Source organism: Trichomycterus rosablanca, chromosome 19 (genome assembly GCF_030014385.1).
Source record: "Trichomycterus rosablanca isolate fTriRos1 chromosome 19, fTriRos1.hap1, whole genome shotgun sequence".
Lineage (NCBI taxonomy): Eukaryota > Metazoa > Chordata > Actinopteri > Siluriformes > Trichomycteridae > Trichomycterus > Trichomycterus rosablanca.
The window spans coordinates 28,837,151-28,890,345 of NC_086006.1; the positions used below are offsets into that span (position 1 = coordinate 28,837,151).

General features: G+C 43.7%; 4 protein-coding genes across 4 annotated transcripts in view; 3 read left to right on the top strand and 1 right to left on the bottom strand.

The window, feature by feature from the left end:
• The window catches only part of LOC134333947 (leucine-rich repeat-containing G-protein coupled receptor 6), a 60,447-nt gene extending 52,483 nt beyond the window's left edge, over window positions 1-7,964 (top strand). The window contains exons 13-20 of the mRNA XM_063016113.1: window positions 45-116; window positions 920-991; window positions 1,735-1,860; window positions 3,899-4,047; window positions 4,574-4,654; window positions 5,844-6,863; window positions 7,051-7,115; window positions 7,932-7,964. Of these exons, the coding sequence (XP_062872183.1) occupies window positions 45-116; window positions 920-991; window positions 1,735-1,860; window positions 3,899-4,047; window positions 4,574-4,654; window positions 5,844-6,863; window positions 7,051-7,115; window positions 7,932-7,964 (1,618 nt within the window). The remainder of the gene's footprint in view (window positions 1-44; window positions 117-919; window positions 992-1,734; window positions 1,861-3,898; window positions 4,048-4,573; window positions 4,655-5,843; window positions 6,864-7,050; window positions 7,116-7,931) is intronic.
• A 6,670-nt stretch (window positions 7,965-14,634) lies between these two features.
• Window positions 14,635-21,649, top strand: etv7 (ETS variant transcription factor 7). Its single transcript, XM_063015101.1, has 9 exons — window positions 14,635-14,723; window positions 16,324-16,417; window positions 16,706-16,870; window positions 17,901-17,972; window positions 18,689-18,835; window positions 19,251-19,421; window positions 20,493-20,635; window positions 21,095-21,195; window positions 21,289-21,649. The coding sequence occupies exons 1-9, from the start codon at window positions 14,688-14,690 to the stop codon at window positions 21,464-21,466; spliced, it is 1,107 nt and encodes a 368-aa protein (XP_062871171.1). The 5' UTR covers window positions 14,635-14,687; the 3' UTR covers window positions 21,467-21,649.
• Window positions 21,650-22,275: 626 nt separating this feature from the next.
• kcna10a (potassium voltage-gated channel, shaker-related subfamily, member 10a) lies at window positions 22,276-28,900 on the bottom strand. Its single transcript, XM_063014968.1, has 4 exons — window positions 27,330-28,900; window positions 22,862-23,003; window positions 22,451-22,542; window positions 22,276-22,306 (listed from the first exon to the last, which is right to left on the bottom strand). Exons 1-4 carry the CDS (start codon window positions 28,898-28,900, stop codon window positions 22,276-22,278), a joined length of 1,836 nt encoding a protein of 611 aa, XP_062871038.1.
• A 13,599-nt stretch (window positions 28,901-42,499) lies between these two features.
• kcna2b (potassium voltage-gated channel, shaker-related subfamily, member 2b) lies at window positions 42,500-49,233 on the top strand. The gene is made up of 2 exons (XM_063015090.1): window positions 42,500-42,624; window positions 47,145-49,233. Exon 2 carries the CDS (start codon window positions 47,248-47,250, stop codon window positions 48,730-48,732), a length of 1,485 nt encoding a protein of 494 aa, XP_062871160.1. The 5' UTR covers window positions 42,500-42,624; window positions 47,145-47,247; the 3' UTR covers window positions 48,733-49,233.
• Window positions 49,234-53,195: the final 3,962 nt, after the last annotated feature.

Sequence of the window (53,195 nt, forward strand, 5' to 3'; positions counted from 1 at the left end):
GTGTGTGTGTGTGTGTGTGTGTGTGTGTGTGTGTGTGTGTGTAGAGGCCTGCAGCACAATCGAATCAGACGGATCGATCTGATCACCTTCCAGCGTCTCGCCTCCCTCCGATCACTGTAAGTCTGATCAGCGCCGCCATCTAGTTTCTGCTGCACGCATGACACCCTGATGCGAACAGCGATAGAAATTAATTTTATCAGCTCAAACATAAATTTACAGTCTTGACAACCATCCCACATTACCAGCATGCCATAAATAATTGGACGCGGTTATTTTACAGCGTTTTCTTATTCAACAAACCACATTTAATTCTGTCTAATTATTAATAATCAACAGAGAGTAAACTGACATTTAGAGAAATTTGAATGAAATGTAATGCTGGCTTCATATTTCTGGTTGGAGCGCTGTTCTCCTCCCAGCATTGACACTAATTTGTTGAAAAATCCCAACAACACTGCTGCACCTGCTACACTGTCAGTGTGACTGCAGTGCTGGTCCGAACACCCTTGAGCAAGGCCCTTAACCCTCAATTGCTTAGACAGTATACTGTCACAGAGCTGTAAGTCACTCTGAATAAAATATCTGCTAAATGCTGAAAATGTAAACGTAATAAAACCACTGTATAGACAGACAGACAGACGGACTCGGGATGAAGGTCTGGTGCACATCTCAGTCCTTTGTGCTCCACAGACAGGAACCTCCTGATGAGCTTCCACGCTTCACTGTGCTGGCCAGAGGTCTCGGTTTGGAGATCAGTTCAAGTTTTATATCGCTGAAGATCTCACGCTCTCGAACCAGGGGGCGAGTGATAGTCTCAGCTCTCCTTGGGGCGTGGCGGGCAGGACCCGGGGGTTTTAGATTTAGGCGAGAGGACGAGACGGGTTCTGATGATGATGATGATGATGATGTTTGATTACAGAGATCTGAGCTGGAATCTGATGGAGTTTATTCACCCCGACGCCTTCAGCTCCCTCCAGTCTCTCCTCAAACTGTGAGTTCTACTAAATATCATTTATTATTATTATTATTAATTAATCATATCGTTAATACAACTGCTGCCCCGCCCATATTAATATAACCACATTAAAAATGTAAAAGTATTGGGACACCCCTTCTGAGTATTTAAGCTCTGGAACATCAGACATCAACATCAGCGCCCAGCCGTACACATGCTGCCATCTATTGACTGAATGGGCACAAATCCCCACAGACGTACTTCAAAGTCTTGTGAGAAGCTTCTCAGAAAAGCGGCTGGTGTTCTAGCTGTTTGTTTTTGGATTGGCATGTCTGACACGCTCACGATCAGGCGTCCGAATACTTTTGGCCATATAGTGAATATTGGTCACATGTATTTCGATGGCATCATGATGTAATGTGCCAGCCCACTGGTGGTGCTATCGACCTGGCCCGGGTGTCCAACAGGCACATGTACCCGAGTAACGTACTGCTGGAGTCCACACAAATGCACTTTCGACTGAACGGGTACAAATTTCCATAGACACACTCCAAAATCTCAGAAGAATGGAGACTGTTATAGCCGCAAATGCTCATGCTCAGGTGTCCACATCTTATTGAGTGTTTAGGATTGTGTAGAAGCAAACATGGGCAAGTTCTGCTCAGGCTCTGTGACCACCCCCGCACCCCTCACACACACACACACACACACACACACACACACACACACACACACACACACACACACACACTTCATCTTGTGTCTTCTCCTGTGTGCAGGGATCTGAGTGAGAATCGGTTAGTGACTCTTCCACTGATCGGCCTGAGCAGCCTCACACACCTCAAACTGAGAGGGAACACACACCTGTCCCACCCCATCAGAGAGGAGAACCTACCAAACATCAGGTACATCATCATCATCTATACACACACACCTCACACACACACCTGTCCCACCCCATCAGAGAGGAGAACCTACCAAACATCAGGTACATCATCATCATCTATACACACACACCTCACACACACACCTGTCCCACCCCATCAGAGAGGAGAACCTACCAAACATCAGGTACATCATCATCATCATCTATACACACACACCTCACACACACACCTGTCCCACCCCATCAGAGAGGAGAACCTACCAAACATCAGGTACATCATCATCATCTATACACACACACCTCACACACACACCTGTCCCACCCCATCAGAGAGGAGAACCTACCAAACATCAGGTACATCATCATCATCTATACACACACACCTCACACACACACCTGTCCCACCCCATCAGAGAGGAGAACCTACCAAACATCAGGTACATCATCATCATCTATACACACACACCTCACACACACACCTGTCCCACCCCATCAGAGAGGAGAACCTACCAAACATCAGGTACATCATCATCATCTATACACACACACCTCACACACACCTGTCCCACCCCATCAGAGAGGAGAACCTACCAAACATCAGGTACATCATCATCATCATCATCTATACACACACACCTCATACACACACACCTGTCCCACCCCATCAGAGAGGAGAACCTACCAAACATCAGGTACATCATCATCTATACACACACACACCTCACACACACCTGTCCCACCCCATCAGAGAGGAGAACCTACCAAACATCAGGTACATCATCATCATCATCATCTATACACACACACCTCACACACACACCTGTCCCACCCCATCAGAGAGGAGAACCTACCAAACATCAGGTACATCATCATCATCATCTATACACACACACCTCACACACACACCTGTCCCACCCCATCAGAGAGGAGAACCTACCAAACATCAGGTACATCATCATCATCATCTATACACACACACCTCACACACACACCTGTCCCACCCCATCAGAGAGGAGAACCTACCAAACATCAGGTACATCATCATCATCTATACACACACACCTCACACACACACCTGTCCCACCCCATCAGAGAGGAGAACCTACCAAACATCAGGTACATCATCATCATCATCTATACACACACACCTCACACACACACCTGTCCCACCCCATCAGAGAGGAGAACCTACCAAACATCAGGTACATCATCATCATCTATACACACACACCTCACACACACCTGTCCCACCCCATCAGAGAGGAGAACCTACCAAACATCAGGTACATCATCATCATCATCATCTATACACACACACCTCATACACACACACCTGTCCCACCCCATCAGAGAGGAGAACCTACCAAACATCAGGTACATCATCATCTATACACACACACACCTCACACACACCTGTCCCACCCCATCAGAGAGGAGAACCTACCAAACATCAGGTACATCATCATCATCATCATCTATACACACACACCTCACACACACACCTGTCCCACCCCATCAGAGAGGAGAACCTACCAAACATCAGGTACATCATCATCATCATCTATACACACACACCTCACACACACACCTGTCCCACCCCATCAGAGAGGAGAACCTACCAAACATCAGGTACATCATCATCATCATCTATACACACACACCTCACACACACACCTGTCCCACCCCATCAGAGAGGAGAACCTACCAAACATCAGGTACATCATCATCATCATCTATACACACACACCTCACACACACACCTGTCCCACCCCATCAGAGAGGAGAACCTACCAAACATCAGGTACATCATCATCATCTATACACACACACCTCACACACACACCTGTCCCACCCCATCAGAGAGGAGAACCTACCAAACATCAGGTACATCATCATCATCTATACACACACACCTCATACACACACACCTGTCCCACCCCATCAGAGAGGAGAACCTACCAAACATCAGGTACATCATCATCATCATCCATACACACCTCAAACACACACACACACACCACACACACCCCACTGAGTCTCTCTCTCTGGTCCTGTAGGGTGCTGGAGATGCCCCATGCGTACCAGTGCTGTGTTTTCGGAGCGTGCGGTGGGTACAGAGTCGCCCCCCAGTGGGAGGAAACAGCAAACACAGAGGAAGAGGAGCTGCAGAAGAGAGCGCTCGGCCTCGTCCCAATCCACACCGACTGTAAGAGCAACCACCTTCAGTAGTGTGCACTCTCACAGCGCAGTTCCGATGCGTCTCTGTACATGGTTTATTAACGTCACATTGTTAGAGCGCTGAGCCGAGTCTGACTGATGTTTAATACAGAGCATTGGAGTGTAGTTCAGAGAGACCTGCCACCCCTCCACACCCCCCTCCCCTTCATACCCAACACACCTGCCGGCGAGTGTGGGCATGGCGGGTTGAGGAGAGTAATCCCGTCCTCAGCTCCTGTTTCCTCCTGTAACGATGTTAGAGATCAGTGCGAGCGTTTATCTCGTTGACGTCTTTAATCAGGGCGTGTCTGGACCCAGCGCTCACCGCGGCGCAGCCCTCGCCCCGCCCGTACCCCCCTCTGATCCGCCGGCCTTCCAGACATCAAAGCGGCGCAGTAATTAGGGTGAGATCTGAGTAACCCGGTCTGAGAGAGACGTGGGGACGATTCGGTGTAATGAAACCAGGTGATTCCGGGACTGTGATTAAATTCAGGGTGTTTTTATTTCTCCTGTAGATGATCCAGACCTGGAGGAGTTCCAGAGAGCCATCGAGGAGTCCAAACTCCAGAGCAGTGTGCAGTGCAGCCCCACCCCAGGTCATTCATCACACAACTCCTCACTCATGGTTTCAGCTGTTTAAACAGCCGTGCTGCACGTTTTCACCACCAGGTGGCGCTACTGCGTGTGTTTATCGTCTTTGTATTAATATAAATGTACAGGATCTATCACCCCTTTCACTCACAGCATTTGGCTTTGGGTCAGTATTAAGGAGGGGTGACCACATACTTTTGGCTGTGGGGTATATATACACACAAACAGTGGAGTCAGAAAGTATTCACACCCCGTCAAGAGTTCAGAAGAGGCTTTATAGTCACTTCAGCTCTATACAAGTACACACTGAAATGAAACCACGATCCTTCGGGATGTGAGAATGTGTGTGTGTGTGTGTGTGTAAGTTTGAGTGTCTGTATGTTTGTATAAGTGTGTGTATTTATGTAAGTAATTATGTGTCATGGTGTGTGTGTGTGAGTTTGAGTGTGTGTGTGTGTATATGAGTGTGAATATAAGGAAGCATAATTGTGTGTCAGAATCTAAGTGTGTGTGTGTGTGAGTATGTAAGTTTGAGTGGTAGTTTGTGTGTGCATACATGTCTGTGAGCATGTGTATATATATGTATGTGTTGGTGTGTGTGTGTGAGCATGTGTATATATGTATGTGTGTGTGTGTGAGCATGTGTATATATGTATGTGTGTGTATGAGTAAGAATAATTGTGTGTCCGAATCGAAGTGTGTGTTAGTGTAACGTGTGTATGTGTGTCTTTGTGAGTGTGTGTGTGTTAGTGTGTGTAAGCTTGTGTATGAGTGTGTGTGTGTATGCATGTAAGTGTGTATCTATGTGTGTGTGTGTGTGTGTGAGTTTGAGTGTTGGTTATTTCTCAGCAGCAGGGTCAGGAACTGGTAGGGACACGCTAAAGAAAATCGACACCCAAAACATCACTGCAGGGGCTTCAGGGCGTGTCTCCATGTCTTTAAGTGGCCCAATCAGAGCTCAGAACATTCAGGTGATCAGTGGAGAGATCTGAAGATGATGCTTCTGAGATCCTGGATCTGCCATGACAAATGAGATTAACTGCACAAATCCAGGAGTTTAAAGCTTGTAAAGCTGCACCTGCGTCTATAAACTATTGAATAAAGGGTGTGAATACTTTCTGTAGGTCCTGAATATCAGTCGGAGTCCTGATGCGTCTCTATAATCTGACCATTGGGGCGTGGTCTCTCCCGCAGGTCCCTTTAAACCATGTGACGCTCTGTTCGACGGCTGGTTGGTCCGTTTGGGGATGTGGATAATCTCGGTGGTGGCTCTGCTCGCCAACGTTGTCCTGGTCCTGTCCATCTTCATCTCGCCCAGCTACCTGTCGCCCATCAAGTTCATCATCGGCTCCATCGGCGCCGCCAACCTGCTGACCGGGCTGTGCTCCTGCGTCCTGGCGCTGATCGACGCCCTGACCTTCGGGGAGTTCGCCACGTACGGCGCACGGTGGGAAACAGGAGCCGGTTGCCGGGCGACAGGGTTCCTGTCTGTGGCGGCGTCGGAGGCGTCCATCCTGTTCCTGGCGCTGGCGGCGGTGCAGTGCAGCGTCTCGGTGTCGTTCGGGAAGTCTCCGTCTCACGGGAACGTCCGAGCCGCCGCCGCCGTCTGCGTCACGCTCTCGGTGGTGTCGGCCAGCCTGCCGCTCTTAGGTGTGGGGAAGTTCGGGACCACGCCCCTCTGCGCGCCCTCCCCGCTACCCGACGCCCCGCCCACCACGCTGGGGTTCATGGTGGCGCTGATCATGATGAACTCGCTGTGCTTCCTGCTCATCACCAGCACCTACATCAAGCTGTACTGGGATCTGATGAGGGGGCATTTCGACAGCGTGTGGGACTGTGCCATGATCAAACACGTGGCATGGCTCATCTTCACCAACTGCCTGCTCTACTGCCCCGTCGCCTTCCTCACCTTCTCCTCGCTGCTGGCGCTCGTGCCCGTCGGCCAGGACGTCATGAAGTCCGTCCTGCTGCTGCTCCTGCCGCTGCCCGCCTGCATCAACCCGCTGCTCTACGTCCTCTTCAACCCACACTTCCGCGAGGACGCCGGGCTGATCCTGACCCGGGTGCGGCCGGCGCGGGGACGAGCGCTCGACTCCTTCGTTTCGGTGGAGATCGAGAAGAGTTCCTGCGACTCCACCCAAGCGCTCGTGCCGTCCGCCTCGGGGTCGGACGCGCCGCTCGAGGGCTCGGTGCCGCTCGTCCCGTGCCGGCTGCGGACCGATCCCGCCGATAAAGGCGACGCCGGGATCAGATGGACGGACGCCTCGAGAGCGCCGTCACGGTCGTCGTGCCATTCATAAACCAAAACAGAGGACCGAACCAGCCGAGAGCGGGCACATCTGTAACTGTTCTAACTGGTACGCCCTCCCACCCGAGTGTGGGTGTAACGATCACCCGAAATCTGTACCCACCCGCCAGGATCGTAAACGAACCCGTCTCACATCACGCCGCAGATTCTGTACCAGCGTATTATTAATGTTCCTCTAGGTGGCGCTGTTGTTGGTTTTAAACTATAGCTCTACAGTTTGATGTATGTGTGTCCTAAACAGAGCTGCAGGTCCGTCCCAAAAAATATTGACACCCCCTCACTGCCCACTTTATCAGGAACACCACATTACCTGGGTAGAACCTTCCTTCCGCTTGGCACTGCAGATTTATCCCAAAGTTCTTTAGTTTTAACCCTTTAATGTCCTGCCATGACCATCCGGATTTACGACGCTAACTCTCGTGGTGAAGTATCGGAATTTGACCGCAATATAGACACAAAATATCCAAAAATATTGGGACACCTGAACCATGAGCTCGTGATCATCTCAGCTAGAACACCAGCTGCTCTTCTGAGAAGCTGTGTGTGGGAATGTGTGCCCATTCAGTTGTACGAAGGATGGCAGCATTTGTATGTCTGGTGCTGATCGATCAGTCGGTGTTCCGGTTCATCCCAGAGCTGTTGAGGGGGGCTGAGCTCAGGGCTCTGTGCAGGACAGGAAAGGACCTTCCCTAAACTGTTTGGGAACAGAAATCAATAATTAGAAGAGGTGTCCCGATACTTTTGCCCACATTGTGTACGGTTAAATGTAGGCTGAACTGTTGCTTTGATGGTTCAGTGAGTTTAAATGAAAGTGGCGTCTGTAGAAATAAAACACGTACAGTATAACAGTAAAGGTCACTGAAGGTCACTGAAGGTTATTAAAGGTTATTAAAGGTTACTAAAGGTTATTAAAGGTCATTAAAGACTGGACGCGTGTGTAAAGCTGCAGCTGAAGCGTTTTGCTCTTCTCTCAGATGGACGTTAGAAACTCCCCCGGCGCTTCGTGATGATTCTGGACTGAATAAATGAGATGTGCAGCTCGGCGGGTTTGATCAGATCTGTACAGTAGATGTTTATGTGTATAAAATATAAATATAACTACCTCTGAACTCGCATGCTCGTCTCTCTCTTCATCGTTCTTTTTTATATATAAAATGTTTATGAAATAAAAGAAAGAATTTTATAGCCTGTAGTTTGGGAAGCAGTCGTGCTGTTCTGGATGTAAATATTATTGTTCATGTTTCTGTAAAACACGTGATGAAAGATTCTGATTATTAAATAAAATGATTAGTTTCATATAAACGCTGATCTGTGTCCATTCTGAATTAAACCTGATTTGTTCAGGAGATCAAAAAAAATATTCATAAGCTCTGTCGTCATTGATTCCCAACCTGTACCTAACAGTTTAGTCATACCCAGTTCCATTTGCACAACCAAGGAGAGACGGATCACCACACGCACCGCTTCTTATCACCTGCCAGTGTCTGGTTCCCACACAGAGCCGTATCGTATAAGCTTTACGTGACTCGCACAGGCGCTCGGAGCAGTCCCGGAAATACAAATAACACAGCGGCAGCAGGAAGTGACCCTGTCTGACCTGCCCTCCATCGAACACGCCCGTCATTTATCATTGTTTATTTTCTGCATGTTCCAGCTCAGATGTGGCTTCAACAGGGAAATTCTGACGGACTTTGGACCACCAGGACAGGAAGTTTTACCTCCTGTTATAAATACTACTGGGAGAATACAGAATTTTCTTTACATGTTATGAGGTGGAGGGTTTCCTGGAGTTACAGTAGATTTTGATAAACAAAATGGTTTTATAAACTGATTTTATTTCTGAATTTCAATAGTAACATGAAGTCCCACAGGTCGAGGAATCGGCACGTTACTTTCATTTACGCTAATGTATAAATTATAATAAATATGTGTTTTTACACTTCTTACTAAATAATGACATTTTATCTTCTGCTCTCTATTTTGTTACAGTAAGCAAATTAAAAACAATAATCAACATTATGTTGTTTCTAAACCAAACCGGCTACCACACAAATTCTTTTAAACTCACAAGTTAGAGAATCTGAGGAGCTCTTGAAGGCGGCATCAGCACTCACAGTGATCACCTGTATCTTATGAACCTGATTTAATTCTGTTTGACCTGTTCTGCTTCTAAACACTGAAGTGAAGCTCAGAGACAGAAACTGAAGCTCCTTCCTGTTTTCATTTGGCTTTGAACAACAATAATTCTACGTTTATACCGAGTATTATTATTATTTTGAAAAATTATAATAGAATTAACAAGGACAAAAAGTCTCAGAGTTTGTAAATTATTTTGTTTAGTTTTGTTTTATTCCTAAATCTTGTAAAAAAAAATAAAAAAAAAAATTTTTTATTTTGGTGAGATTTTCTCCTCTCAGTCACTGAGAGAGAATCTAATTAATTGTATTTATTTATTCATTCATCTTTAGTAACTGATTCATCCTAATCAGGGGCGCTGTTTTGTAGCATCTTCAACAGTGTTATATAATTATTATATGATATCTTTCATAATTTTGTTCATTTTTAATAAGCACTTCATTCTCCTCACTCCTCACAGCTGGAAACTTTAGATTCGAACCGAGTTTTTCGGGACCGCTGCTTAGTTCCAGGGTCACTTATTAAATCATGAATGCTGCAGTTTCCCATTTTGATGAGTTACAGACAGCGCTGTTTTATTATCCAACCACCAGAGGGCAGAAGCGTTCGGTTTATTTATTTTAGTATCGCTTCATTCAGGTCAGGGTCGTTGAGGGTCCAAAACACTCTGGAAATAAGTTATCTTTAAACAATACAATTCCTCTTTCATAATTATTATTATTATTGTTGTTGTTGTTATTGAATTTATAAAATAATAATTTAAATATTATATTAAGTGAAACATCAGCAATCAACACTCACTCAATAAAGACTACACACACACACACACACACACACTGTTAAACACACACTGTTAAACACACACACACACACACACACTGTTAAACACACACACACACACACACACACTGTTAAACACACACACACACACACTGTTAAACACACACACACACACACACACTGTAAAACACACACACACACACACACACACTGTTAAACACACACACACACACACTGTTAAACACACACACACACACACTGTTAAACACACACACACTGTTAAACACACACACACACACACTGTTAAACACACACACACACACACACACACACACTGTAAAACACACACACACACACACACTGTTAAACACACACACACTGTTAAACACACACACACACACTGTTAAACACACACACACACACACTGTTAAACACACACACACACACACACACACACACTGTTAAACACACACACACACACACTGTTAAACACACACACACACTGTTAAACACACACACACACACACACACACTGTTAAACACACACACACACACTGTTAAACACACACACACACACACACACACTGTTAAACACACACACACACACACACACACACACACACTGTTAAACACACACACACACACACACTGTTAAACACACACACACACTGTTAAACACACACACACACACACACTGTTAAACACACACACACACACTGTTAAACACACACACAGACACACACACAGACACACACTGTTAAACACACACACACTGTTAAACACACACACACACACACACTGTTAAACACACACACACACACACTGTTAAACACACACAAACACACACTGTTAAACACACACACACAGACACACACTGTTAAACACACACACACTGTTAAACACACACACACACACACACACACACACTGTTAAACACACACACACACACTGTTAAACACACACAAACACACACTGTTAAACACACACACAGACACACACACAGACACACACTGTTAAACACACACACACTGTTAAACACACACACACACACACACTGTTAAACACACACACACACACACTGTTAAACACACACAAACACACACTGTTAAACACACACACACACACACACAGACACACACACAGACACACACTGTTAAACACACACACACTGTTAAACACACACACACACACTGTTAAACACACACAAACACACACACACACACACACACTGTTAAACACACACACACACACACACTGTTAAACACACACACACACACTGTTAAACACACACAAACACACACACACACACACACACTGTTAAACACACACACACACACACAAACTGTTAAACACACACAAACACACACACACAAACACACACACACACACACACACACACACACTGTTAAACACACAAACACACACACACACACAAACACACACACACATTAACACACACACACACACACAATTCAATTCAATTCAAAGAGTTTTATTAGCATGACTGTTGAGGTTACAGTATTGCTAAAGCATTGGAAAGATGTTTATATAATAATACAAAACTAAATAACTTTAGGAAAATATTACATTTTTGATAATAATAAAACAGAAGCATAAAAAGGAAATTAGAATAAAGGCAGATGTAGAAGAATAAAGATGAAACATTGTCTCTGTGTGGGTCCATCAGGGTTGTTCCTGTGTTTGGTTGTATCAGTCCGTGTCTCTCAGATTGTGGCAGGCAGATACGTACTGAGCTGCTACTGTGCTGCTCTTCTTCTCCTCTCCCAACATGATGAAGAGTTTCTGGGTGTTTGTGAGGGAGCAGAATTCAGGGTAAAGTTTTTGGAATGTTTGGTAGTACACCTCCCGTATGTGAGTGTATTTTGGACACTCAGTTAGGAAGTGCAGCTCAGTCTCGGTGGTGTTGGTGTTGCACTGTGTACAAACTCTTAGTTCTGTGGGGAGCCAGGAGTTCCTGTAGCGTCCGGTCTCGATGGCCAGCTTGTGAGCACTGAGTCTGTACCTGGTCAGTGTGGTTCTGAGTTTGGTGTCAGTCACTGTACTCAGGTAATCAGCTACAGTGTGGATTTAGGGTGGAATAGCACCACATTTTACTCTGTGCTTGTGTTTGGCTTCTCCAATAACTCAGGTACTTTACTTTTTGAGATGCTACAATTTTACTAATGTTGATTGATTTCAGGGGAGGCTGGTCCTGATGCGGTGCGGTGCCGGTGTGTGTTTGTGTAGAGTCTGTGTGTGTCTGTGTGATGTGTGTTTGTGTAGAGTCTTTGTGTGTTTGTGTAGAGTCTGTGTGTGTTTGTGTAGAGTCTGTGTGTGTTTGTGTAGAGTCTGTGTGTGTTTGTGTAGAGTCTGTGTGTGTTTGTGTAGAGTCTGTGTGTGTTTGTGTAGAGTCTGTGTGTGTTTGTGTGGTATCTGTGTGTGTTTGTGTGGTATCTGTGTGTGTTTGTGTAGAGTCTGTGTGTGTTTGTGTAGTCTGTGTGTGTTTGTGTAGAGTCTGTGTGTGTTTGTGTAGAGTCTGTGTGTGTTTGTGTGGTATCTGTGTGTGTTTGTGTAGAGTCTGTGTGTGTTTGTGTAGAGTCTGTGTGTGTTTGTGTGGTATCTGTGTGGGTTTGTGTAGAGTCTGTGTGTGTTTGTGTAGAGTCTGTGTGTGTTTGTGTAGAGTCTGTGTGTGTTTGTGTGGTATCTGTGTGTGTTTGTGTGGTATCTGTGTGTGTTTGTGTAGAGTCTGTGTGTGTTTGTGTGGTATCTGTGTGGGTTTGTGTAGAGTCTGTGTGTGTTTGTGTAGAGTCTGTGTGTGTTTGTGTGGTATCTGTGTGTGTTTGTGTGGTATCTGTGTGTGTTTGTGTAGAGTCTGTGTGTGTTTGTGTGGTATCTGTGTGGGTTTGTGTAGAGTCTGTGTGTGTTTGTGTAGAGTCTGTGTGTGTTTGTGTGGTATCTGTGTGTGTTTGTGTGGTATCTGTGTGTGTTTGTGTAGAGTCTGTGTGTGTTTGTGTAGAGTCTGTGTGTGTTTGTGTAGAGTCTGTGTGTGTTTGTGTAGAGTCTGTGTGTGTTTGTGTAGAGTCTGTGTGTGTTTGTGTAGAGTCTGTGTGTGTTTGTGTGGTATCTGTGTGTGTTTGTGTGGTATCTGTGTGTGTTTGTGTAGAGTCTGTGTGTGTTTGTGTAGAGTCTGTGTGTGTTTGTGTAGAGTCTGTGTGTGTTTGTGTAGAGTCTGTGTGTGTTTGTGTAGAGTCTGTGTGTGTTTGTGTGGTATCTGTGTGTGTTTGTGTAGAGTCTGTGTGTGTTTGTGTGGTATCTGTGTGTGTTTGTGTAGAGTCTGTGTGTGTTTGTGTGGTATCTGTGTGTGTTTGTGTAGAGTCTGTGTGTGTTTGTGTAGAGTCTGTGTGTGTTTGTGTGGTATCTGTGTGTGTTTGTGTGGTATCTGTGTGGGTTTGTGTAGAGTCTGTGTGTGTTTGTGTAGAGTCTGTGTGTGTTTGTGTAGAGTCTGTGTGTGTTTGTGTGGTATCTGTGTGTGTTTGTGTAGAGTCTGTGTGTGTTTGTTTAGAGTCTGTGTGTGTTTGTGTAGAGTCTGTGTGTGTTTGTGTAGAGTCTGTGTGTGTTTGTGTAGAGTCTGTGTGTGTTTGTGTAGAGTCTGTGTGTGTTTGTGTAGAGTCTGTGTGTGTTTGTGTGGTATCTGTGTGTGTTTGTGTAAAGTCTGTGTGTGTTTGTTTAGAGTCTGTGTGTGTCTGTGTGATGTGTGTTTGTGTAGAGTCTTTGTGTGTTTGTGTGATGTGTGTTTGTGTGGTGTGTGTTTGTGTGGCATCTGTGTGTGTTTGTGTAGAGTCTGTGTGTGTTTGTGTGGTATCTGTGTGTGTTTGTGTGGTATCTGTGTGTGTTTGTGTAGAGTCTGTGTGTGTTTGTGTAGAGTCTGTGTGTGTTTGTGTAGAGTCTGTGTGTGTTTGTGTAGAGTCTGTGTGTGTTTGTGTAGAGTCTGTGTGTGTTTGTGTGGTATCTGTGTGTGTTTGTGTAGAGTCTGTGTGTGTTTGTGTGGTATCTGTGTGTGTTTGTGTAGAGTCTGTGTGTGTTTGTGTGGTATCTGTGTGTGTTTGTGTAGAGTCTGTGTGTGTTTGTGTAGAGTCTGTGTGTGTTTGTGTGGTATCTGTGTGTGTTTGTGTGGTATCTGTGTGGGTTTGTGTAGAGTCTGTGTGTGTTTGTGTAGAGTCTGTGTGTGTTTGTGTAGAGTCTGTGTGTGTTTGTGTAGAGTCTGTGTGTGTTTGTGTAGAGTCTGTGTGTGTTTGTGTGGTATCTGTGTGTGTTTGTGTAGAGTCTGTGTGTGTTTGTTTAGAGTCTGTGTGTGTTTGTGTAGAGTCTGTGTGTGTTTGTGTAGAGTCTGTGTGTGTTTGTGTAGAGTCTGTGTGTGTTTGTGTAGAGTCTGTGTGTGTTTGTGTGGTATCTGTGTGTGTTTGTGTAAAGTCTGTGTGTGTTTGTTTAGAGTCTGTGTGTGTCTGTGTGATGTGTGTTTGTGTAGAGTCTTTGTGTGTTTGTGTGATGTGTGTTTGTGTGGTGTGTGTTTGTGTGGCATCTGTGTGTGTTTGTGTAGAGTCACACACACACACACACACACACACACACACACACACACACACACACACACACACGCGCGCATCCTCTTTCACTTTCATTTCCCGGAGGGTTTTTTGGACTCTGAGCTGCTTCATCTGATCCTGAATTTCTTTCTTTTATCATCAAAAACTTTTAATTCAGAATAAATTTTAATAAAATGAGTTTCGGTTTTTATTAATAACATCAAAATCAAAATGACCAACAGCAGCACAACAACAAAACTCATCCCGGTAAGATCACACACACACACACACACACACACACACACAATGACATCCTCTCTGTATTATAATCATATTATTAATTATAATTATTATAAATATTATTATTTTATGCAGGAGGAACTTTTCTGTGTTTTTAAACGTAGGAGAATAAAACCGGTTTAGTTTTAACCGCCGCTTCATTAATCCGCGTTTATCAGATTATCAGATTAAATTCACAAAAACAAAATAAAACAATTAAATTAAATCTGAATAAAAACTTTATATAAACCTGAAGAATAAAAAGTGAGAAGCGCAGAGCAGAAAATTTACTTTCACTTTTACTGCTGCAGGGAGGCTTTCACTTCAAAATCCGACTGCGTACTTTCAACCACAACTAACTAATCCTAACCAGAACTAAACCTAACCAGAACTAATCCTAACCAGAACTAACTGGTAAAAAACTAAACTTTAAAATAGATGTAAATAGATATATACCAATTAATCACAACTAATCCCAATAAACCAGAACGAGTCCCAGTAAATCATCAATAAAATATCCAAATAAATTAGAAATAAAATTTACATAATAACAGAATAAATCAGGAACAAAATCATAAAAATCTATTAAATGTACTATTAAATTAGAAATTAAATAATTAAAACAACTAAAATAATTAATTAAAAAAATAGAAAAAGTATAAAAGATTCAGACTCACAATTTATTGTTTTTAAATGCAATTTAAAAGGTTATTTAATATTATATTATTATTATTATATTTAGTTTTTATGATTGCATTATTTGTACTTTCATATTTATTACTATTATTATTATATTATTATATTATATATTATATTATATATTATATATTATATTATTAATTATTATTATTATTATTATTATATTTTGTTCTTTATGATTGCGTTATTTGTACTTTCATATTTATTATATTATTATTATTATTATTATTATTATATTTTGTTTTTATGATTGCGTTATTTGTACCTTCATATTTATTATTATTATTATTATATTTTGTTTTTTTATTATTGTTTTATTTGTATTTTCATATTTTTTATTATATTATTATTATTATTATATTATTATTATATTTTGTTTTTTATTATTGTTTTATTTGTATTTTCATATGTATTATTATATTATTATTATTATTATATTATTATTATTATTATTATATTTTGTTTTTTATTATTATGTTATTTGTACTTTCATATTTATTATTATTATTATTATTATTTTATTATTATTATTATTATTATTATTATATTTTGTTTTTTATTATTGTGTTATTTGTATTTTCACATTTATTATTGTATTATTATTATGAAATGAAGACGCTCAGTGTTACATGAGTCATTTACCTGGAATTGATGCTTTAACAGTCTTCACTCCTCTGTAAATCCTTTTTGGAACATGACTGTAGGGATTAAGGTTTGAAGTTGGTGTTTAGTTTTTATAATTGATGCTGTTTGGGGTTAAATTTGTTCTGATCAGCTTCACGAAATCGAATCATTTCATTCATGAGCATGAAATTAGGAATTGTTTATAATTTATTAATAATTTAGTTTGATTTAAAACCTTTTCATCTGTTTCTGTATTTGGCGGCAGGGTGACGCAGAACCGCGACTCCAGAACCAGAACCAGTCCGGTTCTCTCATCCCTGAAGCTCCAGATGATCTCTGCAAACTCCCGGGAAGATTACGTGAGTTCTGCTTCTCCTCACCTCGATCATCAGGGCTTCATTTTATTTACATAAAACCTTTTCAGGCTGTGTAACAACTGGACCCACTGTGACCCTGACCAGGTTACAGCTGTTAATAAAACAACAGATGATGAAAGGTTTGTTATGAATGTAAAAGACGTAGTAAACGTTTAAAGGAATAGATATGTCTATCTCCCTTTGAGTGCTCGGGTGGAGCAGCGGTGTGTTACGCTTGTCCACTACCTCTAAGTTCCAGGTTCGAATCTCATGATGGTGTGTGGTGTGCAGGTATAAACCCGTCTCTGTGGGATAAGGACGATGTGAATTTATTCCTGCGCTGGGCTCAGAGGGAGTTCTCACTGCGCAGGTCAGATCAGGAGAAGTTTGAGATGAATGGGAAAGCCCTCTGTCTCCTGACCAAGGAGGATTTCCGCCTTCGTTCTCCCAGCTCAGGTACCGACATCAAACATCAAACACCAAACACCAAACACCTACATCAAACACCAAACACCTACAACAAACACCAAACACCTACAACAAACACCAAACATAAAACATCAAACACCAAACATGTTAAAACATCAAACACCAAACACCTACAACAAACACCAAACACCAAACACCTACAACAAACACCAAACACCTACAACAAACACAAAACATCAAACACCAAACACCTACAACAAACACCAAACATAAAACATCAAACACCAAACACCTACAACAAACACCAAACACCTACAACAAACACCAAACATAAAACATCAAACACCTACAACAAACACCAAACATCAAACATCAAACACCTACAACAAACACCAAACACCTACAACAAACACCAAACATCAAACACCAAACACCTACAACAAACACCAAACATCAAACACCTACAACAAACACCAAACACCTACAACAAACACCAAACGTCAAACACCAAACACCTACAACAAACACCAAACATCAAACACCTACAACAAACACCAAACATAAAACATCAAACACCTACAACAAACATAAAACACCAAACACCTACAACAAACACCAAACACCTACAACAAACACCAAACACCTACAACAAACACCAAACATCAAACACCTACAACAAACACCAAACATCAAACACCAAACACCTACACCAAACACCAAACACCAAACATCAAACACCAAACACCTACAACAAACACCAAACATAAAACATCAAACATCAAACACCAAACACCTACAACAAACACCGTCAGCATCCCTGGTCTCACCATTACTGAACACCTTTGGGATGAATTGGAACAGTGAATAGGAGCCAGGCTTCACACATGCTCCTTTTACTGATTAGCCCCACATTCCCACAGACACACTTTAAAACGGGGGGGGGGGGGGGGTTAATGCCTGTAGTGTTGATGCTGCTGATCACGTGTCCACATACTTTTGATTGGTGAGGCTGGAGGTGAATGAATGTGATTACTGATGTGATGATCTGTGATTGTAGGGGATGTGATCTATGAACTCCTGCAGCACGTCAAACAACAGAGACGCTCACACACACACACCTGTACTACAGGTAATGCACACACACACACACACACACTCACACACACCTGTACTATAAGTAATACACACACACACACACACACACACACACCTGTACTATAAGTAATACACACACACACACACACCTGTACTACAGGTAATGCACACACACACACACACTCACACACACCTGTACTATAAGTAATACACACACACACACACACACCTGTACTACAGGTAATGCACACACACACACACACTCACACACACCTGTACTATAAGTAATACACACATACACTCACACACACCTGTACTATAAGTAATACACACACACACACACACACAATTGTACTACAGATAATGCACATACACACACACACCATTATTAACCTGATATGGAGCAGAGGGGCATGGTTAACACCAGGGGGCGTGGTTCACCACATTTTTTATTACCTGTAAAACCGGCTGCTGCCATCCAACCATAAACCACCACAAACTGCCTCAACAAAACACACACACACACACACACACACACACACACACACACACACACAACACACCCCACCAAACCCACACCAGGAACTTCAGCTACACCTGGAACTACATATATTAGGTTTGAGCTTCATTCTCCTCCCAGCACTGACACTCAGGTGTTTATTAATCCCAACACAGCTGCACCTACTGCTCACACACTGTGGATTTGTCACTGCACCTCTGTGAACCTCCTCACCATCTGTTGTGTTGCAGGTCCGGCCGGCAGCACTAACAGATCCGTTCCCGTGTGTCCGGTGAATCCGAACTCCAGACACTCCAACGGGCCGAGTACCGAGCCGAGCTCAGAGCTGATCCAGAACACGCTGGTGCAGCGCTGCAGCACCCCCTGTACACACTCAGGTCAGAACGGGCGGCGCGGACGCCACACGGACAAAAGTACACGGACGCCTGACCGCGACAGAGTGACCTCTGAGTGTTTGTGTATGGGAATTTGTGCCTGTTCAGTCAAAAAATAACAGCAGATTCAGAAGAAATGACTCAAATTGTGGTTCAGTGGAGTCCTAGAGCTTTTGAATGGCATGGTTACTCTTATATTGTTTAGATTGTGGCTTCCTGTAGGATCCCTTACACCAGCCGTCTCTGTATTGGTTTCTATCCAAATTCATGCACCTGTGGAGATGAGAACTATAACTCAGGTGTCCAGATACTTTTGGCCGTACAGTACAGCGTACTTCATTAACACTAACGTTCAGACCCGTGGTGGAGGCGGAGCTCCAGTAAACTTAAGTGTTTCTGTATTATTTTGAATCATCAGACGTTCCTGAAGCAGCGCTGAACGTTCTTCCTCCTCCGGTCCTGAACTTCAGTCCTCACGTCCACACCAGTAAAGATGAACCGCTGAACCTGTCCAACAAGAACCAACCGCCAAGCACCAACACACGGACCAGCGCCACCGCCACCGCCCCCGCCGACGGAAAGATCGCAGGTACCAGAACAAGAACACTCCCAAAGTACACCACTACGGGGGAAGGGGGGGGCACAAGTCTGAGCGCTCCACTGAAACCAGCATTTAGGTGAAACTCCCCCAGCTACTCCCCCAGCTACTCAATCCACCAGTGGGCTACAACTCAACTGTTTACCAGAGAAACAAGACAGAGGAAAATAGAACATTATTTGTGGCAAAACACCAGTAAACCAGCGAGGGTGGGGGGGCAAAAGTCTGAGTGCACCACTGAAACAGCAAAAGTCAAAAGTCAGCACTCAGGTGCCAGCTACTCAATCCACCGGTGGGCTACAACTGTTTACTGAAGAAACCAGACAGAGGTTTCTTCTGTGGCAAAACAACCAGGACACCAGTCGGGACCAAAAGTCTCATCACACCAGTGAAAGCAGCACTTAGGTAAAACTCCACCAGCTACTCAGTCCACCCACCAACTCAACTGTTTACAAGAGAATCAAGACAGACAAACTCAGAAATTAATTGTGGCAAAACAGCAGTAAACCAGCGTCTGAGCGCAAATAATAATAAATATGAACTCACCAAATATTACAAAATTCTAACACTGATGTCGAAAGACCTACAAAGACTTAAATCATTCATAAACACAAATCAACAGTAAAAATTCTATTTAATTCTACAAAAGTGCAGAATTGTAGTGTGCTGTACTTACACTGACCAGCAGGGGGTGGAGACACAGATTGAAGGAAAGTTCAGCTCTCTTTAAACTGCACTTGTGCATCTAATCGATCGTTACCTGCGTCACCTGGAGTAAATGCTTTAAGAAGCGTACCTGACTGCTCTGACTCTCTGACTTTTTTTTTTCATGCTTTTGCATGTTCTCTTGCTGGTTGTTTTGCTGTTATTAATTCTCTGAGTTCCTCTGTCTGGTTCCTCTGGTGAGAGATTTAGTTGTAGCGCACCGGTGGATTGAGTAGCTGACACCTCAGTGCTGTTTCGTTTCCTCTTGAGTCTGTACCTGTGTTTTCCTCCTGTTAAACTGTTTACCGTGTTATTATTATTATTATATAAATACATTTTGACTTTGTCTCGTTTCAGACTGTAAGTTATTATGGGATTACGTTTACCACCTACTGCTGGACCCCCGGTACGAACCCTACATCCGCTGGGAGGATCCGGACGCCATGATCTTCAGAGTGGTGGATCCGAACGGACTGGCTCGTCTCTGGGGGAACCACAAGGTTAGTAAACAAGGAAGAGGGGTGCAGGGCGTATGGCCAAAAGTATGTGGACACCCGTCAGTGTTTGAACATCTGATCTGAAGTTTTAGCCTCAAAGGACAAAAACTCCATGGTGGTGCAGTGGTGAAGATCTGGGGATTCAGGGTTTGAATCTGAGTGATTGTATGGGCTGGTCGGGCATCTGCATGGACATGATTGGCTAACGTCTGAGGGAGGGGAAGGGTGTGGCCGAAACACCCTCGTTTTGACTAGATGCACTTGTAAGTGCACTCTAAGTGCAGGTCCCAAGCCTGGATAAAGCGTTTGGAATAAAAACTCCGGACCAGAACCTCATTGGTGATGCCTAAATATGGTGCCAGCTTAGTAAAAGCCTGCAACTCTGCGAGCTACTCAATCCACCGGTGGACCACAACTCAACTGTTCACCAGATAAACAAGTGTTTTTATTTGTGTGTTTTAGAACCGAGTCAACATGACGTACGAGAAAATGTCCCGAGCGCTGCGTCACTACTACAAACTCAACATCATCAGGAAGGAAGTGGGTCAGCGTCTCCTCTTCAGGTGAGTCCCGGCTCCCCCCTCCAGGTAAACCCGGTGAGGACGTCCATCCCGGGTCATCCGTGGTGATTTTGTCGCCTCGTCTCTCTCCTCCAGGTTTCTGAAAAGCCCGGACGAGATCGTGCAGAGCAGATCGGACCGATACGACCCTCCGGACCTTCCAGACTCTCCGGACAGCCCCGTGTCCCCCGTCCTGGAGGTTTCGCCTGCGTCAACCCCGGAGCCGTGCAGCCCCGGGTCTCAGCGCAGGCTCAGTGTGTCGCCGCTGCCATGATCGAGTTCCGGTGTCTGGGTTCCGGCTCGTTTGAGGGTCTCTGTGCAGTGCCATCGATCAGCCAGCAGCTGATCGATGCCGCTGAACAGAGACAGGGGATAGATCACCTCCCTCATATATAGACAATCATGCCTGTCTAGACGCCCGGCCAGCCGATAGCACCAATAAAAATCAAACCACACCCACGTGGGGTCATTTTTTAGCATGTAGCACAAGCCTTTATTATCTGTGAATTGTGGGCGCCCTCCGGTGGTGCAATCGAAAATCAACACAGTCAATACACACATCTATTAACAGGATTGGTCCTAATGTTTTGGCTCACGGTAATTACTTCTCTGTGTACATATAAATATTAAAACAGGGTTGGATTGTAGCAGGAACGGGTTTTACGGAGTCTAGAGGAATATTTTTATATTATTATGATTTTATTTGCTTGGTTTGCTCTCTGGTTGTTTGAATTTCCCGTCGTATAAAAACACCATGATATTCTGACTGTAGATGGAATCATTTCTGTGTGAATCATATTTTATTAACATTTTATACGCAAATATTTTCTGCACTGGAATCAGCGGATAATGAAAAATTATTATATATAAATTATTTCTACAAAAAATATACGGACAGTGTTGTGATTTCTAAACAAATAAGTGCACAAAGCGAATCTGATTCAATAGTGAATCATTCTGTTGAATCGTAAACGATTCTTTTAAATGAATCACTGGAGCTGATTCACTGGAGCTCAACTGAATTAATAAAAACGTTGGGATGAACTAGAACGCTGACTGTGAGCCGGACCCGTTCCTCCAACATCAGTGCCTGACCTCGCACACGCTCACCTGCCTGAATGAGCACAAATCCCCATAGACACATTCAAGAACTGTGGTTAATGCCCGTGGGTTTGTAACTGGATTCACATTAAGCTGAAGATCAGGTGTCCACATACATTTGGCCACATGATGTAGCATGTTCTCATGTTCTTTTCACCAGACGTTCTCGTTCTGTCCATAAAGTGTAATTCCCGAAGGTTTGAGGGTCGACGGGAGATCCTTAGGTGCGTCCGTCTGGATGTAGAACACCTAGGAGATCCAGGATGTGCTGGAGAGCGTATTATCCACAGAAGCACCTGGAGATCCTTCAGGAAGAGCTAGAACCTAAAGCCAGCATCAGAAAAGTCTGGACTGATCTTCTCACCCTAAAGAATGTCTGGAAGAGGAGATGCCGGTGATACCGGTGACCTCGGTGATATCGGTGGCTCTTCACGGCACTCGTGTCGCATATATTTAACAGCCGTGTGGAATCTGATGGACCTCGATAATCTGGAGATGTCTGACAGGTTGATAAGACGAGGCGTCAGTCAGAGCAGAATTCAATCTGTCCTCCGAAACCGGACCCCACCTTCCACGCCTCGTCTCTCCGAGCCGCCGTCCATCCTAAACTACCTGAAGTGAGCGTCGGAGGGTAAAATCCGCTCTTATCTGAAGATCCCGTGTCCTTCAGCATCGTCCGGTCCGAGCCGAAGATCAGAAACTTCAGGTATCTTCAGGTCAGCCGGGTGAATAATTCAGAGATGAACCTAACTCCTGCGGGTGAATAATTCACCGTGAACTCCGGCGGCAGGAGAACCTTTACATTCACCTCATTCTGCTCGGGGTGATTGTAGAAACATCTTTCTCCCAATTTAGTCATATCCAATTCCCCGATGGTATTTCCTCTCCTGCTGCAGACCCCGACTCCTGACCGAGGAGGGTCTTGACTAACACACGCCCCCTCCGACACATGTGCAGTACAGACCGCTTCTTTTCACCTGCACCAGGCAGCATATGGAGATCCGTATCGTGCACAGAGAGTCCCCTGTTATCCCCCGTCTCTGTGCAGCACCATCAATCATCCAGCAGAGGGCGTAATCGAGATCGATCATTATTCTGATTAAAAGCCTGAAAAATTGAATGTAAACGAATCGTGATGAATCTGATGAAGCTTTTCGTATCTGAGTGACCGAGTGAAAGTGGATTTGTGGTCAGATTTTAATCCTGCTGGAACCTTCTGCACAGTCTAATTATTGATTACTGATCAGTCTGATAAGTGCACAAAGTGAATCTGATTCAATAGTGAATCATTCTTTTAAATCATAAACGATTCTTTTAAATGAATCACTGAATTAAAGTGTTTACAAAACCAAAACGTTGGGATGAACTAGAACCCTGATTGTGAGCCGGACCTGTTCTTCCAACATCAGTACCTGACCTCACACACACTCTCCTGCCTGAATGGGCACAAATCCCCAAAGACACACTCAAAAATCTTCTGTAAACCTGTCCTGGAAGTGAGAATGTTGTTTTAGAAGAGCTGTGGTTAATGTTCACGGGTTTGTAACTGGATTCACATGAAGCTCATGGTCAGGTGTCCACATACATCTGGCATGCAGAAGGTGGAGTGGCTGCTCTAAACACCCCTAAGGTTTACAGATAGACCCTGTGGTGTTGGTGGGATCTGTGATGTAATCATGTAGGTGATCAGGTAGGTGAACAGGTAGGTCAGGTGTCTGTTCTGCATTACCTGGACACGCCCTCACACCAGCCAATCAGAGAGCAGATCTCATTAATGCGGTAACAATCAGCAGCTGAGCTTCATAAGTATGAGGTTATCTAACCCTAACCCTCATGTGGAGCTGAGGGGCTGCTGTAAGTTACAAGCTATAAGATTTTAAATTTAAATATATTTATATTATAGTGCTGAGTGTTCATCAGGAACATGTGAGATCAGGGGTGCGATTTATTTTAGGATTTACCTGCAATTTTCAGACCACCAGAGTTTCTTAAAAACCTTCACAGTCTCCAAAATTACTAAATGGTTTCAATTTACACACATTTTAGTATCATTAGGGACAAAATGATGATATAAACTAATAAATGATTTAAATTACTGATATAAGAACCAAATCAATATTACACTTGTAATTCTTACCTACTCCATATCAAACCATAAATAATAATAAATAAAACTAATCTTTCATGCTTTAGTCCAGAAACATGGCAAACATCAGCACAAACAGAATTATTCCCCAGTGTGAAGTAATAAAAAATATATTTATATTATAGAACTGTGTGTTCATGTTCATCAGGAACTTAAATCACTGGTATTAGAACATGATCAATATTACACTTGTAATTCTCACCTATCACATATCAAACCTAGAAATAAATAATAATTAATAAGTCCAGAAACAGAACAACCATCAGCACTACCAGAATTATTCCCACAAGTGTGAAGAAATAAAAAATATTTATGTTCCAAAGTTCGGGGAAGATTCTTTAAATAATAAATGTATTAATTTACTGTTACTGCTGCTAATACACTGGGAAAAGCATTTCATTTTATTTATTTCATTATGTACGTTAGCAAATAATCTTCTGTTCTTTAATTAAGTTTTAATTATTAGTTTAACGTGAATTAAATAATTAAAACTCTGGAATAAAATGAAGCTCTTTAAAAGAATGAATCTAATGACCTGTATTATGGAAGGTTGTAACGCTCCCCACTGCACTGTTCTACACACATCAGGAGTTAATTTAATACTAGGAACATGCTAAATACATACATTATGTAAGATAATAGATGTAATGATTTTATATTTATTTATACAGTAAATAACGCAGCGCGTCTGTAAGTTATTAAAGGATCATCAGCGGCCTCTATCGGTTCTGATGAGGAACTGCAGGTGAACTTCAGGTTCAGAAGCTCTTACTGAGTTACGGGTGGGTCAGTAAACTCTAACATCTACTAACCAGTTCAAGTACCGCGGTAGTTACTGCTTTAGTTACAAGGGTAACTCGTTAATTTAAGAATGTTCTTAAGGACGAGGTTATAAAATACATTTAGAGAAACGCGACCCTGATTTATAAGATTTATTTATTGATCCACATGGAGGAAATTCCAGTTCCAGCAGATCCAGTACAGAGTAAATACAGATAACAATAAAGAGTAAATAAAACACAAAAACAAAACACCTGACTCCTTCTTTCTTTCTTTTGGTCAGAATATGTGCTGCTACATTTAATCAACAATCACTAACTAAACAACAAATAACAACAAAAACACTCATACACAGATTATTAGATAGATGATTAGATGATTAGATGGATGAATGATTAGATGATTGATTAGATGATTAGATGGATGAATGATTAGATGATTGATTAGATGAATGATTAGATGAATGATTAGATGATTAGATGGATGAATGATTAGATGAATGATTAGATGATTGATTAGATGATTAGATGATGGATGATTAGATGGATGAGTAGATGATTGAGTAGATGATGGATGGATGAACAGTAGGATCAGGTACAGGTGAAAGCAGGTGTTGATCTGGTGGTTTCTGATGGGGGAGAAATCTTCTGCTGATCAGGTTCCAGAGGAACGTGAGCTGGTTTCTGCGCTGATGAGTCTTGTGTAATGCTGATAATTGGAGAGGGTGTTTCCGTGGGGGGGTCGTGGGGGGGGGGGGGATCTCCAAACCTGAATCAGATTCCTGACACACTGACATCAGACCTGCTGGATCAATTACTGAATGACACCAGCATTAGAAACGAAGAGGAAACGAAAGCAGCAGGTTTTTCATTTCCACTCGGCGTGTCGATACTCAGACTCATCCAGAACTTTCTACCTTCACTCAGGTACAGCGCAGAGCCAGAAGTATGTGGACGCCCCCCTGAATTACTGAGCTCAGCTCTCTCTTTATTCTGGACAAAGACGGAGAGTGAGGGGGGAGAGACGGAGACGATCTGAGCATGTGCAGAAGAGGGATGAGAGGACAAATAGAAAAATACACTATATGGCCAAAAGTACTTGGACGTCCCATGTATTAAAACAGCACAAGTGTGTGACCTTATAATCAGAAGGTTGCTGGTTCAAGCCCCACATCAGCTAGGTTGCCACTGTTGGGCCCTTGAGCAAGGCCCTTAACCCTCAATTGCTTGTATTGTATTGAGTCTCTAGAACGACAGCTGCTCTTCTGAAAAACTTCTCACAAAACTGTGGGAATTTGTGCCCGCATTTGTATTTTGTGTGGCTGGGCGCTGATTGATCAGTCGGTGTTCCGGTTAATCCCAGAGCTAGTGAGTGGGGCTGAGCTCAGGGCTCTGTGCAGGACGCTGGAGCTTCTTTATGAAGCTCATGCTGGACCAGGACAGGTCCTTCCCTAAACTGTTGCTGCGAATTTAAAAGGATTGATTTATTGTGACTGTTTGTGACTGTTGTGGCTGAAACGCATGAATTCAGTCATTAGACGAGGCGTCCTGATACTTTTGACCCTACAGTGTAGTTTCTATGTTGTAGACAAAATAATAGAAACACTTAACATTCAAACAACATGAAGCAATACGTGGAACAGTGGAACATTGGAACAGTGGGTCGTAACCAAAAAACCCTCAGAACTGACTGAGCACCTTTATGATCCGGTCTGAAGTTTAAAGTCTTGTTCATATAAAAGGGTTTACAGATGGTTCATGGAGCACAAAAGCTGGACCCCTGAGCAGTGACAGTGTGGATGGATCTGTGTAAACTGTGAAGTAGATCTAGGGAGCTTCACGCTCCCAGGTTCCAAACCCACGCTGGAGGAACCTGAACCCCCAGGTTGTGTTTCTACCTCACACGTAATGTTTTTGGTAAAGGCTCTGGACGCATCGTGACCCTGACCAGAATAAAGTGCTTACTGGAGACGATACGACGATCACAGTTAACGGTTTACGGCGTCGTCTGAAGATCTCGCTGCCCGGTTAGGAAAGCTAGACGCCAACCGGTCCTGATATATTATGGGATGTTGAGGTGCCACCACTGAGGGTGTTAGTATTTTAATTGCCCCTCCAGCAGGCTGCCGTTTATTCGGTTCAGAGACGCGGTGCTGCCACTTTCCCCCGAAAGCTTGAGTCCTCGCTGAGCCTCGGCCAGCAGCGGCTTCTTCTCGTCCTGCATCGTCTCCCGGTGGTAGAAATAATTAAAGTTGGAGACGATGACGGGCACGGGCAGGGCGATGGTCAGAACCCCGGCGATGGCGCACAGCGTCCCGACGATCTTCCCGCCCAGCGTGATGGGACACATATCCCCGTATCCGACGGTCGTCATGGTAACGACGGCCCACCAGAACCCGTCGGGGATGCTGCCGAACTGCGTGTCGGGGTCGTCCACCTCCACGAAGTAGATGGCGCTGGAGAAGAGAATGACCCCGATGAAGAGGAAGAAGATGAGCAGGCCGAGCTCCCTCATGCTGGCTTTCAGGGTCTGTCCCAAAATCTGCAGACCCTTGGAGTGGCGGGAGAGCTTGAAGATCCTGAAGACGCGGACCAGCCGGATGATCCGGAGGATGGCGAGGCTCATGCTCTGGCCGCCGCTCGAGGTGTCGGTGTCGGTCAGCAGCTCTGTCACCAGGGTTACGAAGTACGGGGCGATGGAGATCAGGTCGATGACGTTCATGATGCTGTTGAAAAAGTCTCGCTTGCTGGGACACACCAGGAACCGGACGCCCAGCTCGAAGAAGAACCAGACGATGCAGGCCGTCTCCACGAAGAAGAACGGATCTGTGAACGTCGAGCCGATCGTCCTCGAAGGGTTCGAGGGATCCGACCAATTCGCAGGAAGGTCGGCGCTCGGGAAGTCTTCACGGAACATCGGCAGGGTCTCCATGCAGAAGATCACGATGGAGACGATGATGACGATTAGGGAGACCAGAGCGACTCCGCGGGCGGCGTTGGAGCTCTCCGGGTACTCGAACAGCAGCCAGTACTGGCGGTACACCTCATTAGATGGTAGCGCCACCTCGGGCTCTTTGATGAAACCTTCCTCCTGGCGGAACTGCTCCATGGCTTTATTTCCCAGCTCGTAGAAAATCATCTCGTCTGCAAACACGTCGAACGGAACGTTCACGGGTCGCCGCACCTTCCCGCCCGACTGATAATAATACAGAATCCCGTCGAAACTCGGCCGGTTGCGATCGAAGAAGTACTCGTTCCTCATGGGGTCGAAATAATCCATCCTCTTCAGCGGGTCGCCCAGTAACGTGTCGGGGAACCGACTCAGCATCTGGAGGCGCGTCTCAAACCGGAGCCCGGCCACGTTTATGGTGATCTTCTCCCCTCCACTATTGGCGTCTCTGTTCCCCGCCAGCAGGTCCTCGTAGCATTCCGCCGCCAGTCTGCTGAACGCCGCGTCGCCCTGAGACCCCTCCACGTTCAGTAAGAGTTTCCAGTTGGAGATCAGACTGGTGCAGCTGGGACGAGCGCCACGTTTACACGCCGGTACTGGGACGTGATTGGTGTCCGGAGTGAAAGGCGCGGTCTCGTCACGGCGCTCCGCCTCGTCCCCGTCACTCCTCGTGTGTTCCAGCCTCTCGAAATCAGCCAGAGTCACGTCCATCCTCTCAGCCTGGACGGTCATGATGGCGGAGATCAGATCGATTAGAGCTCACATCATCACACCAGGAGACGCCCGGGGTCACAACCCTGCACACGGAGGAACCCTGAGGAACCCTGAGGAACCGTGAGGAACCCTGCACATGGAAGAGCCCTGCACACAGAGGGGACAAGAAATAATAAAAATAAAGATAAAATAAAGAAGAAATCAGGAAAGAAATTAATTCAAATAAAATACAAACAGTTTATACAAATGGATATATGGATTCATACATAATAATAAAACATAATAATACATATTACAACCCCAAATCAGAAAAAGTTGGGACAGCATGGAAAATGTAAATGAAATAAAAACAGAGTTTCTTACATTGACTTTGACTTTATTTGATGTCAGACAGGATGAAGCTGAGATATTTCATCTTTTATCTGCTCACCTTCATTTCATTTATTAATAAACATCCATTCCTGCATTTCAGACCTGCAACACATTCCAAAAAAAGTTGGGACGGGGGTGATTTAGTGCTAGTAATGAGGTGAAACACTAAATAATGATGTGATGTTAAACAGGTGATGTGAACAGGTGATTGTGATCATGGTTCGGTACAAAAGCAGCATCCAGGAAAGGCTGAGAGTCTCTGATGAGTAAAGATGATCAGAGGATCCAGTTTGTCCACAAATGTGTGAGAAAATGATTGAAATGTTTAAAAACAATGAACCTCAAAGAAAGATTAGAAGGGATTTGCATGTTCTCCCTCTACAGTGCAGAATATCATTAAACCATTCAAGGAATCAGGAGGAATTTCAGTGTGTAAAGGTGGAGGGTGCAGCTCAATCTGAACCAGAGATGTTCACAAGTCACAAAATGCGAGTCAGTCAAGTCACGAGTCAATATATTCTACACAAAACAAATATTGTAAATGTAGCGTAGAAATAAAGAAACTCTGGTTGTATATGAGTCATTTCTTGTGAGTCACGAGTCGAGTCCGAGTAATCTGAAACGAGTCACGAGTCAAGTCGCTGTGTGTCGGACTCGAGTCTCCGTCTCTGATGATGATCTTCCATCCCTCAGAAGGCATCAACCACATGGGTGAGGGATTAGTTTATCAAACCTTTATCAGCTCTACAATACAGAGTTACTGCACTAATCATACTTAACACTCTACTGTGCAAAAAAGAAGCCTCATGTTAACCATGTCCAGAAGCAGCGTCGACTTCTCTGGGCTCGGAGGCATCTAAGATGGACCATCACACAGTGGAAACGTGTATTGTGGTCAGATGAATCAGCATTCCAGCTCTTTTTTGAAAAAAATGAACGCTGTGTGCTCCGGACGAGGACGAACGACGACCCCCCGTACTGCTGCACATCTTAAGACGTGTTTGCAGAAAGAACGAGACAAAATAAAAGCTGAAACACTAAATCACTCGCTCTCCTCGGTGCCAAAACCTCTTTTAAGTGGTGAAAAGGAACGACAGCATTACAAAGTGGTAAATGCTTTACTGTCCCAACTTTTTTTGGAATGTGTTGCAGGCCTGAAATGCAGGAATGGATGATTATTAATAAATGAAATGAAGTTGAGCAGATAAAAGATGAAATATCTCAGCTTCATCCTGTCTGACATCAAATAAAAGTCAATGTAAGAAACTCTAGATTGTTTAGATCATGTAGAACCTTCACCGTACACACACACACACACACACACACACACACACACACACACACACACACACACACACACACACACACACACACACACACACACACAGAAACTGACCATCATAATTTTCTTACTATTTTATCTCCCTTTTTCTCCCAGTTTAGTCGTAGGAGACCCTGATGGTGTACGAGGAGGGTATATTCTCCTGACACGCCCTCCCTAGGGGTATAGAACCAGTATGGAACCAATATAGAACCAGTATAGAACCCATATAGAACCAATAAAGAACCAGTATAGAACCAGTATAGAACCAGTATGGAACCGTTCTCATGATGAGGTTCTCCATCAGGGGTACGTCGTTAAGTTCCACATGAACATGTGACCCGACCACGCCCACCAAAACACGCCAGGTCATGAGAGTGAACGTTTCCGGTTCGATCTGAAGTGTTTGGATGCGCTGCTGCACCGCTGCACTACTGTTCATCTACTGATCACCCCTTATCTTACTGCTTCATCAGGGTCGTGGTGGGTATATTCTCCTCCTCATCCCCCCGTACTTTGGTGAATCGGCGCATTGAGAGTCACGCCCTGATCTCTGGCCTGAATGAAGGATGAACATTTTATGCATTTTCCCTCCAATTTAGTCGTATCCAGTTCCCCTGTACTGCTGCAGACCTCCAGTCCTGACTGAGGAGGGTCGTGACTAACACACGCCCCCTCCCACACGTGCAGTACCGACTGCTTCTTTTCACCTGCACCGGGGTTCATACGGAGATCCGTATCGTGCACAGAGAGACACACCGATGTTCATTATCCCCCGTCTCTGTGCAGCACCACCCATCACCAGCAGAGGGCGTAACTGCAGCAGTTATGAAACCATCAGCTCTATCATCATGAACCTCACAAAAGCAGGATTTAAACCCTCGATGGCCTGCGTCATATTTTCATTAGGAACAATGAACCTCAAACGGAGAAACCGTACTGGTTCCACACTGGTTCTATACTGGTTCCATACTATACATTCAGCTATGGATTTTCAGAAGGGCTTGAACCCCCGACTGGCTGCAATACACACCCACACACTCGAACACACACCCAGATTCAACAACATCAAGCTGGAATTAAACCCGGTCCATACACACACACACACACACCCTCCACACACCCCACCGAGATCCTCCCACTCCCCCGCTCACCTGGATGAGGGTCCTACAGGTGCGCACCGGCATGTTCACGTGAGCTTCTGATCTCCTGCTCATTCAGACTGAGAGTAAAGCGACTCTATTAAAGCCGGCGGTGAGGAGTAACCTTACGCTGAGGAGAAACTGGAGAACACACACACACACACACACACACACGGTTTCCAGCAACCCTCCAGCTAAATTTAACCATAACCTATGACCCTGACCCCAAGCCTGACCCCAACTGGACCTTACATTTGAACCTCCAGGCCGAGTTCAAGCCCCTCTGAGATCTACAGCTGAACGTACAGTGTGGAACCAGTATGGAACCAGTATGGAACCAGTATAGAACCAGTATGGAACCAATATCTAACCAGTATGAAACCAGTATGGAACCAGTATCTAACCAGTATAGAACCACTATGGAACCACAATAGAACTAGTAAAGAACCTGTATAGAACCAATATAGAACCAGTATAGAACCCATATACAACCAGTATAGAACCCATATACAACCAGTATAGAGCCAGTATAGAACTCATATAGAACCAGTATAGAGCCAGTATAGAGCCCATATAGAACCAGTATAGAACCAATATAGAACTAGTATAGAACCAGTATAGCATCAGTATACAACCAGTATGGAACCAGTATAGAACCAGTATAAAACCCATATAGAACCAATATAGAACCAGTACGGAACCAATATAGATGGACAAAATAACAGAAAATGAAACGATCTCACAACCTTCTGAAAATAACAGATAAAATAGATTAAATATCATAAATAAATAAACTTGTAGATTATTTTATACATTTATTTAATACAATTATATATTTTAACATAACGTATCGTTATAATTATTATTAACAACAAAAACAACAATAGTGGTAATAATAATAATAATAATAATAATAATAATATTAATAATAATAATAATAATAATAATAATAATAATAATATAAATAATAATAATAATAATAATAATAATATAAATAATAATAATAATAATAATAATAATAATAATAATAAGGTGTGGGCGGGGCTGAGCACGAGAAGACGAGAAGCAGCAGCGGCTGAAACTCCTCCAGATGTGGAGAACATGAAGTGGATCCGGTATGATGCTGATAGACGAGAAGCAGCTGAGGACAAAGCTGCTAAAGATCGTCTGAGCTTCATGCTGGAAAAGAACGAGGATGATGATGCCCACCAGCTTCTGGGTAAGTGAAGGAAATCCGGATCAGGTGCTACCAACACGACTGGGCACAGGGTGAACGTGGTTATGGGAACACCAGCTGGAGAACTGAAGATCTGTGATTCTTCATGTTGAACAGGAAACGGGACCCTGAAGGTGATGGAGACTGAGGAAAAGGACGTCAGAGAGCTTCAAACGTCGAAAGATAAAGTTCAGTCTGAGGGCACCATAGAGAACATGGTGGAAAACGTGGAGAAGCTGATGGAGGACAGAAAGGAGATACATGAGGAAATGATGGAGCTCCTAAAGGAGAACAATTCCATCACAGAGGAGATAATTGCAGGATGTGAATATAAACCTGATCAGGAGATGATGGATGTTCTCCTGAATGAGAATGAAGCCACCGTGGATGAAGATCCTGGTGAGTAATAAACAGAAATAAAATCTGATGGAGCTTCTGACCACCAGATCTTCTACTAATGATCCAGCTGCTGAATAAATACTTCATGATGAACATCTGATAATTCACGTCCTCATTCTACTGATGGATCTTTACAGGGGAAAACCAGAAGATGGAGGAGATGAAAAAGATGAAGGACATGGAGAAGATGAAGAAGATGAAGAAGCTGGAGAAGATGAAGAAAATTAAAGAGATGGAGAAGATGAAGGAGATGAAGGTGAAGCAGACTGAAGCTGCACGGGTGATGAACTTCCTCCTGGATAAGAAGGAGCGGAGAATCCTGAAGCAGCAGAAGAAGATGAAAAGGAAAGGTAAAACATCACAAAGGAACAGAAGGTAGTGTAGATGTGACACTGACTCACCCACACCTAGTGATCATCAGCCAATCCACCTTCTGCATGTTAAAGGGATTTGAACCCTCAGGACTGGATTCCATGTTGAACTGCTGCTGTTCCTCTGATTCTCTACCACAGTGGAACTGAATGTGAAGAAGAACCAGCTGCAGGACGCTGGAGGAACATCAGAGAGGAACCAGAGAGGATCTGCAGCTCAACACCAGGCAGGAGAAGCCAGGAGACCAGGACCAGAACAAGCCACCTACTGGCATGCTGAGAGAAGCTCTGGTTGTCATTCTACTAATGACCTCGTTCTACTGATGGATCTTTACAGGAGAAAACCAGAAGATGGTGGAGATGAAGGAGATGGAAACCAAGGACACTATAGAGCTCGTACAGCACCTCCTGGAAAAATCTAAGGAACAGATGGCGCTCCTAAAGGTGATCGATCCCATGTGGCATGAGGAGAGAAGCGCTGGTGGAGAAACAAACAGCTGGTGCCACTATAACCAGCAGCACCCAGAAGCTGTGGGGAGGAGGGACTGGATGGAGGAGAAGATCTCCAGGAGATGCTGAGACAGACACTGAGAGAGAAGAAACATCTGAACACCAGCAGCACCGAAACATCTGAAACAAATCCAAATAAACCACCTTAACCATAAGTTTGCCGGACGACCCGTTCCAAAACCTCTTTCCCAATCAGTGTTAATTTTGTTGACGAATGATTTTCGTCATAGTTTTCGTCAATGAATAAAAACGAGACGAAAATGTTTGGCAGGGACGACATCCAATCAGAACTGATTTAGTTTTGTGGAAGGTAGGGACAAGTTAGGAAGAGATCCAATCAGAACTACTTTAGCGTATGTATGGATATATCTGGACACATTTCTCATTTGATGTCGTGAAAAACAAGACGATGTGTAAACCATGTGGGGCGACGATCTCGGGTAAAAACACAACACATCTGAAACATATGTGAAAACACTGCTGCTTTTACGGTACCCAGTTTTATAAAGAATGTAATATGCAATTTGTTATGAACAATGCATATATGTTTCAGGCAGAGCGGAACTACTGCTCATTAATATTGTGTTATTGTTATGCTCAATAAGCAGCTCAGGTAAATAAAGATGTTGTTTGAAACCAGTTAAATCTGGTTTTGTGTGTATTGCACATTCAAACATTAATAATATTCCATAACTGGTTAAAAATGTTTCATTTTGTGTAAGTGTATATAATGACTTAAATAATTTAAGGGAACTGATAAAAAAGCATTTACATTTTACACCCTTTATATTTTAGTCGACTGAATCCACTGTAGATTTAGTCGACTATATTCTTATAATAATTAGTCGACTAAAACTAGACTAAAACTAAAACAATTAAGATGACTAAATTATGACTAAAACTCAATCAAAATTTGCTGTCAAAATTAACACTGTTCCCAATCTTCTAGGAAGACTTTCTACAAGACTTTGGATGGCATCTGTGGGAATTTGTGCCCATTTAAGTGCCTAATAGAATCAGTGAGGTATAGAAACAGTAATCTGATCAGGTCACCTTAATCAGATTTCCTAAATCTGGATGGATTTATGTTCTAATAAAAGCTGGTGGAGGATCCATAAACAACTACAGATCAGTCACACAGAGCCGTGCGCACCCTACGGCGCCGTCACATATAGTACTGTGTTTCTGATTCATCTTTTGTGTTCGTTTGCGTGGTTCTGTTCGGTCCCTACAGAACGGATGATTCATTAGAAGGAATATCAGCGCATTAGGGAAGGGCACTTCCTGTTTACGGCGGCGGCTGTGGTGACGTGATCTTCTCCGTCTGGTCCATTTAGAAAAAGCTTCTCTGTAACCTGATCCACGTTTCTGCACTGATTCCATCCCGTCATTACTAATTCAATCTGCTCCCCTCTCAGCACTCAGCGACCGACCATCAGAGGAGCGCCAACGCCAACGCTCCCACCGCCCCACAACGACGGGTAAACACCATCAACCCAACACCATCCCACCACCTCACAACGATGGGTAAACACCATCAACCCAACACCATCCCACCGCCTCACAACGACGGGTAAACACCATCAACCCAACACCATCCCACCACCTCACAACGACGGGTAAACACCATCAACCCAACACCATCCCACCACCTCACAACGACGGGTAAACACCATCAACCCAACACCATCCCACCGCCCCACAACAATGGGTAAACACCATCAACCCAACACCATCCCACCACCTCACAACGACGGGTAAACACCATCAACCCAACACCATCCCACCACCTCACAACGACGGGTAAACACCATCAACCCAACACCATCCCACCGCCCCACAACAATGGGTAAACACCATCAACCCAACACCATCCCACCACCTCACAACGACGGGTAAACACCATCAACCCAACACCATCTCACCGCCTCACAACGACGGGTAAACACCATCAACCCAACACCGTCCCACCGCCTCACAACGACGGGTAAACACCATCAACCCAACACCGTCCCACCGCCTCACAACGACGGGTAAACACCATCAACCCAACACCTTCTCACCGCCTCACAACGACGGGTAAACACCATCAACCCAACACCATCTCACCGCCTCACAACGACGGGTAAACACCATCAACCCAACACCGTCCCACCACCTCACAACGACGGGTAAACACCATCAACCCAACACCGTCTCACCGCCTCACAACGACGGGTAAACACCATCAACCCAACACCATCCCACCACCTCACAACGACGGGTAAACACCATCAACCCAACACCGTCCCACCACCTCACAACGACGGGTAAACACCATCAACCCAACACCGTCCCACCGCCTCACAACGACGGGTAAACACCATCAACCCAACACCGTCCCACCGCCTCACAACGACGGGTAAACACCATCAACCCAACACCATCCCACCACCTCACAACGACGGGTAAACACCATCAACCCAACACCATCCCACCACCTCACAACGACGGGTAAACACCATCAACCCAACACCATCCCACCACCTCACAACGACGGGTAAACACCATCAACCCAACACCATCCCACCACCTCACAACGACGGGTAAACACCATCAACCCAACACCATCCCACCACCTCACAACGACGGGTAAACACCATCAACCTAACACTGTCTCACCGCCTCACATCATCAAACCCGAATCATTCAGAATCAAACCATTTATTTATTACACATGTAGAATAAATACTAGGGCTGTCGAAGTTAACGCGATAATAACGCATTAACGCAATCTCAATTTAACGCGATTAAGATAAATAGTGCCATTAACGCAAATTCTAGTTCATGTTGAGACTTGACTGGTAGAACAAACGTTTTAATGTCGGACTTGCCACCGTTGTTCATTTGCGGTTTGTTAAAATAATATAACTGAGCGTCGTAGGGATGCACTTGCATAATAAAGAAATAAATACACGGTATATTCACAAGTTGTCGGGAGCAAAACACTTTATTAACTTAATCTGTTACGGCACTGAATACCGGAGTCAAGCACGCTAGTCCATGAACTATGGAAGCCCCAAAAGGGTCAAAACACACTCACTTCGTGTAGAAACGTCCACTTTTCACATTTCACTTAAAAAACCTTGTTTTCTATACCATTTACACAGATTTTATTTAATGCGATTAATCGCGATTAACTATATGAAATTCTGAGATTAATCGCGATTAAAATTTTTAATCGTTTGACAGCCCTAATAAATACGTGAACATGTTTAAACAGGGCGTGTGGGTGTGGGTGTGTGTGTGTGTGTGTGTGGGAGGGGCACAATAAACAGTAACAATTCTGAGATCACTTCCTGAGGGGGGCGCCAGAGGTTAAAAATACTGTTGCTTAAAATATACGTTCAACCTGTAATACCAAGACTGGCCTGTAGATGTCACACTGCAGTCATCTCTAAAATTATATCGTTTATTTACAATAATATGGGCGAGAGGGGGCGCAAATCTCTGCACTCCTCAGTTCTGCTGTGCTCACTGGCGACAGCTACTGGCCAAAGACGCTCGCTATGCTCTCTGTATTCTTCCACTGCTAGTGTTGGTGTCTCAACCAGCCACTAGAGGTCACTGTTGCAGCAGCAAGTAGGTAAAACACCATCCAGCGTTTCCTCCTTAGAGGGTGCCTCGCCATGGTGGTGGCACTGACAAGACTCCGGCCAGTGAGTAACAAAGCCGGGTTGATGCTTTAGGACTCCAACGAACCACAGTATGAGCCGTCATCTCTACACAGCAGGCGTACATGTTCAGTCAGAAGCCTGGACAGAACAGAGCTGGATGTTATCACTGGTGAGGTTGTGGATGGTGAGGTTGAGGATGGGGAGGTTGAGGATGGTGAGGTTGTGGATGGGGAGGTTGAGGATGGTGAGGTTGAGGATGGTGAGGTTGAGGATGGTGAGGTTGAGGATGGTGAGGTTGAGGATGGTGAGGTTGTGGATGGGGAGGTTGAGGATGGTGAGGTTGTGGATGGGGAGGTTGTGAGGTTGAGGATGGTGAGGTGGATGGGGAGGTTGAGGATGGTGAGGTTGAGGATGGTGAGGTTGTGGATGGTGAGGTTGTGGATGGTGAGGTGAGGTTGAGGATGGTGAGGTTGAGGATGAGGATGGTGAGGTTGAGGATGGTGAGGTTGTGGATGGTGAGATTGAGCATGGTGAGGTTGTGGATGGTGAGGTTGTGGATGGTGAGGTTGTGGATGGTGAGGTGAGGTTGAGGATGGTGAGGTTGAGGATGAGGATGGTGAGGTTGAGGATGAGGATGGTGAGGTTGTGGATGGTGAGATTGAGCATGGTGAGGTTGTGGATGGTGAGGTTGTGAATGGGGAGGTTGAGGATGGTGAGGTTGAGGATGGTGAGGTTGAGGATGGTGAGGTTGTGGATGGTGAGGTTGTGGATGGTGAGGTTGAGGATGGTGAGGTTGAGGATGAGGATGGTGAGGTTGAGGATGAGGATGGTGAGGTTGAGGATGGTGAGGTTGTGGATGGTGAGGTGAGGTTGAGGATGGTGAGGTTGTGGATGGTGAGATTGAGCATGGTGAGGTTGTGGATGGGGAGGTTGTGAGGTTGAGGATGGTGAGGTTGTGGATGGTGAAGTTGTGGATGGGGAGGTTGAGGATGGTGAGGTTGAGGATGGTGAGGTTGTGAATGGTGAGGTGAGGTTGAGGATGGTGAGGTTGAGGATGGTGAGGTTGAGGATGGTGAGGTTGTGGATGGTGAGTTTGTGGATGGTGAGGTGAGGTGAGGTTGTGGATGGGGAGGTTGTGGACGGTGAGGTTGAGAGGTTGTGGAAGCTGTGGACGTCCTCACTCTCTCCTGTAACAGGACGTCCAGCCCTGAGCTCCAGGACCTTCACAGTGATGCAGGATCAATCTGGACTCGTATGGATTAGATGAAGCTGGAGGTGGAAGAAGGTGAAACTCCATCAATAACATGAAGCTCTGAGGTGACTTTAATACAGGAAAGGGGGGAGGGAAAAAAATAAATAAATATAACAATAATAATAATAAATAATAATAATAATAAATATAACAATAATAATTTTAAAATAATAATTATAATAATGAATAATAATAATAATAATAATTGGATAAATGTCGGGATATTTATGGTTTGTTGTTTGTGATGGTAAATTGCAGTGCTCACACACCACTAAATCATCCATACACACTAATGCAGTGTACACAACCTGAGTGTGTGTGTGTGTGTGTGTGTGTGTGTGTGTGTGTGTGTGTGTTTTAATGGACTGATCTCATAAATAATTAGTGCAGGATGGTCAGTGCTGCTGTGTGTGTGTGTGTGTGTGTGTGCTCCGTGTTAGTGCTCATGGTTTTAAATGGAACGTCCAACACACTCATGATCAGGTGTCCACATACTTTTGGTTATATAGTGGCTCTAATGGATCTAATGGAAGAAAACAAGGAGCATTTATCAGCTCACATTAAACTGTTAGTTTTTAATGACGCAGTGACCAATCACATCATCCGGTGTACAGCAGAGGTCAACAGAGGTGGGTAGCACTGTCACCTCACAGCACGAAGGTCATGGGTTTGAGTCCCAGGTGGAGCGCTGCGCTCCGGGTCATTTCTGTGTTTCTGAAAATCTGTTGGGTTAAAAATATACAGACCCGAGCTTCACTGATTCATGTGCTGGTGAGGAAAGTTCTAGAACATTGTTTAGCTTTGTATCACGACCTCCTGTTTCCTCCTCATGATCAGCTACAGCTACTGACGTCTCTGTGCCCATATAAACAGGGCTAGATTGAACATGTTCATGGAACAGTGGTCTGTTTGCCAAGGAAGGTGAAAAACCCAAACTGTCACCTTATGCTGCTAATAACAATAATAATAAAAATGTTATAATAATAATAATATTTTAATAATAATAATAAAAACAATAAAGGAAATAAATAATAATAATAATACAGATGATAATGAAAGTGATAAAAATAAAAGAAGGAAATAATATATAAAATATATATAAAATAAAATAAATGAAAAAGGAAATAAAATAATAGTAATAATAATAATAAGGAAATAAATAAATGTGTTTGGGAGGGTTTCGGGTACCACCTGTAGGTGTAGGTGTGGGTGTGGGTATGGGTGTTGGTGTGGGTGTTGCCTCGTCCTGGTATCTTTAGGCTGGATTAAATCGGGTGCGCGCTTTTGTTGGCGCGACCGCGTTATTAATGGGAGCGCGCGTTCAGGAGCGCGCACTGCGCCTCGGTGCAATCTCTCTCTCTTTCTCTCTCTCTCTCTTTCGCTCTCTCTCTCTCTCTCTCTCTCTGTGTGTGTGTGTGTGTGTGTGTGAGGGTGAGGGTGGCATCGCCCCTCTGCAGCACGGAACCGCTCCGCTCGGTTAAAATGCTGCGACCGGGAGGCGCGCGGAGCAAAATTTGGGGGTAACGGGGCAAAACCGCGGAGCAGCTTCAGACCTGAGCAACATGGAAACAAGTAAGAGGAACCGAACCGTTATTCATCCCGAGAGATTCATCCCGGGTCTGGTGGGATCTGGTCTGATGGGATCTGGTCTGGTGGGATCTGGTGGGATCTCAGTGCATGTGTTTGCTGCATTGCCTGCTTTGAGAATGCTAATGCTAATAATGCTAATGAGAATAATGATTAATATAATGATGATGATGATGATGATGATTGCTGTTGTCTGTTCCGGGCTGATGATGCATGTTGTGCTTTTGGTTCTGATGCAGCATGATGCACTGCAGCTTCACCCCTCACTTTCAGCTTCACACCCCTGCACGAGCTCAGGTACACCCCACTGCACAAGCTCCCAAAAACATCAAAGCTCCGATCAGGAGGAGCCGCTCACCCATCATTAGATTCAGAGAGATCAGGAGAGGAAATACAGGGTGTACAAGAACCTCAGCTCAGTCTGGTTTACTCACACAGGAGGAATTTATTATTTATTTATTAAATATTATAAAATATAAAGTAATGATTTTATAGCTGATATTAGTTATTAAGTTGCAGGAAATAAAAGTTAATTCTAAACCAAATACGTGTATAAAATAATCCACCTGCTGCACTCAGACTGAACTAAACACTAAAAATAGCTTCAGATTAAATTATTAATTACTTTTCTTTATTTATAACCGTCTAAACTATAGAATATAAAACTCATTTAGTAATTATAAAGAAAAAATCTGCTCCTGCACCTCTGATAATTACACACACATTTTAAAATATGAAGGAAAATCTAACATGCACAAGTATAATAATAATAATATCAATAATAATTATTATTATAAAATAATAACAATAATAATAAATATAAAAATATTATTAATAATAATAATAAATGTAAAGCATAATAATAATAATAATATAAAAATAGTAGTAATAATAAATGTAAAGAATAATAAAATAAATAATAATAATAAATATAAATAATAATAATAATAACAATAATAAATATAACACATTAATAATAATAAATGTAAATAATAATAATAATAATAATAATAAAAATAATATTATTAATAATAATAATAAAATAATAAAAAATAGCAATAATAATAATTATTATAATAAAATAATAATAATGTAAAAATAATAAATAATAATATTAATGATAATAATAATAAAAATATAATAAATATAAAATAATAAATAATATTATAATTATATAGTAATAATAAAAACAATAGTGATAATGATATTAATAACAAAAACAACAACATTAATAAATAACAACAGTAATATAATAACAGTGATAATAATATAATAGTAATAATGATAAAAATAACAGTATATATAATAATATATAAAACATATAAAAAATCATTCTTTTTATTAATTCATTATTTATTTGTTAATAACAAACATTTTTTGTACTAAATGAGATGATTAAATAGATTTAGTTCATAATTATATGGACATTAGTTCCAGCTAAAGTGGCAGCAGCAGAAATCAGCAGAGTGAAAGACGAGCATGATCGATCGTTACACTGAATGAATAATAAATAAATAATCTGATGATATTTATTATTATTCTGTATACAGAGTCGGACTGACACCCCCCCCCCCCCCCCCCCCAACACTTTGTTCATTGCAGATATCTGATGCAGTCAGGAGACCCGACGCTCCTGATCACACACGTGCTGCTGCTGGCTGGGTGGGGGTGGGATGGGGGGGTTTGCTCATCTCAGCATCTTTCCAGGCCATTAAAGCCGCAGAAGCTCCGTCCGGTTCCTCCGAGCTGATGTTTGATCTTGTGTGAGCGCCGGAGATGTGAGCGTGGATGACGGCATCGGTACCGCAGCTCCTCCTGAACCTGGGTGGAGGACCTGATCACTGCAGCAGCCGAGGAGCTCTGCAGCGCTGCCGTCAGGACCTACACATGATCCTGGAAGCTTCTGAGCACCACAGGTAGGATTTCATACTTCAGTCTGACTTCTGGTGTCTCTCTGGGTTTTATGGGGTCCTACATGATGCAAAACCTTCAGCGCTAATGCACGCTGCGCTGGGAGGGGTTCAGATCCCATCCCACTGACCTGTAGGGCACTTAGAGAACGATGGGTTTACTGTGGATGACTGAAGCGTGAGTGGTGAGAAGAATATTGATCGCCTGGAGATAAAAGCAAACACACAAACATAGCTCAGATATCCCCATCCATCAGATCCAAACATCTCACATCTCAGATATCCCCATCCATCAGATCCAAACATCTCAGATATCTCCATCCATCAGATCCAAACATCTCACATCTCAGATATCCCCATCCATCAGATCCAAACATTTCACATCTCAGATATCTCCATCCATCAGATCCAAACATCTCACATCTCAGATATCCCCATCCATCAGATCCAAACATCTCAGATATCTCCATCCATTAGATCCAAACATCTCACATCTCAGATATCTCCATCCATCAGATCCAAACATCTCAGATATCTCCATCCATTAGATCCAAACATCTCACATCTCAGATATCTCCATCCATCAGATCCAAACATCTCAGATATCTCCATCCATCAGATCCAAACATCTCACATCTCAGATATCCCCATCCATCAGATCCAAACATTTCACATCTCAGATATCTCCATCCATCAGATCCAAACATCTCACATCTCAGATATCCCCATCCATCAGATCCAAACATCTCAGATATCTCCATCCATTAGATCCAAACATCTCACATCTCAGATATCTCCATCCATCAGATCCAAACATCTCAGATATCCCCATCCATCAGATCCAAACATCTCACATCTCAGATATCCCCATCCATCAGATCCAAACATCTCAGATATCTCCATCCATTAGATCCAAACATCTCACATCTCAGATATCCCCATCCATCAGATCCAAACATCTCAGATATCTCCATCCATTAGATCCAAACATCTCACATCTCAGATATCCTCATCCATCAGATTCAAACATTTCACATCTCAGTTATCTCCATCCATCAGATCCAAACATCTCACATCTCAGATATCTCCATCCATCAGATCCAAACATCTCAGATATCTCCATCCATCAGATCCAAACATCTCACATCTCATCAGATCCAAAAATCTCAGATCTCAGATACAGCGGTACCTTAAAACTGGACTTCAGTGGGTTCTGGGAGTGGTGTTGAGTTTTAAAGACGTTGAGTTTCGAGGTATTTTCTCCCATAAGGATGTTTGGAGAACCTGTTCCCGTGGAGCTGCAGATATTTTAGTCTCATGTAAAATAATGAGGTTGTTTTTGACACTTAAACAATGAAAATAACACAAATATAATATAAACACACTGAAATACAATTACTAACAGTTACACATCAATAACAATACAATAAAAGCTGCACTTTAGTTTTACTTCTTTATTGTTTCCTGACGCTTCTTAATGCTGGAGATGCTCGATGTTGGAATACTGTATTCCCTTCAGCACCGGCGCATTCACACGAGAAGAGACCAAACCGCTTCTGTGCCGCTGTGCCGTTATTTCCTATGAAGTGTGACGGCGGTGCACAAAACTTACTTAGCGTGACTTACTGTAGTAAAACAGCGAGTGAGGAATGTGATTAGTGGAGGAACTTATGAGCAGTAATAATGAAGAGAAGTTTAGTGCTCCTGTCTCCTTCTTTTACTACATTAAACCACGTTAAGCTTTATTTTAGACTGGGAGAAGCTGATTCTGATTCTCACCATTTCTCAGAAGCTGGAGCTGTAACACAAGTTTAAAAGTGAAACAGGGAGGAGAATCCAGATAAACACAGATACATGTGGAGCTGTAACCCTGGATCTGCACCTTATTCCACACTGATGCAGATTCAGATCAGATTCACACGCTGATCAGGGTTTACTGATCAAGCCGAGCGCCGAACAAAGCGACGAGTTTAAGGTACAAATTTCTCCATGAAGGGCGTCGAGTTTCATAGATTTGGAGTTGAGGTACCACATCTCATCTCTCAGATATCTCCATCCATCAGATCTAATAAACTTAAGTTAGGAGTCCAGCAGGTTAGGAACTTTTATGAGCACATTACTGTAGGACTTTCACCATCAACAGTCTTTGTTATTATTGAAAGATTCTGAGAATCCAATGAAACCTCTTTGTGTAAAGGACAAGACCTCTAGATGTCAAGTCAAGTCAACTTTATTTATATAGCGCTTTTTACAATAGACATTGTCTCAAAGCAACTTTACAAAATCCAGGACCAACAGATACAAAAACCCCTGTTGAGCAAGCCGAGGGCGACTGTGGCAAGGAAAAACTCCCTGAAAATTACAGGAAGAAACCTTGAGAGGAACCAGACTCAGCAGGGCCCATCCTTCATGGGTGGCCTGGAGGATACTTTAAATAAATACACGATTTACACAAATCATACAAACACAGAATTAAATGATCTAAAAGTCATAACTGGTAATAAATAGATAAATAAACAATTAAATAATAATAGAGTTGTTATCCGCTCTAGTCTTCAATAAAGTCTGTAGTGATTTCTTGTCGTTGCAATTACTCCAGACCCGTCACATCTGACAGGAGCAGCATCGTTGTCCCGGCAGTCTCGACTTTAATCCTTAACCTCGGCGGGTAAACAGGTTTCCATCAGAATGCCCTCGGGGTAAAACAACAGAGAATGTAGTTAATAATGTACAATGCTAGTTGACAAACAGTTTTACAGAGAGTTTTAGACTCCGGCAGCCCTAATTATTACAGCATAACTAAAAGGGAGAGCGAGCAGGTAACAAGGTCATGAAGGCTTTCACAGGACATCAGCGCCCATCTCCCCACCGTCACCAAACCTGAGTGATCGGACAAGAGAGGCAGAACGACAGCAACCCAACATCCCTGATCACCACAAGTTTCTATGACCAAGAACCCCCAAGCTCTGCGCCTTTGTTTATACTAATCAAAAGCCTGAGAAAATAAATATGTTTTCAGTCTAGACTTAAACATTGAGACTGTGTCCGAATCCCGAATAGAGGCAGGAAGATTATTCCAGAGTTGTGGAGCTTTGTAAGAAAATGCTCTTCCACCAGCCGTGATCTTTTTAATTTTAGGAACTATAAGTAACCCTGCATCTTGTGAACGAAGTGGACGCGCTGGGCTGTAGTGATTAATAAGTTCACTCAGATACTGTGGTACAGACCGTGTAGCGCTTTATAAGTTAGTAAAAGTATTTTGTAATCAATGCGAAATTTAACTGGCAGCCAGTGTAGAGATGATAGAACAGGAGTAATATGGTCAAATTTTTTAGTTGTAGTTAGCACTCGAGCTGCTGCATTTTGAACTAACTGGAGTTTGTTTAAGGATCTACCAGAGCATCCAGTTAGAAGAGCATTACAATCATCTAACCGAGAAGTTATAAACGCATGGATCAGTTTTTCGGCGTCATTAACAGATAGTATATTTCTTATTTTAGAAATGTTACGCAAATGATAGAAAGCAACTCTAGTAATATTATTAACGTGTGTATCAAAGGAAAGATCTGAATCTATTGTGACACCTAAGTTTTTTACATCTGGGCTGGGAGTAACAGAGAACGTGTTTAAGTTTAGCACCAGGTTAGACAACTTGTCTCTTGCAGCTTTAGAGCCAACAAGTAAAACCTCTGTTTTATCTGAATTAAGTAAAAGAAAATTACACGACATCCAGTTTTTTATGTCGTTTACACAATCTTCTATCTTACTGATTGTGTCAGTATCATTTGGTTTGGCTGATATATACAGCTGTGTGTCATCTGCATAGCAGTGAAATTTTATGCCATGTTTATGAATAATTTCACCTAGTGGAAGCATATAGAGTGTAAATAATAGCGGTCCCAGTACCGACCCCTGTGGAACACCATACTTTACTTTTGTAGTTTCCGAGCATTTATTATTTACATAAACGAATTGGGAGCGGTCAGTCAGATATGATTGAAACCAAGAGAGTGCGAGTCCTTTAACACCTACTGTATTTTCTAGCCTCTCCAGTAAAATGTTATGATCGACCGTATCAAACGCTGCACTAAGATCTAATAGAACAAGAAAAGAGACACATCCATTATCAGAAGACATTAACAACTCGTTAACTACTCTAATTAATGCGGTTTCGGTACTATGATTGGGTCTAAATCCTGATTGAAATTTTTCATGAATACAATTTTCATTCAAATAAGAACATAACTGTTTGGAAACGACTTTTTCTAATATCTTAGAGACAAAAGGAAGGTTTGAAATTGGCCTATAATTAGCTAGTACATGTGGATCAAGATTAGGTTTTTTAACCTAACCCTAACCCTAACCCTAGATGTGAATGTGTGGTGTCACCCCAAGGTTTTAAATTACTGAAAGACCAAAATTGAACGTTAAATTCCTCATTACTCGTTATAAAGAGAAAGTAATGTGACACAGAACAAAATGTAAGAATCTGTTGCATTTTCTGAGATTCTTTCTGCTTTTTACAGCTCATCTCAGATCTTCACCTGATGTTTGAGAGGATCTAGACGGGGGTGTTGAACGTACCCAACCCTTCCCTCGTAAGATCTTCCTGAATAAGACCTTCTCATCATGACGGTGGCCACGGGCGACCCGATGGACGAAGCGGCGGCTCATCCGGGGCAACCTCAGGACACCTACGACCCCGAGGCTGACCATGAGTACTGCGAGCGCGTCGTCATCAACATCTCGGGTCTGCGATTTGAGACGCAGCTCAAGACCCTGTCGCAGTTCCCCGACACGTTACTCGGGGATCCCAAGAAACGGATGCGCTACTTCGACCCCCTGCGGAACGAGTACTTCTTCGACCGGAACCGACCCAGCTTCGACGCCATTCTGTATTATTACCAGTCAGGCGGGCGACTGCGGCGGCCCGTGAACGTGACCCTGGACATCTTCTCCGAGGAGATACGGTTTTACGAGCTGGGCGAAGAGGCCATTGAGATTTTTCGGGAGGATGAAGGATTCATCAAAGAGGAAGAGAAACTTTTACCTGAGAATGAGTTCCAGAGGCAGGTCTGGTTGCTCTTCGAGTATCCCGAGAGCTCCGGCCCCGCCCGGATCATTGCCATCATCTCAGTGAAGGTCATCCTGATTTCCATCGTCAGCTTCTGCCTGGAAACGCTTCCCATTTTCCGTAGCGATGACATGGAGAACCACAAAGTCTACAACAGCGAGAACAACTCCACCATGCGCTACAAGTCCACCTACTTCACCGATCCCTTCTTTATCCTGGAGACGCTGTGCATCATCTGGTTCTCCTTCGAGTTCCTGGTCCGGTTCTTCGCCTGCCCAAGCAAAGCGGGATTCTTCGTGAACATCATGAACATCATCGATATCGTCGCCATCATTCCATATTTTATAACACTGGGGACGGAACTGGCCGAGAGTCCGGAAGACGGTCAGCAAGGTCAGCAGGCCATGAGCTTAGCGATTCTCAGAGTCATCAGACTCGTTCGTGTTTTCCGGATCTTCAAGCTGTCTCGCCACTCCAAAGGTCTTCAGATTTTAGGACAGACCCTGAAGGCGAGTATGAGAGAACTCGGGTTGCTCATCTTCTTCCTGTTTATCGGAGTTATCCTCTTTTCCAGCGCCGTCTACTTCGCAGAAGCGGATGAACCGGACTCACAGTTCGTTAGCATCCCAGACGCTTTCTGGTGGGCCGTGGTGTCCATGACCACAGTCGGATACGGAGACATGGTTCCCACCACCATCGGCGGTAAAATCGTCGGCTCGTTGTGCGCCATCGCCGGCGTCCTGACCATCGCTCTGCCCGTGCCGGTCATCGTCTCAAACTTCAACTACTTCTACCACAGAGAGACGGAGGGTGAGGAGCAGGCGCAGTACCTCAACGTGACCAGCGTTCCTAAGATAGACTCAGAGGAACTCAAGAAGAGCCAGAGCATCTCCACCATGAGCAAGTCCGACTACATGGAGATTCAGGAGGCCGTCAATAACAGCAACGAGGATTTCCGCGAGGAGAACCTTAAAACGGGCAACTGCACCCTCGCCAACACCAACTACGTCAACATTACCAAGATGCTCACCGATGTATAGCTGGACTTCTGGGATGGATTGACCAGCTTGTTCTAGTTTAATGTACCACAGAAGAACCCAGGTGCACCAAGGACCGTCTGAATGTCTCTGACTGTATTCCAGGAGTGACTTTGAAGAACTCTAAGGTACCAGCGCCCTTCACCATTACCTTAATCCTTTATGCACCATTTACGCCACCATGTACCCCTGCTTGTAGCCCAAATTGTAGCCAAACCGCTATGAATCGTAGCACAAGGGACCATCATTAAACTGCCAGCTCCAAGAGGACGCCCCTCTCGACCCACAGGGGGTGAAGAGCTACACCACGGCCACGCACAAGCTAACGAGTGACCGTACGCAAGCGACTGCCAGCCACTATATCATTCCATATATAACACTAATGCTAACGTTACATTCCTGTCTGTGATTGTGGACCCAAAATAGCGTGATCAGTTCCTAAAGTCCAAGTCTGCCACCAAGTCCGGGCACGACGACTTCTGCCCAGTGCCAGCATCACTTCATGGGGGTTAAATACATTCAGGTTTTAATGTAACCTAAATTTCTTTAGGTAGGGGGGTCAGGGATGAGTCCTCTAGGTTTCCTCTGTCACACCTAAACCCACCACCACTAGTTTGTCAGTTATTGACATTTTGGCATTAATTATGGTCCTGGGCACTGCCACCCTCCGTCCACGATGGCATTAACGTCTGTAAGCGACTGACTTATAAACATGCTGCCAATTTAGCTATCATCGTTACTTCAGACACAGTTGCTGAAGTTGCCATGTTGCACAAAAGTGACCAGTCTGGAAGGACAGTCGAGGGGTGATGTTTATCCAAAACGCCACCAACTAGAGCTTAAGCTGCACCGTAACATCAACCAGCTTTGAGAATATTGGGTGACTTGGCAAGCTTTGACTCCCACAGGCAGTGGCTCCCTTTTGGAAAGGTGGCACCCCAAGCGGCCAAGATGGGCGCTGTCTCCTTTATAAGGGAGAAAGACATGCCACCATTCCCACTACCAGAGATGCCAGTTTTGTACTTGAAGCTGCCAAGTGTTCCAACCTTCAACTCATGGGGCAGCATGGCACACTTGGAGGAGACACCAAGTGCCCATTTACGTACACTAAGCTCATAGATGTCCAAGATAGTGCTGGTCTAAATACCATCATATTTATCCAGAAGGCAACAACAGCTCAATTATTTTGTCCTTGTGAGAACCTTCAGGCTGGGATTTATACCTGACCCACCAACCCCTGGAATAGAGAAACATTCTGATTGGCCAATACCACTGCACCAATTTTATTCGGACCAATAGTTGATTAAAGTACAGAAAGGGTCTTGATGGTGGACTTGGATTTTGGGATCTGATGAAGTAAATGTTACTCAGCGCATTATTAATGCACACACACACACACACACACACACACACAATATTTATACTACGCTCGGACTGTGGACGTTGTTTTATTGGTTTGGGTTTGTTTTATGTCTCTGGGAGGGATAATGAGGACCAGGCCGTAGCCAGAACATAGATAATCAGACTGGGTGTAGCGGGCGTGGTTTGAGCCCTTTAACAGAGCACTTAGATGTGTAGTTCCACTGAGGTTCCAGAACCTTTCAACCAGAACTGAACTAAATTCTGAAACTATGTGACACTTAAACCCACCACCAAGGAAAAGGAACCAATACCCTTTGGTACAGATGACCCAAGCTTGATTAGACCCAACTTGATCCCTAAATGCCATCCGTACCTCCAAGTATAACGATATTTCTCACCTTCGTCAGTTATTGACATTTTGCTATTAATTATGGTCAGAAACTGATTCCTGGGCACTGCCACCCTCCGTCCATGAGGACATTAACGTCTGTAAGCGACTAATTTAAGAAATGAAATAACAACCCATTATAAGGCTAAATCAGATGAATCAGAACATCTGAATAAATAATTTGGTCGTGTTTTTGTTCAGCTCAGCCTGCAGCAGCAATTAACCCCAAACTCCCCAAAATAAATGAAGGATTCTGCTTCCCGAGTTCATTCTGTGCTTAGCTTAGCATCGGTGGTAGCAATCTGACTCAGCAAAATAAACTGCAATTATATTTAGATATTTAGACCTGTAGTTTCTAGCTAGTTTTGTTTATCAGTTTAAAATGAAGCGATTAAGAGTTCTGGATTATTTATGCAATAGCCGGCTAGCTTGTTAGCACTAATAGTAGCACTTGTACCTTAATTAGCATGCTAGGCTACCGGCAGCCGAGTGTGATAGCAAATGAGTCGTGATGTGATTGAGTTAGCGGAATGCTAATGAAATAATGAAATGCTACGGCCCTGGTGTGTGAGGGTCTGTAAGGTTGTGTGTGTTTGGGGGAAGGGGGGGGGGGGGTGTTGAGGGTTTTTGGTTTTTTTTTTGTTATGGGGGGGGGGGGGGGGGGTTTCCACTGATGCAGGTCACCAAAGAGACTCTCACTGCCACTGTACCTGACCTGTATCGTTCTGATTTATGTCTAAATGATTTCCTGCCGTTGTCATGATGCTGGAGAGCTCGTACGCTCGTGTACAGACAGAAGTATTCACACCCGCGCTTCCTTTAATATGAGATATATTCTAGCGTACGATAGGATAAATAATAGTGCATGCATGATTAAACACCGTCCTAGTAGCGCTGCATGAGCTAACAATAATACTGACCTCACGTCACGCTAATAACCGCTCCTCTCACTCTTATTATAACCGTATCAGTATTCTCTCTGTCAGATTAACCACACGTACCATATAGAGTTAATAATCTGTCTCTGTGTGTCTTTAATCTGGGATTTTAAACCCTGTACCACCTGTTCAGGGTCTCGGTGCAGGAAGGTCGTCTGTTTCTCTGTGTCCGTCCTGAATACATGAAGCACATATCACCTTTATAAGGTTTTATAACCTGTGTGAGCACAGAGGGCAGCGTAACAAATCCTGCCGTCCAGTCCTAAATCCACCTGCGTTTTATTAACCCCCAACCAACATCATTATTAATATTAATAATCATAGAAAATAATAATCACAATAAGACCAGAAGTATCAGACGTAGGATGTTTATATTTTAACCTGCATTATTTGCTAGTAAACTGCCCCGATTCTGAAACCAGCCGTGCTTTAACATGTTCTCGAGACTTCATCATTCCTTATTAATAAAAGTACAGACCTGTCTCGCTGTCTCAAATCACACATCACGACTTGAAATGATTTTATACCTCATATTAAACCCTTTGATTAAATCCAGCCTGCAGCGTCTCTCCTGGACGCATTTATTGGACATTTCTTACTTTCACCTGTAGGTGGCACCACTGTGCAGCTGTAAACTTCTATAGCAACATGCCGTAGCGGATCGTTTAGCTAGGTAACTGTTATTACATTAAAACAGCGATATTAATCGTTTATAATCGTATATAACATGAATTTGGACTGTATAACGTTTAATAGTTGAGCCAAAACATTAGGACCACCCTCCCAAGAGCGTTCATGCTAACTGCTATTCTGTAGCGCTGCTGACGTGAGGCTGAAAGATCTATTGGATGTCGTTGATGCCGGGTACGTTTTGGCGGGTCAGAGAAAATCAGATGGGCGTTAAAAGAGAGTTTTAGTGGTGCTACCAACCTGGACAGGTGCTTAACAGACACAGTTGGGCGTGTCCAAATTAGGGAGGTGGGATACGGTTTCCACTACGGAATCCACTGCTGACTGGTGTAAAGAAGCTTTCGGCGACTTCTCATGTGTTGGAAGAGGCGGGTGCTAGTGCCAGTGGCAGAGAAACTGGATTAGGGAATTGAATGAATCTACGCTTCATTACTATATTAAAGATCCAACAGATGTTCCTGGCCAGCACCTCACCCGTAAGGAGTGGACAACCCTTAATCGCTTGAGGACAGGGGTGGGACGCTTTGGAGCAGTGATGCAGAAGTGGGGTCTTGCAGACAGTGCCCACTGTGAATGTGGGGACCCATTACAGACAGTGGAACATGTGATGACCAGCTGCCCCAAATTCCGGCCACCGAATGGCGCTCGTGGGTTAACAGATCTGGATGACGAAACACTAGACTGGCTAGCAACAACAGAGCTGAAGGTCTAAGGACATACGCCAGAAGAAGCAGAAGAAGGGAATTGGAAATGACCAAATGTCCTGGCCTCTTTGAGTTCGGATCTCAGCTCTGCTACCAGTCAGCTGGGCGCCCCCTAGCAGGCACGTTTGGCAGTGCAGACAGTGCAGCAGACAAAATTGGCCATCTAGTCTGCTGGGTGAGAAAAGACGGGACTAAAAAGTGGGCAGAGTTTTAAACGCTGTGTAAGAACCCATGCGTCGGAGGGAGGGCGTGTCAGGAAAATATACCCTCCTTGTACACCATCAGGGTCTCCAGCAGAGGTAAAGGAACTGGCTACGACTAAATTGGGAGAACAAGGGAGGTCATGCAGAAATAAAATAGTAAAATACTAATCTAATGTTCGGT

Bases quoted from the DNA above. Each gene is read 5' to 3' on its own strand.
- kcna10a (XM_063014968.1), bottom strand. From the start codon at position 28,900: ATGACCGTCCAGGCTGAGAGGATGGACGTGACTCTGGCTGATTTCGAG. The intron at 23,004-27,329 runs GCAATTAAAATA...GCTGACCTGAAG, and splicing joins AACGGCAGCCTGCTGGAGGG to ATACCTGAAGTTTCTGATCT. The intron at 22,307-22,450 runs GTGAAAAGAACA...GTGCTCATTCAG, and splicing joins GGACAGAACGAGAACGTCTG to GCAGGTGAGCGTGTGCGAGG.
- kcna2b (XM_063015090.1), top strand. From the start codon at position 47,248: ATGACGGTGGCCACGGGCGACCCGATGGACGAAGCGGCGGCTCATCCG.
- etv7 (XM_063015101.1), top strand. From the start codon at position 14,688: ATGACCAACAGCAGCACAACAACAAAACTCATCCCG. The intron at 17,973-18,688 runs GTAATGCACACA...GTTGTGTTGCAG, and splicing joins CACACACACCTGTACTACAG to GTCCGGCCGGCAGCACTAAC. The intron at 19,422-20,492 runs GTACCAGAACAA...GTCTCGTTTCAG, and splicing joins CGCCGACGGAAAGATCGCAG to ACTGTAAGTTATTATGGGAT.